Raw genomic sequence first — 57,623 nt, 5'->3', positions numbered from 1 at the left:
TCAATCTCCGGATTGGGAAGGAAAAACTGTGATTGCTGATTTTGTTTCCTTAAAGCATTAGGGTATGAGTTTTTCCTTCCGTTGGGTCCTGAACTTTGTGCTTGGTTCTGTACATATGATGGCTGATATGGCCTCTAGTGCTCCAATGCACTACAAATGGCCTCAACAAGTTACTTTCTAATGCTCTGTTTTCTGGTTGATATTAAAAAAAAAAAAACTATTCCTAGATAATTCATGCAAGGCAAACACACTTACAAACATGAAATTTTCCTTGCGTTGACTGGGTATGTGAATTTATTTTATCAGATTTTTTTGTTGTGTCCTTGTGATAATAACTTTAATTCTTATTTATAGTAGACCAAAAACAGTTACTGCACTCTTCCTTATATTTGGTAACATCTCCCATATATTACTCATGTGAAAATTGTAATTACCAGCATTCTCTAACTAGTTGATAACTGACCCACATGCTCACACATGTGAAAATACTTATTTTTAGCCTAACACATGCCCCAATGCATGATGGGCGTAAACTTAGGCCAACTGTGCATGAGTTAATACAAGAAAACGAAAGGGTGCAAAGAAGATAAAATTGGGGCTTTAAGTTAGATCAATTCGCAAACCCCTGATCCAAAAAGTCCTTACAAACTCAGGTGGTTGTAGGCGAAGGTTGTCCATGATTCTGGAATAATTCATTTCAATTCAAGCTTGAACAAAGACGCGACCATAATTCTGCATGATGTTGGGAGATGGAGCATACAAAACGAGGACATCTTTAGGTTCATCGTTGAACCTAAGAGGACCAATTGACTGCAAGAGTTGAGAAATGAAGCTAGGAAACTCCATGATGTTGGATCACGTAGCTCTGGGGTTCATCCGAGTGGTACGGGTGTTGGGAGAGTACCTTTCAGCGGTGGCTCTTAAATGGTTGTAGCAAACCCAAAGAGCAACATCAGTAAGATTTTGAATGTTTTGAGTAATGCTAGCAATGATGTTGGTGTTCGAACCAGTGTACCTAGTTTGAAGTGGTTCCCAAACTCAATTCTAAACACAATCTTGTTGCCGTGCCAACACCAACGGCACCAAACTTATCTCCGATGAGATCTCTACGCTAGAATGAATAGAGAACTTGGCAGCCGGTAGGGAGGTATTTTGCTGGTGTGGGGCAAGTGGAGGAGCTGTATGGGTTGGGTCGCCAGGAACTTGAGTGGCAAAGTGAAAAGGCTGCATTTTCAGATCTGGGTTATAGACAGAAGCGCGAACCTTTTGTTACAGAGAAAGTCATCTCTCTAGTTTACAAGTATGGACTCTACTTACCAAATAAGATGATATGATAATGAATTCAATTGCGTACAAAAACTAGCTTAGAAAAAAATTGGTACAAAAATTGTCTCAGGCCATTACGCCTAAAGAGCAAGTATGCTAGTAGTTGAAATATGCGACAACTAGAGAAACATAATTTTCAGACTTATGTTTATAATGGTTCTACAAATCATTTTTTTTTTTTTTTTTGTCGTTGAAAATTGCTACCAAGTTCTCTATTCATTTCAGCACTGAGATCTCACCGGAGACCAATTTTGGTGTAGTTGGGTGTTGGGTGTTGGCACGGCAGTGAGATTGGGGTTCAGATTTGAGTTTTTATTTTTATTTTTTTTTTGAGAAATTAGTTTTTAAGTTTTTTAAAACTAAAAATAAATTTAAAATGTGACATGTCCATTTTAATAGCTAATGTGACATCTATTTTTAAGGTTTTATTCAATAATTAATGACATGATATAATCTGAACCATTAGTTTTTAAATGAGAGATTAAGATTAAAATAACTCTATGCGGTAGAGTAACTCTAGAAGATCTAAATCACTCAAACAGGGATGGCTTTGTCATTTACTCTGATTAAACCACATTATTTATTGTTGCTTTTTGAATTTACTCTGTCATTCATTGCCTCTCTTAAAACACAGTTACTAAAGGCTTGGACGCTGCCAACGTCGACTAAGGCACCCCCTTCCATCTCGTCTTGGTCTGTTTTTTTTTTTTTTTTTTTTTTGTAATAAATAATTTTCTTCCTAAATCCCATATAGACGTTACAGTATTTGATTTTGTTTCTTTATGTTTCTCCTCACAGGAGCTCAAGAACCGGATGTCAAATTCATCATCATCGATCAGGCCACCCTCTCCTACCAAATCTTGGTCAGTTTTTTTTTTTTTTGCTGTGACTTTTAATTATCTAGAAGATCATGATTAGTGTTTTGATGTCTTTTTCCACCGATTATCTGTGCTCCCAACAAGTAAAAGGCAAGCTGCTGCTCCATTGGCTCGGGCAAGGCATCACTAAGATGCCTCTAAAAGTATAAACCCTGAAGCTTTAGGACATTTTAGCTTTAGGTGTGTGCCTCTAAGGAAATTCATGGAAAAATAAAATAAAAATTGTTAGTTCTATAATTTGGAAAAGGCCAGAAAAAAAAAAAATTGTCAGTTGTTAGTTATGAAGCACGGGTGCGTTTCGGGATTCGGGTGCGGGACTCGGCAATTTTTGAAAAAGTAGAGTGCAGGTGCGGCGGGGTGCGGCGATTAAAATATTATTATTTATATTTTTAATATATTGCTAGCATACTTTTTCACATTATATAAATATATACCAAATTTAAGAGCAATAGTAGATAATAACTAGAATACAACTCCATTATATAAACATTCCATGATGTTCGAAAATTAGAATACAACTCACAAGTTTGAAACTAAAACAAAATAAAAGATAATCAACAAGATAATCAAACACCAACATCATCATCATCAAGATCAATAGCTTCACTTCGAACTTCACTTTCACTCGTAGTAACATTAGTGCTAACATTCCCAATAACCATGACCTCCAATTCTGGCTCATCAAATATAAGGGCTGCATTCTCAAGAATTCCAACTCCTCCTTGTATTTTGCTCTCATTCCAAGAGTCTCTTGCAATATCCCACATCTTTGTTTCTCTATTTATGTACTCCTCATTGTGCCTTGACAAGAGTCGAAGATTAGAATGCACATATACCAAATCCTCAGCGCGTGCAGGAGCCATTTTGTTTCTTTTTAAGGAATGAATGAATTTGTATGTGTTCCAATTCCTCTCAACACATGAGGATAAACAAGGTTGTCCAAGAAGTTTAAGAGCAAGGGTTTGAAGAGTTGGAAATGCAGAGTCATGGTATTGCCACCAAACTAAAGGTTGTAAGACCCACCTATTTGTCAAGGCAGCTGGTGAAGGAAACCTCCCTCCTGAAAATGCAGCAAACTCAAACTTCACCACATTTAATTCATTCACATCTTCAAAGTATCGATCCAAACACTTGCTCATTTCCATAGAAATTTCATGATCTCGATGTGGAGGGATGCGTTTTGAATTCTCCGAAAGCCATTCAGTGGAGTAATACCTAGAGTTAAAGATTAAAAAACAAATATAAATGAAACGTATGTTTTACTAGAAGTGAGAACTAAAGAAAATAGAAAATAAATGTACTTAGGATTTAAGGAATGATCCAAGCAATGTAGTGGTGTACAATTTTTAGTCCATCGATCAATGGGTATATCATACACCACATTCCAAAATGAGCTATACTCATCATCTTCCAAGCCTTCATGCCGATATATTGTTGCCTTCACCTTCTCTATCATTAAATCCCATATCTCATACACAAGATGAAGACAAGACTTATCTGTGTCAGCTAATCGTAGCATATCATAAATAGGTGTTGTAAATTCAATGATATAATCAACACTATCCTACCAAAGATCACTTAGAATCATCTCTTTCACCTTTTGAACTTTTCCAACATCATCCTCCCTATAAGAAGCCCATTGCTCACTAATAGCCATGGCTCGAAGACATCTTTTTATCAACTTCGACCTTTTTAGCATTATAACAACCGAAGCAAATCTAGTATCAGCAACTTGGAGCAATTTTAATGGACAAAATTCATTAAACATTGCCAATCTCATTGAATGGTTCATGATAAAAACACGTATGAAGGATGCATCATCAACAATACGTGTAATCTAACTACATTCCTCATATGTAACTTCATTCTTTTCAGTGTTTTTTGCTGCACAAATATTCTTCAAAACTAGATTGAGAGTGTGGACAACACAGGGTGTCCAAAATATTTTGGGATACTCACCCTCAATAAGAGCTCCAACAGACTTCATCACATTAGCATTATCAGTGATGACTTAGACAACTTTGTCATGTCCAATTTCTTTTATAGCATCCCTCAACACCCCAACAATATAATGTTTGTCTTTGAACTCACTTGACCCATTAATTGCCTTTATAAACACTAGACCCTCATCTAATACAACCATAATATTAATAAGAGGCCTCCTTTGTGGATCTGACCATCCATCAGAAACTATACTTATACCATTTTCAAGCCAAAAGTCCTTAATTGATTTGAAAAGTCTATCAACATAAACTTTTTCTCTTTGCAAAAGTGTTGTTCTCAAGGCATTGTATCCAGGAGGAACATAACCTAGAATGCTATGAGTAGCGGCATATGAATAGGAACTACGATAATATGGGTTCCTTGCAAAGTTAAACGGAAGCCCACCGGTGTAAAACATCTTACCAATTCTACTATCCAATTCATGTCTAGCATTATTCTGGAATACTTTCTCTAGCGTAGGATTCACAACCTTCCTCCTCTTATTACCATCAAAGGGATTTGTACTATCACTCTCTTCTTGTGTCCGAAATGAGGGACTATTCCCAATAGGCCCAGGGCCTAGGGGAGGTGGGGGTAAGTGAATTTGTCTTCTCCGTTCTCTCTCTAACTTATCATTCTCAACTTGATCATGCATTCGCTGCATTTCCAACCTATGGCTCGGTTTCACACTAGGGCATACTTTAATACCTTTATTAACAATTTTTAATAGATGAGCCTTAACAATTTCTAACAATTTTTTAATAGGATCCCAAATAAATGTTATCACAGTAGTTGCACTTAAAGTGTGTGTTTCTACCTGATTTAACAGTAGAACTAGGCAGTTTTTCTATTTTAGTCACATACTGCCAAAGAGGAGCTTCATCATTTGGCACTTCTTCATTAGATGAAGGTGAACTTTTTGTGCTAGTAGCTTCAGTGGCGGCTCCAAGAATGTTTTTCAGGGTGTTCCTGGTAAAAACAAACCCAGGATTTGAACTTAAGAGGGGCCCAAAGCAAAAGGATCAATTTCATACTAAGGTCATTTAAGTTTAGTTAAGAAGAAAAAAAATGATATATTTAAGTACCAATCAATCCTAATGTACCTTTTAGAGTTATCACTTTATATATATTATATTTAATTTGTTTATAAACTAGAACCCCACTTTTTTTTTTAAGAGCTTTTAAAAAATGTAAATTCATATAATCTATTTTTAAGCCATAAATTCATATATGTAGTCAGGGGCGGAGCCACGTAGTGGCTTGGGGGGGCCATGGCCCCTGCAAAAAAAAAAAAAAATCCATTAAGCTATGCATAAAAATCAATTGGGCCCCCCCAATATATGATATCCGGCCCCCCCATACCCATACTAGTTCCACTATTCTTACTTTCTTAGCCTCAGGCCCCAGCTTCAGTTTTAGACTCCAAGTAAAACAAAATATTGGCCCACCTACAATTAAGTAGTCAAGACTCAAGTCCAAATAATACAAACAAAATTCCACTTTTCTCTCAATCTCAAAACCCACCCCACCGAATCCATTCCCTTGACTTCTTATTCTTTTTTTTCTTTTTCTTTTTTGTCTTCTTTGATACACTTCCTTCTTTGATACACTTCCCACTCCTGACTCCACTGCCTACCAGAGTACAGCCCCAAAACCTTTGCACCGTCAGTCCCCTGTTCTCACAGTCCGAAAAAAAAAAAAAATCTTAACCAAAATTTTCTTTGTTCTTGCTTTCTAAAGCAAATCACTCAACATATTTCATTGTCCAATTTCAAGATTTGGAACTTGGTGATTGGCTGGTGAGTTTTCATCTCTTTCTTAAGCATTAGACATTCATTTATTTTTAGTTTCTTTTTTTGATTTTCTCAACTATCTACATCTAATTATTTACATGCTCTTTATATTTTCATAAATTTTTTAGAGAAATACATTATTGAAGGCAGTCTTGAAGGGAGAGGCAGTAGACTTAGCCCACACCCATCTTTGATCTTTGCACTTTGTGGAGACAAAGTTTCTAAGGTAAAATTATTTTAATTCATTACCTATTTTTAATTAGTTAGATATCATGTGATGTGGCTATGAGTATTGTTAAATTTTTTGGTTTATGTTGTGTAACAATATTTGTGTCATTGTGTGTTTAATTTTTGTTTTTGCTCGAGGCCAGCACAAACTTAGGAGATAGGTAAATTGAAGATTTTATTTTAGGATGTCTATATTTCCGAAAGCATGTGAGCTTGTTATGCTTAATGCCAAGAATAGTATTGCCAACAGTAACTTGAAAAACAAGTTGAAGCATTTTTTTTTCGCCCAAAACGAATTGTGTCATAAAATTAAAACCAAAGATTCTCATATAATAAGCTCAACAATCATCTCTAAAAAAGACAACTAGACAAGTGAAACCCACATGTAAAGTAAATAAATATAACTAAACAATATTAGGTAAGAGATACACAAGAGAGAGCATAAAGAACTTAAACAACTTGTTTGTCTCAGAATTGGCAATATCAGTCAAGATTATAATTATCATTTATAATTGTGTGATTGTGTCCTTCCTGCAATCCGTTTCTATCCATGTTAGGGGAAACTAACAAAAAGAAGGATATCACAAAAAAGGCATGGGCCAAAGTTGTGTATAATATATTAGAGTTGTATAATGACCCAAATCAAGTGCAACAAGTCCACTAGTCCAGCTCAACCCAACTGAGAAGGACGTGTGAAAATACCAAATCATGTGTATGCATGGATAATATCAATTGAGGGGTTATTATTTATTAATTATAGTTGTATTAAAAATAGGTTGAATGTTTAAATTATAGTGGAAATTTTGTTTTTTCTTGAGTATGAATAACATCCATATAACTAAGTAAAAATTTCTAATTAAAATTTTATTTTTTAAAATTCTTTTCAGGTTAATTTTTGAGTCATATTCTTAAAGCTAAAAGAATTATGAGCAAACGAAAAACAATTGATGCATTCTTTAAGAAAAAAGATGTTAGCAATTCAGAAATTAGGACACCTGTGGCTGTAGAAACAAATGTTGATACTTCAATGCCTGATGAACACCCCTCCAAATGTTCAAGAATTCAATTTGAAGAGATAGATCATGATCCCGGATCACGTAAACAAATATGTGAATTCCCTATCAACAAACAAGATGAAATCCGACGAGCTTATCTCAAAGAAGGTCCATATCAACCTAAAAATATAGACTATCCATACAACAATGATACTCATCGTCGTCGATTTCAACCTTCATGGTTTGAATTACATTCACATGGGGATTGGTTGGAATACTCACCTTCAATGGATGCAATATATTGTCTACCTTGCTATCTTTTTAGTAAGAAACCAATAGGTCGTCCCGGATCGGATGCATTCATTTCAACAGGTTTTAATAATTGGAAAAAGGTGAATGATGGAATGAATTGTCCTTTACTTCGTCATGTAGGGAAAGATCCAAACTCTCCACATAAAATTGCTGTGAAATGTTGCGAGGATTTAAAGAATTATTCACGACATATTGACAAGCTAATTGAGAAACAAACGTCAAAAGAATTAGAGAATAATCGGTTGCGGCTCAAAACCTCAATAGAGTGTGCTCGATGGCTAGCATTCCAAGCTTGTGCTTTTAGAGGTCATGATGAAAGTCTTGATTCAAAAAATAGAGGTAATTTTATTGAGTTGATAAAATTCACATCAACTTTCAATGACAAAATAGCTAGTGTTGTCTTGGAAAATGCTCCACGAAATGCCAAATATACATCACCCACAATTCAAAAGGAGATTTTGCATATTCTTGCTAGTAATGTGCGAAGTGCTATTCGTGAAGAAATTGGAGATGCAAAATTTTGCATTCTCGTTGATGAAGCCCGGGATGAGTCAAAGAGAGAGCAAATGGCCATTATTTTGAGATTTGTCGATAAAAATGGTTTTCTTAAAGAGCGTTTCTTTCATGTTGTGCATGTTAGAGATACTACTGCGTTGACCCTAAAGAAAGAGATATGTGATGTCCTTTCTCGTTACAACCTTCACATTGAGAATATTCGAGGTCAAGGGTATGATGGAGCTAGTAATATGCGTGGTGAATGGAATGGATTACAGCTCTATTTCTTAAAGAATGCCCTTATGCTTATTATGTACATTGCATGGCTCATAGGTTGCAATTGGCTTTAGTTACTGCATCTAGAGAGGTAAAAGTTGTTCATCAATTCTTTGATCATTTGACTAATATTATCAATCTTTCCGTTGGTTCGAGTAAGCGTAATGATGAATTGCAATATGCTCAAGGGGAACAAATTGAGAATATGATTGCTTCTAATGAAATTGAGACTGGAAGAGGAGCAAACCAAATTGGTACTTTGCAACGGGCCGGAGATACACGTCGGGGGATCTCATTTTCAATCTATTTGTAGTTTGATAAAAATGTTTGATGCAACTTGCAAAGTTATCAATACTATCTCTCGAGGAAGGGGCTAATTATAAACAACGTGGTGATGCCGAGGGAGCTTATCGTGTATTAACATCATTTGAATTTGTTTTAATTTTGCATATGATGAAAGAGATTATGGGAATTACTAATATTCTTTGCCAAGCTTTGCAACAACATTCTCAAGATCTTTTAAATGCCATGCATTTAGTTTCAACTACAAAATCACTTATTCAAAAGTTGAGAGATGATGGATGGGAGCCTTTACTTGATAGTGTTACATCATTTTGTGGACATCATGAAATTGATATTCCTGATTTAAATGCTCGTTACACTAAAGCTCGAGGTAGATACCGTCATCAAGATGAAGCTTTAACAACAATAGAACATCATTTAAGAATTGACATATTTACAGTTGCAATAGATTTTCAATTGCAAGAATTGAATAGTAGATTTTGTGAGCTAACAGCAGATCTTCTCACTCTTAGTTCAAAGATTAAATCCTAAGGATGCTTTTAGATCATTCAAAATTGGTGATATTTGCAATTTGGCTGAAAATTATTATCCTCAAGATTTCAATCGAGCAGGAAATTTGTCTTTTGAAGTATCAATTGCAACATTATGAGCTTGATGTGACAAAGCATCCAGATTTTCGTAATATGGGTACAATATCCGAGCTATGTAGGGGATTAGAAACTTCAGGGAAGTCTAAAATCTATCATTTAATTGATAGACCATTCGTCTTGTGTTGACTCTTCCAGCTTCTACAAAGAACTACAGAACGAGCTTTTTCAGCTATGAAACTATTAAAAACAAGACTTCGCAATAGAATGGAGGATGAACTTTTGGCAGATAATATGATAGTTTATATAGAAAAGGAAATTGCTGGAAATTTCACCATGGAAATGATTATGGATGAATTCTATTCCATGAAAAATCGTCGCCAGACATGATTTTGATGTGAAGTGTTTTTTTTGTGTGGATATTTTTGTATATGTCTATAGTGAACTAGACAGTTTTCGTATGTTCATTAATGTTTAAGATATATCAAAATTGAAATTTCATATTTAATAGACTTGTGATTTATGTTTTTTATATCAATACTTCGAATCGGCCCCCTCATATAAAAATTCCTGGCTACGCCCCTGTATGTAGTGTGTGTTTGACATGACTTAATTTTGCATGCTTATTTTACTATATAATTTATTTTTGCCACTATTCATGTGTCCTCTTGCAGTTTTTGATATTATTCATGGGTTTCACTATACTATTTCAACTAACTTTTATCTTTACCTACAATACTTTTAACAAAAAAAATTTCAATTTTAACAAAATAAACTATCCCAATCAGACGTCTAACTTAATAATATATTGCAGAAGATACATTTTGAGTGCTATCACAACTCATTAATATGAAAAAAAAAATAGATAAAAGGTAGGAAAAAGAAAGAAGTGGAGAAGTGAATCCCACGTGTAGAGTAGATGGACTTTGGACAAAATACAACAGTAAAAACTACATGTGTGTCTGACATTTTTGACCAAAAGTTTAAATGTAGATATAGGGAAAGTAAAAAACCTCTTGAGAAAACAAAGAAACAGTGAGCTGGTGGAGAAATCGAAGTAGAAGAAAGAAAATAACGGAGGAGGATTTCAGCAAACTGGTGGAGAAATCCAAGCCAAAGAAGAAGAAAAAAATAGAGGAGGATTTTTGTTGTTCAAACAGCAGACAACATCAACCATAACAATATGACAGTCCAGGCAAAAAGAACTGAAGAAGCATAAAGGATTCAGGTAAAAAACTACAGTTGTTGGAGGAAGAATAAGAGTTGAGAGAGTGAAATTGAGGGAGAGAAATTTAAATAGGTAAAATTAGGAATTTGTGATTTCTGTTTTGTTATTTTAGATTTGTGGTATGATTATATTATGTATTTTTTTTGTTTAGACCGAAATTTTGTTCTATTTGAAGTTTTTTCTTGTTACGGGTTTGGTACTACTGTGATCTCTTTGGGCTGATTTGATGAAATTTTGATGATGGGGGCCTAGATTTTGGAGAGAGGGGGGGCCGAAGTTGTATGTGAGTATCTAACTTGAGGGTGTTCCTAATTATATTTGAGGGTGTTCTTAATTATTTTTTAAGGGTGGATAAATTAAAAAATTTAAATTATCATATATAATTTTTTTTTTTCAAGTCAGGGTGTTCCTGGGAACACCCTAGCTTGAACGTGGCGCCGCCACTGAGTAGCTTCATCCATTGCAAATTCAACAGATTCAATTTAACCTACAAATAATTTCCAAATATATAACAACTATTAACTAAATAAAAAAATCAAACCCCAGTGTCACAAGACTCACAACATTACACAGACAGCTTATATATATATAAAAAAAAAAAAAAAAAACAGATCACCACAGATTTACAACACAATCACAAATCACAATGAGTAATAATAATTATTAACTAAAGAAAAAATCAACAATTAGCTATTAACTAAAAGTGTGAGTGTGAGAGCTATGATACCTGAGGGGAGACAGAGAGTGAGAGTGAGACGGAGAGCAGGGGAGACAAAGAGTGAGAGCGAGTTGAGACAGAGAGTAGGTGAGACGGAGTGGAGCGCTAAAGGCAGTAAGTGGGAGAGAGCCTAGCACAGCACGAGCTGAAGGCAGAGAGTGGGAGAGAATATGAAGAGGGCTGAGTGAAGGCTCTGACTGAACTGAAGTGAAGAAAAATGAGAGTGTATAATATGGTTTTTTTTTTTTTTTTTTTTTTTTTTTTTTTTTTTTTCCAAACGGTGCGTTTGCACCATTTTTTTTTCGGGCTAAGCTAAACGGTGTGTTTCGCACCTTCTATATATATATTTTTTAATTTCGGCTGCATCGACCGATTCGCGCCGGTATCAGTGGTTGTGCCCAATAAGGACCGATTCGGGCCGAATCGGCCCGATTTCGCGCACGTTGGCCTGAATCGGTGCTGTGTCAGCGCGAATCGACGAGTATCACTCCAAAAAAAAAAGAAGAAAGGGGACGCGGCATGGACACGCAGGCAGTGGCGTTGCCTACGCGTCCCCGCGTCACGCTGCGTTCGTGCTTCCTAGGTTGTTAGTAAGTCTTAACTGACGTTCATGGTCCTACCTTTTAGGAGGAACAAATTAAGCTTTTTGAGGTTGACACTTGAAAGAATCAATTTATATATGTCAGTTGAATTCGGATTTCTTTTTTCAAATGTTTTTAAAAGCAAATCCTGATCTCACTCTTTTTCAATAACGAATCAATAAAGATTCTCAAACTGGTGAAAAAGAAGAGGTGACTTGTGGCATCATCATTGGCTTCTAATAATCTTATGTATGGTTCAGACTTCAGAGTTTCATTGTTATTGTTATATTATTAGGGCAAATTTAGGTACAATAATTAAATTTAAACAAATAATTATATTAAATTTTTTTTATTATTGAGATAAAGTTTCAACTTATAGCATCCACTCCTGATAATTGTGTTTTTTATTATCAGACTAAAATATCACTTCTGCAATGTGTGTGTGTATATATACATTTTCTTTCTATTATACTTGTAATTATTTTATTTTAGTTATAAAATTTCTGATGTTGTCTCTAAAATAAAAAATAGCACTTTTATTAATCTGGATAAACAAATGACACTTCCCTTGGGAGAATATTCAGGGATTTTAATAGTAAATACAGTCATACATAATACATAATATTGGCTATGTTTGGCGAGGTTTGTTAATTGGAAGTGTTTTATGTGTGTGGGTGTTTTTTGGTTCGTTTTATTTATTTTGTTCATCATTTCTTTTATTGAGACTCATAAATACTTAATTTTGCGAATATTTCATATGTGGAGCAAAAAGGTCAGGCATGATTTTCATTGGGTGTGTCATATCTCATTGATTTTTTTTTTTTCCATTTTTTTGGTGGGTTTTATTTATTTGATCATTACAATTCTTTTTTTAATAAAAAAAATGCTGTTGAGACCCACTTAGCATGGCAATTAATTGTAGTATTATAAAAGTTGGTAGGGTCGTAGAGAGTGGAAGGTTGAAAAGTGTAAATAATTTTAAGTAAAGAATTATGTAGGAAAGTTATGTGTAACACATTAAATTATGTTAGATTGGTAAAGAGGTTGCCTCGCTATAGGCATTCTACGCTATTGTTGGATATATTCTTGCCCAATATGTTAGCATCTTCTCTTCTTTTTGACAACTGAAAAGTGATGTGAAAGAATAGATTTTGAAAATTTTATCACTGTGTCTGAAATCCCAAACAAACATGAGTTAAAGTTGATGAGTGTTTTATATTTTGACTTATAAAAAAATAGTATTTTGTATTTTGAAGACAATAAAAAATTTTAGAATCCACAATGTGTGCATTTATGGTGGTTTTTAAAATATTTTCTTTAGCAATTTAATGGTGCATGGTGTGAGCAAGGGGTATTCTTTATAAAACAAAATTGATTGGGGAATTTAAGTGCGGAAAATAAATACTTTAACCTTAAAGTGTTTGTTATGAAATGCAATAGGATTTAATAACAGAAACTGATAAAGGCATGTGAAGATCTCATAATTAATCATCTCAAGCAGCTTTACTCCAAAATAAGGTTAACACTTACTACTTCTTTGTTTACTTAATGTGTTTTTGTCATACAACTCATTAATTATTAAGATGATTAATTTATTCAAGGTGAAACTATAGACATAACCCTCTAAATGATTCACTAATTATCATGATAGTTTGAATAATATTTGTAAAAAATATTTTTTTGGTTTACATAAAATTAATATTTTTATTTATAATTTTTTAAATTAATTTGTGCAGTGCACAAGCATACTATTGATTATTTTTGAGAAACAAACACATACACAAGGGTAATTATACCATATTGCTTAAATAAGTGTGTTGTAAGTTGTATAACTTCAGTATAGTTTGTGTTGCGCTTTGGGCATACTACTAATTTTAAGTTTCCGGCCATCTCAATATTATTGCATTACTTTTGTTGTGGTTGACACGTGACTATATATTATTTATGTACAACTTCTCCCGTGAATTTATTTATTTTCTTGATAATATGCAATTCATCAAATGAAACACATGACAAATCGGGTGAATCCACCTCTCTCGTCTCATGTATTTATAATTTACTGCCTTAGACCCTCTAAAAAAAGTTAAGCTAAGACATATTGTGGTCGTTTTGGAAGTTTAATATTTTCACCATTTTGATGGTTTTAGGGGTATTTTATCATTTTGGTGATTTTAGGGGGTATTTCAGTTATGTTTGAGGTCTTTTTTTTGGATATTTATAAAAAAAAAAAGAAGAAGGAAATTTCAAGGTTAATTTGGTCGTTTTATAGGTTTAGGACTATTTCAGTTATTTTGAAAATTTTAAGGGTATTTTGATTATTTCAAAAAATTTTGAGATATATATTTTTTTCATTTGGACACATTTTAGGGTATTTTTGGATATTTTTTCCACTTTAAGGTTTTGAGTTTATTTTGGTCATATGATAGGTTCATGGGTATTTTAGACGTTTTGGAGGTTTTAAGGATATTTTGGTTATTTCGAAAATTTTAGAGGTATTTTTGTCATCTGAATGTTTCTAGTATATTTTTGTCTTTTTAGAAGTTTTGAGAACATTTCGATTAGTTTGGAGGTTTGAAGGTTATTTTGACCATTTTATAGATTTGGGTGCATTTTAGTTATATTGGAGGTTTTGATGGTATTTTGGTTAATTTGAGAGGTAAATTTGTGATTTTGGATGTGTTGATGCCCATTTTTGCAAATTCATACCCAAAAGCCTATGAGGAAGAAAATCCAATAAGTTGCAAGACGAAAAGCAAGGCCCAAAGGCCCACTGAGAAGACCAAAGAGTAAGAGAGGTCCAAAGAAAGAAGTGCAAGGGAAAGTGATCTACAGCAGAATACAGATCTGTCGTAGAGTACAGATCTGCCACAGAATATAGATCTGCCGCAGAATATAGTTATTCAGCAAAATGGCTTTGGCAGATGAAGATAAAATGGGCCCAAGACCTTTTTGATCCATTCAACATTATTTGGCCCACAAAGGCCCAAATCTTTTTGTATAAAAGAGATAGGCGTGAAAGCTAATATGAAGAAGCACGATGAAAAGAAACAAGGAACAACAAGAAGTGTCAACAGCAAGAATCATGTGAAGGAAAGAAAAGTCAAACCAAACGAAATGACAAACGTAGTAGGATACGCATGAAGAAATAAGACAAAAAACACACAGTAGAATGAAACAAAACTAATCTACTACGACAGAAACGGCGTGGGAATGAAAGGAGACAAAAATGAAAGACAATGAAGCAAGCACAAAAAGCTGGAGCGCCATCAACCTGTACCTAGCCAATACAAGGGAGGTGGGCCCACGATCAAGGGGATTCAGAGGGTGTGGTTTGGTGGTGGGGGGAAAAGGGAGTCTATATCTAGTTTCTTGCCATAACTTCTTTTGGGAGTATACCTTGCTGGGATGGTATCTTATCCAAAAGAAATAGTAAATGGTTGGGACCATTTGATGCATGCCATAGAGCTAGGTAGTAAGGTAGCCCAATCCTTACCCATTTGAACCTAGAGATAGAGGTATACAGCAAGAACAAACAAAATAAAATTTTGTCGTGAAATGAGTTGTGATGCAGCAAACATGTACTGAGTAATGACAGTGATCGGGGCAACCAATGAGTTGGTGGGTAGTCTTAAAGGGATGCCTACAATAAACTAAAAACAGTTGGTGAAGCCCTAGGGGTAAAAGAGAGAAATCTCATTGGATTAACTCACTATAAAAGGAGGAGGTAGCCATGGATGAAAGAGGAGACCAAATAGAGGAAGCATCTGAGAGAAAATACCCAAGTGAGAAAAACAACCTGCGGCAAGAGAGCAGTAAGAAACTAAGAGTAAAAAGAACGGAGAGAAAGAAAGAAAGTGGTAAAAAGAAGAGAGAAAACACAGCAGGAATAGGGGCATGCATCAATATGACCACCTTTTCCCTCCCTCTTAGTAAACCCACTCTTTGAAGTCTCCAAAAGTAATAGCTAGTAGTCATTTAGGCATATTCTTCAAAATGCACAACTTTGATGGCAAAAGCTTATGACAAGGTTGTTCAAGTTGGGGTTTGGGTTCTTTCTTGGTTTATTTATTCTATGGGAATATTCAATATTTGATTTTGATCGCAAATATATTTGATTTCACTCATTAGAACTTATATCTGCTGTATTTAGTTATTCTACTGAAGCACATTTTTTATCACGTCTGCCTCATCAGTTATCTTGCTGTGGTATCTTTATTTGCTGTACTAGTTATTCTGTTGTAGCACCTTTTTATTATGTTTACCGTGTTAACTATTATACTAACTAAACCTTTTCTGCTAAAGTTTTCTTCTTTATTTGTTATTATGTATTTTACTTTTGGCTCATTATCCTACCATAAGTATATATATATACATATATCTTGTTGCTCATGTTCTACTAAATATATTTTATAGATGTATATGTGAGTACGTATAAGTATATTTATGAATATGTGTATGTATATATTTGAGAATATGTTAACCCATATAAGCTAACATTTTCTTGGTTGGTATTTTCTTTGGGTTTTAGATTTGTTTATGTGCAAGAAAGAGAAAAGTATTTCTACAGTAAAAAATGAACAGTAGTCATTCACATTGCAGAAGGCTTTACAGCAGACGACTTTAATGCATAGCAGAAGGCTTTACAGCAAACGGCTTTAATGCATAGTAGACAACTTTATTGCACACCAGAAGGCTTTACAGTAGACAGTTTTACTACACAGCAGAAAAGTTAGACTTGTGGCAAAAACTGGAGAAAAGTTCCTTTTGCTGCAAAAACAAAGAATAAGCCCACTTTGTAGCGTCTTTTCTTACACTTGAACTCAACGTTTGCACACAAACTGGTAATGGCAGAATGGTATTTTGGAGCCCATTCTGTGGAGCGCCAGGTCCAACTTCCTTCTTAAAAAAAGCCTAAACCAAACGCATATCTAAGGTACAAGAAATGTAAAAAGAACCCTCGACATGATGTTTCAAGGATACTTTTGTCATTCTAGAGAGTTTGAAGATATTTTGAGTATTTGAAGGTTTTACTTTTAGGGGACATTTTGAAGATTATGAGAGTATTTTGGTCAGTTTTCTCTTGTTAAAAGGGATGGCAATAAGCCGGGCCATCTATTGGCAAAACATGCTAAGTTTGTTGTTGATTTTGAGGCACGGGTTGAGGAAACTCCCAATTTCTTAGAAGCTGCTATTGCGTGATGTAGTTGTTTGTACTTGATTTTCTATACTAATAATATGCAGCAGTATTTTTGATGTTGTTTTTCTTTGTTGATGTAGATTTTTGCAAATCCATACCCAAAAGTCTATGAGGAAGAAAGCCTAATAAGTTGCAACATGAAAAGCAAGGCCCAAAGGCCCACCAAGAAGACCAAAGAGCAAGAGAGGTTCAAAGGAAGAAATGTAAGGGAAAGTGATCTTCTGCAACGCAAATCTGCTGCAGGATACAAATTTGCCGCAAAATACAGCTTTGCCGCAGAATACAGTTTTCTGGTAGAATGGTTTCTGTAGATGAAGATAAATTGGGCCCAAGACCCTTTTAATCCAGTTAACATTATTTGGCTCGCAAAGGCCCAAATTCTTTTGTATAAAAAAGATAGGCGCACATGAAAGCTAATATGAAGAAGTACGATGAAAAGAAACAAGGAACAGTAGGAAGTGTCAACAGCAGGAATCAAGTGAAGGAAAGAAATTTCAAACCTAAGGAAATGACAAATGCAGCAGGAAACACATGAAGAAATAAGACAAAAAACTCGTAGTAGAACGAAACATAACTAATCTGCTATGGCAGAAACGACGTGGGAACGAAATGAGACAAAAACAGAAGATAATAGAGCAAACACAGAAGGGCCGGGGCACCACCAACCTATACCTAACCAATACAAGGGAGGTGGGCCCATGGTCAAGGAGATTCAAAAGGTGTGGTTTGGTGGTGGTGGGAAAATGAGGTCTATATTTGGTTTCCTGGCATAACTTCTTTTGGGAGTATGCCTTGCTAGAATGGTATCTTACCCAAAAGAAGTAGTAGATGGTTGGGACCATTTGATGCATGCCATAGAGCTAGGTAGTGAAGTAGTCCAATCTTTACCCATTTGAACCTAGAGATAAATGTATACAACAAGAATAAACAAAAGAAAATTTTGTCATGAAATGAGTTGTGGTGCAGCAAACATGTACTTAGTAATGACAGTGGTCGGGGCAACCAATGGATTGGTGGGTAGTCCTAAAAGGATGCCCATAACAAACTAAAAAACAGTTGGTGAAGCCCTAGGGGTTAAAGGGAGAAATCCCATTGAATTCTCTCACTGTAAAAAGAGGAAGGACCGAAGGTAAAAAGGGGGGACCAGATGAAGAAGCACCGAAGGGGGAACAGGGGGAGCCCAGATAGAGGAAGCACTTGAGGGAAAGACCCAAGTGAGAAAAACAACCTGCGGTAAGAGAGCAGTAAGAAACTAAGAGTCTAAGAGTAAAAAGAACGGAGAGGAAGAAAGAAAGAAAGTGGTAAAAATAAGAGAGAAAACATGGCCGAAATAGGGGCATGCATCAATAGACCATCTTTTCCCTCCCTCTTAGCAAACCCACTCTTTGAAGTCTCCAAAAAGTAATAGCTAGTAGCCATTTAGGCCTATTCTCTAAAATGCACAACTTTGATGGCAAGAGCCTATGACAAGGTTGTTCAAGTTGGGATTTGGGTTCCTTTTTGGTTTACTTATTCAATGGGAAGATTCAATATTTGATTTTGATTGCAAATATATTTGATTTCTCTCATTATAACTTATATCTGCCGTATTTAGTCATCCTGCTGTAGCACTTTTTTATCACGTTTGCTGCATCAATTGTCCTGCTGTGATATCTTTACTTGTTGTACTAGTTGTTCTGTTGTAGTAAATTTTTATTATATTTACCATGTTAGCTATTATACTATCTAAACCTTTCCTGCCGAAACTTTCTTCTTTATTTGTTATTACGTGCTTTACTTTTGACCCATTATCCTACCATAAGTGTGTATATATATATATATACACACACACATATAACTTATTTATCGTGTTCTGCAGAATATATTTTATAGATGTATATGTGTATACGTATAAGTATATTTATGAATATATGTATGTATATATTTGAGAATATGCTAACTCATGTAAGCTAATACTTGCTTAATTAGTATTTTCTTTGGGTTTTAGATTTGTTTATGTGCAGGAAGTAGAAAAGTATTTCTACAGAAAATGAAGAATAGTCATTCACAGTAGATAGCTTTATTGCACAACAGGAGGCTTTATAGTAGACAGCTTTATTGCATAGTAGAAGGCTTTATAGCAAACAATTTTATTGCACAACAGACAGTTTTACTGCACGGTAGACAGTTTTACTGCATAGCAGAAAAATCAGACCTGCGGCAGAAACTAGAGAAAAGTTCTTTCTGCGGATGAAACAGAGGATATGCCCACTTTGCAGTGTCTTTCCTTGGACTTGAACTCAACGTTTGTGCACAAATTGGCAGCGGCAAAATGGTACTTTGGAGCCCAATCAGCGAAGCGCCAACTTTTTTCTTAGAAAAAGCCTAGACTAAGTGTTGTTCAATAACATCAAGACGCTTGTCTAGGGTACGAGAAACATAAAAAGAACCCTCGACATTCTCTTGTTGTGGTTTTATTTATTTATTATTATTATTATTATTATTATTATTATTATTATTAACTAGGAAAGTGTGGTTGACGTTTTAATTTTAATTTTTTAATGATCATTTGTGCAAACATTATGCGTGCCTAAATTCAAATTGCATAGTAATCTTTGAGGGACGGAAAGTTTGTTTCGGTGAGGGAGCAGTGACAATGGAGAAGCGAAAGATGCATTATAGGAACAAAAGGGGAGATTCCAAAAAAGTAAAATATTTTGAAGGATCTACCTCTAGGTCGAATAAGATACATCATATGAATGCAAGGTGCAAGGAAATTGGTGCTAATGTGGACTCATCTTCTAGGTCAAATAACATTAAACTTCTCTGTGGCCATCCTAATTCATCAGAGCAGATTGTTTTCAAGGTGATACTAGGGTTTAGTGTTGATAAACCGTTTTATAATTTGGATTCTTCCTTGCACAACAAGCATTATATACTGAGGCATAATCGGCAAAAGCGTTCTATTCTCACTCATAACAAGTATAACTTTACACTAAAGGAGTGGTTGGAGTGCAATAGAGATAATTGGTGTCTGATTCATCAAAAGTGGAATGTTCACCGACCAATTGAAGAGGCTAAGAAACTTATACAATGTATTCTTGATGCGGTTTATGATTCTCATTCTAAGGGCATCTTTCATGGCTTCTTGCACCATCCTGAGATTTTTTTTTCATCGAGTGTAACCGCAAGAAGATTAAACTTGTGTACCTTGTATATGAAAATATGGAACCAAAAACATCCACAAAAAAGGACGTACATCAAAATGACATGTTAGCCATGTCACATGTGATTTTTATCAAATTCTTGGAGGTAGGATTCGAAAGAAGTACCCAGAAGATTTGGAAGATCTATGCAGATTGCTTTCTGATGATATGAGTTTTCAAAATTGGACAATTATTGTTGACCACCCGTCCCTGTGGCATTGGAAGCTAAGATTTAATAAGGCAAGGGGACCCACTGTCCCCGTACATATTTATTCTATGTATGGAGTTCCTAGGTCGGCTTATTCAAGAGAAATGTGAGGCTAAAGTGTGGTGTCTAGTGAAGGCTTCTAGGAGTGGCCCTTCCTTCTCCCTTTTTATTTTTGCCGACGACCTGGTGTTCTTTGCTAAGGCCAATGCAGATAATTGTAGTGCTATTAGAAAGGTTCTTGGCACTTTCTGTAGGTGCTCCGGGCAAACAGTGAGTGAGACTAAGTCAAGGGTTTATTTTTCGCCGAATATTGATCAAGATGATAGGGAGGCTTTTAGTGATATTCTTGGCTTCCATCAGACGAAGTGCTTTGGGAAATACCTAGGCTTTCCTATTAAGCATAAAGGAAACAATAACCAGGACTTCGGTTTTGTGTTGGATAGAGTGAAAAGTAAGCTTGCGGGCTGGAAGGCTAACCTTCTATCCATGGCTAGGAGAGCAGTGCTGATTCAAGCCTCATCGTCAGCGATTCCGGCATATATTATGGAAAGTAACCTGCTGCCTGGTAAGGTGTTGGAGGGTATTGATAGGGTTAACATAAATTTTTTGTGGGGTTCAATTGAAAATAAGGGAAAAATGCATTAGGTGGGTTGGAAGAAGGTTACAAGACCTAAAGATGAAAGGGGATTGGGGCTTCAAACAGCAAAAGGAAGAAATACAGCGCTACTGGCAAAGCTGAATTGGAGATTCCAAATGGAAGATAAGGCACTATGGGTAAAGGTTCTTAGAATGAAGTATTGCAACCCTCAGAGGTCAAATGCAAGGAATGCAAGTAAGCTCCCTAGTTCTAGAATTTGGAAAGGAGTTTTGTAGGGAGAAGAAATCTTTAAAAAAGGAATTAAATGGCTTTCGAGTTTTAAGAGCAATTTGGATTTTTGGAATGATAATTGGTCTAATTTTGGTCCTTTAAGAAATATCATCCAGGGTCCATTGACAAGAGAGGCCTCCAATTTGAAGATTAAGGATGTGGTGGATTATAATGGTAGATGGGATTGGTCTTCAGTCCAAATGACCTTTCCAGATGAGGTTTTTAGAGACATTAAGGCCACTCCAGTTCTGCTTACTGCCAGTTTAGAGGACAGATTGGCTTGGAAGTACTCGGATAAGGGGGATTTTGATCTCAAGAGTGCGTACACGATTGCTATGGAAGGCATAAGGGAGGTTCCTTTCAATGGAAAGTGGATTTGGAAGTTGAAGACACTGCCTAGGATTCAAATCTTTGTCTGGAAATGTATGCATCATAGTCTTGGAGTCAACCAATGTTTATTGGCTAGAGGGATGCAAGTGGAGGCCGGCTGCCCTAGGTGTCATCGTGAAAAAGAGTCCATTCTCCACATGTGCGTGACTATCCTTTAAGTAAAGCTGTGTGGCACCATCTAGACAAGTAGGAAGACAACTCTAATTTCTTCACTTTGAGCCTGCAGGATTGGCTAAACACTAATGCTATTTCAATGCTCCATCATAAGTCTGGTCCTTTACCTTGGAATCATGTGTTTCTCTTTGGTATTTGGCTGATTTGGAAAGATAGAAACTTTGTACTTTTAGAAACAAAAACCCAAATCCCAGCTTGGGAAAAGAAATTGTGGAGCATGCTTCGGAGTTTTTTTTTTTTTTTTTTTTTTCTGTGGAAGCAATTCGCTAGTTATTAAGCAGACAATTCCAAGGAGCATCAGATGGGAGAAGCCAAGAGCTGGCTAGCACACCTTGAATACGGATGGCTCGGTAGCAAGTAACTCTGGATCAGCGGGTGGTGGTGGGCTCATTAGAGATGAAAAGGGTGATTGGGTAACGGGTTTTGCAAGGAGGATTGGAGGCACAACTTGTTTCATGGCAGAATTATGGGCTCTCCGTGATGGTTTGCAGCTGTGTTTACAACTTCATATTCAATCTGTTACAATTAAGTTAGATGCTAAGGCCATTGTGGATGCCTTTAACTCCCATCATTACTCTAATACTATTGTATTCGCTATCTTAGATGATTGCAGACACATGGCTACCCGGATTCCGCAGAAGGTATGCAGACATGTGTACAGGGAGGCTAATAAGTGTGCAGACTTCCTGGCTAGATTAGGTACTGTGCTTGAGAGTGATTTTATTGTTTTTCCTAGTCCTCCTGTGGACTTATCAAGTTTATTAGAGGCTGATGCCAATGGTTTGTATGTTACTAGTTTCTGCCTTGAGCCTTTGTTTGCTGTTTAGCTTTTTATGAATTTTCCCTTTTACCAAAAAAAAAAAAAAAAGTGTCTGGATGCAATTTCTGCATGCTGATAGAAACCTTAAGGTAAAAATGAAGGACAGAAGATTTCTTGGCTACAATTGGAAAAACAAAATTCCATCTAATACTCCCCTTGAAAGGATATTCAACAATAATTTTTACAGATCAACGCCAGATGAACTCTTCCAATATATTAGGGTTGTTCGTTTCCATTATATATATGGATGATGGAATTGATCCACAAACGGAGGCAGACTACTTAGAGGAGTGATTTATTGAACATAAAACTACTGAGGTTTGCGAACTCCTTCTAGTTTACTTGCACAGGATGGTACGCCAATTGGGTATTGAGATCTAAAGCCATGGCACTAGCTGATTCCTGTACTGAAAGAGGTTCTTTTCCGTTACCTAAATGATGTTTTGCGCACAAAATGCTGATTTAAATAGTGAAATTATGTTAGTTTGACTTGTCTTGATTTTCTAGTACTACTAGTCATCTATCTACACATAAAATATCACTGCTACCAAATATAGGTCTTGTATTCTATTTTAAAAGATAAATGTATTCCAGCTTAAGCATTTTCATGCAAGATTTCACATGGTCGTTTTGTGGGCAAAATGGTGAAGGCGGGCTCTTCGTTCTTTGTTCTTCATCCCCTCTCCCTCTCTCCCTCTCTCCTACCCTTTTATTTTCCTGACCATTTTAGTGTTGGTGAGTTGGGGACAAAACAAAACAAATACGTTTTGTATATGCTCCCGTGTAATTACAGAGTTGAGAGATGCTGTCTTTATTATTTTATAATCTATAATAGGAATTAATTGTGATTATGCAACAAAGTTTGAAGGTGGAGCCGTGGAGCACTTGGATTTGATCCATTTATGGTATAACAGTTCAAAATCAAAACATTAATTAACAGAACAAAGGCCAATGACAGTAAGTTCTAATAGAAACAATAGGTTCTTTATTTTATTTTATTTATAAAAAAAAAAAAAAAAAACACTAGCAGTTTGTGAGTTATGGCCGGTTTCCTAGGAACCTCTCGTGTTCAAAAAAGAAGACTTGCACAACAGTTCTCAGAGGTAGCCGTTCAATCTTTACAGCATGGGCACGAAATTCTGGAGACAATTTTTGGCATTCTAGAATCCGGCAGTCGGCAGAGGTGGCTTTTCTCTGCTTTACACAGATCAGGATGCTCATGTTTATCAATTGAGACCCATTGTGAATGTATAAGAAATGAAATTAGTGAATTAAAGTAACCATGAACTTGCTTCCGGCTAGTCTTACGTTGAGAATGTGCAAGAATATGTTTGGCCCTGCATCTAACAGCATTATTAAGCTTTGAAAATTTTATTATGTGGCAAATTGGTTCTTATCAATACAGAAGTCATTTGACCTTATCATGAGCTGCTATTGTGAGATTTTTTTTTTTTTTTGGTTGTCTTTTCCTTTTGTTGGCAATAAAATATTGACTAAATTGCAAACTAGATTCCTAAAATTAGAAGTATGTGGCTGATTGGTTCTTACTTCTTATCAATCTATAAGTCATTTGACCTTATCACAAGCTGCTATTGTTATTTTATTTATTTAGAGGTGTCTAGATTTTACCCCTAAAATTTGAGATTGTTTGGATTTTACATCCTAAAGTTTTGAAATTTGGATTTTACCCTCGAAATTCAATTATGTTTGCATAAGCAACCATTCTATTTATATTTTCCATTAAGTGCCAAGTAAACTTGTCACACTTGTTTAGTTCATTTAACAAAATGATGTCATGTCATTTTTATTATACCATGCCATTTTTAATTATTTAATTTTTTTTAGGCTATCAAATGATATGACATTATTTTATTGAATAAACTAAATATGTGTGGTAAGTTTATATGGCACTTAACGGAAAGTATGGATTAGAGCATTGTTGTCCGTAGTTTCGTGCTTGTGAGCTTCCTATAAATCAAGAATCAAAACAATTCTCATATGACACGAAATGGATAGTATTGTATGTAAAAATTTATTTAGTATATTGTTGAAGAATAAAGTCATACTGCTGTTTGGATTTTTAAAAAAGATAAATATAAATAATTCGATTTTAGTAGAACCTAATTAATAAGAGTAATTAAGAAAAGAAAATCATGAATAGAAAAGGAAAGAAAAGCTTACCTCCTCTCCTCAAGAAATAATCTTGAAGAGCTGCAACCTTCTTTCCTTGACTTCCTTGCATATCTTTAAATAGCCTCTCAAAAATGGCCTCAAAATGGGAATAAAATCTCCATAATTATACTCAAAGCTTTGAACCAACCTACTCCTCTCCTCATTCAACGTTTTAAGCCTCACAAACAAAGGGTCATCCTCACTTTCAAACCTCCTATCAAACATGATCCTATACATGTTATTGTACATCATAAGCTGCAATCGTTTCCTCAACACAAACCCTGTTGTTGATGCCTCGGGAATCTTCTTAACATCATCAACAACCCTAGCAATCTCCTCCTCCCAACCAAACCTATATTGCTGAACACCTTGTTCGTGAAAAAGGGTACAGTCATGATCCTCCTCATCTTGCGCCAGTGCTCACCATACACAGTGAAGACCATGTCTTGGCCTTTACCAGTGAAAATATCAAACACAACATATCTAGTTCGTGAACCAAACTCGACCCCTTGAGTGTGAAGGACCTCTTTGGCAAGGTCTGGGGAAGACACGACAACAAGGTTGCGTTGGCCCATGCGGAGCAAGAAAATGTCACCATATTTTCGAGCGAGGTCGGAGAGGTTGCGGTGGTTGAGGTCATCGCCAACTTGGAGCCAGTTGCCAAAAATGGGGACGGGAATAGGGCCAGGTGGGAGCTTGAAACGCTTGCCACGAAGTTTAGAGATTAAGATAGCGAGAAGAATGGTGAAGAAAAGGGATAGGAGGAGTTTTTCTAAAAAGAGAAGGTCCATGGTGGTTGTGTATGGGAGATGGAGTAGGTATACACGTAGACGTAGTTGTAAAGGACCTAGCTAGGTAGGTAGGTATATGACAATGAGAGTTGGGTGGGAATTGAAGAAAACATTTTATAATATAGAGATTAGAGAGAGGGTATAGCTGCTGGGAGTGATCACGAGTAAACTGCTGGGAGTGAGGTGCACGGGTATTGTGTGAGTGAGGTAGTTGGTGGAGGTGGAGGAGGCCGTTGACACAATTAATTAATTGAAGTGTGTTAGATTTATTTTAGAGGCCAAAAGAAAAGTTGAAGGGTTGAGGTGGGAGAGGGGTTAGGTAAGCAGGTGATTTAGACGAATCGTAAACACAAACGATTTAGACGAATCATAAACACAAACGATGGATAAGATGGTGCTTTTTATTTTTTTTTGCTTCTTCTTTTTTCTCCAACAAAATCATATATAGAAGAAATTAAATTTCGATCCACAACCACAAAACTTGGTACTCATTTTGGTCAAATTCCAATTTTCCCTCTCTTAATCAAAATGGAGATTGAAAACTTTATGCAGAAATCAGTTATGATTATTGTTTATTTCTGTACTAAAGAGTACTAACAGGAGCAGGTTTTCACTTGTGCCCGATCCTGACTGATTTGGGTCGGGTATTACTATATATATATAAAGTAAGTGAAACAAACCACAAGGTTCAAGTTATAATTGAGTTCTGTTAATTATGACAAAATCCTAACAATGTCATTTCATTTCAGTCCAAGTTGTAGTGTGTCCAACATAGAGCTTGAAAGTTCGTGGACCAATTTTTTTTTTTTTTTTTTTTATGGGAAAAACCAAACTTCATTAAGAACTCAAGTCAACAATAACATCATAGAGAAAAACTTGTTCTAGAAAATAAGTATTCTCTTCGATTCAAACTGAAAAATCAACAATGCAAAGTGCATGTTTAGCTAATAAGTGAGCGGGTCTTGCCCTGTCTCCCTACATGTGAAAAAACAACCTTCCTAAACTCATGTGATGCAGACAAAGAGACATAAACAAGAGAAGCCACAGCCAAGGGGGGAGGAGACTCATCTTTCAGCGCATTAATTAAGATTTGGGAGTCAGACTCAAGCACAAAGTCCCCAATGAGCATATCTTTTGCAAACTGCAACCTGAGCTCAATGGCCTTTGCCTCAACTCCAATAGCGCCAAGGGGGAGATGTAATTTCTTGCTACATGCCCCAATTAACCTACCCCCTTCATCACGAATCAAAATGCCCACTCCAACCGATTTTTCTGCAGCACAAACAGCCCCATCCACATTGAATTTATAAGCATTTGGAGGTGGAGGGGACCAAGTAGCAGGGCATTTCGTTTTCTACATAAACTCCCTTGCTTGGCTGGACTGGTACTCCCCCAAATAATCTAGTGCACTGTGGATGATTGCTTGTCCAGATTTCTTTGCCCCGCCATTCCTCACTTCATTCCTATTATTCCATAATTTCCATGAGATCATGATGACCTTCTCCACCTTTACTTGTTCCCATTTGTCAATCATGACAGCAAACCACAATAGGTCCAGGAAGGAGTTTAAAGGGGCATTCTGATACAATGGGAACAGATTTGACCTTTCCCAAATTTCTTGGGCTCTTAGGCAAGTCCAAAACAAGTGACTCGAGAATTCCAAATCAGATTTGCACTCATCATAGCAACCATCCGATAAAACCATACTTCTCACCAAATTGTCCTTTTGTGGGAAGGATATTCTTACATGCTCTCCAAGTAAAGTGGCAAACTTTATGAGGGACATTTAGCTTCCATAGGTACTTTCAAAATTTCCTGAAATTGCTACCATCAGATGGCTCCCCATAAGCAGGTCCCAAAACTCATCTCCACGGCTAGATTGTATGCACTTTTCACACTGAAGCACCCATTTGTTGTTGGAGCCCAAACTTGTCGATCTATCCTTTGGCAACCTTGAGCTCAATGCAATTCCTTGTATCAATTTAGCTTAATGAGGGAGAAAAATACTTTGGACAACTTCCTTTTTCCAAACCCCTTCAACAACATCAATCAACACGTCAATTGTAGCATCGGGTGGCTAGTCAGATGGAAGGGAAACCACTCTGTGAGATGGACGGGTAGGCAGCCACTTGTCTCTCCAATTTTGAATGCTGCTACCATTACCCACTTGCCATCTTATACCTCGCCTCACTATATCCTGAGTAACCATAATACTCCTCCAAGCAAAGGAGGGATTAGACCCTATTCCAGCTTGCACAAAATCACAATGAGGGAAATATCTGGCCTTGAAAACTTTATTCACCAAAGATTCACGACCCAGCTGCAACCTCCACCCTTGTTTAGCCAATAGCACAAAGTTAAACTGTTTTAGTTGCTTAAACCCCATACCACCACATGATTTGGGGGGCACACAACTTATCCTAGCTAATCCATGCCATCTTACGCTCCTCACCACACTAGCCCCACCAAAATTTCCTAATTAAACTAGTCATCTTATTACATAGAGAATCGGGGATCTTGAAACAACTCATAGAGTACGTAGGAATAGCCTGGGCGACAGCTTTTATCAACACTTCTTTTCCATCCTTTGACAAGAGCTTTTCCTTCCATCCCGCTAACCTTTTTGCCAATTTCTCCTTTATTTCTCGGAACGTATGCTTTTTATTCCTTCCAACCAACGATGGGAGACCCAAATACTTCTTGTGTTGTTTAATGACCTAAGACCTAAATCTGGATTTAATCTCTTCTTGGATGATTTCAACTGTGTTGGGGCTGGGAAAAAAAAAGCAATATTTTTGTTCGATTAAGTTGCTGGCCCGAAGTGTGTTCATAAGTGTGCAGGACTTGTTCTAAGGCATCACACTCCTCCATGGTAGCTTTACAAAAGATGATACTATCGTCTGCAAAGAATAAATGAGAGATACTCGAACCACCCCGACAGATAGCAACACCCTCCATCATCCCTACTAATACTGCATTTTTTATTAAAGCTAAAAGGCCTTCGGCACATAATAAAAATAAGTAGGGAGATAGGGGGTCACCTTGGCAGAGGCCTCGCGAAGGGGTGATTAGCTTACTTGGCTTGCCATTGATTCTAATGGCATAGGTGACTGACGAAATACACTAAGCTAGGATGGAAACCCAATTTATCCATAATTTTTTCGGGACAAATCCATTTCACCCTATTCAACGCCTTACTCATATCAAGTTTCAGAGCCATCTCTCCTTTCAATCCCCCTTTCCTTTGATTAATGTGATGCATTGTTTCAAATGCAATTAAGACATTATCAATGATTAACCTCCCATTCACAAAAGCACTTTGAGAGTCACTAATGACCAAAGGTAGAATTTTCTTTAGCCTATTCGCCAAGGTTTTTGAAGCCAATTTGTAAATCACATTACATAAACTAATTGGTCTAAATTCAATCACCCACGTAGGATTTTTTATTTTAGGAATCAAAACAATATGGGTTTCATTAAACTTTGGGGGAGAGATGCCCAAGTTCAAGAAATCCAAAACTGTTTTAGTGACGGTGCTACCTACCAAAGACAAAAAATGTTGGAAGAAAAGGAGTGGCATACCGTCAGGGCCCAGGGCTTTTAGTTGATACATTTGTTTCAAAGCTCGGTGGACCTGGTAAGAACCTAACCACATGGGATAACTAGGAATTTTTATTAGGGAAATCCACCTACCATATTTATTGTAAATGTATATTTTTGTTTATTATAATCATCCAAATAAAAAATTATTTAACTGTGTACCAAATTCTACACTTTTTCAAACCAAATGCAATTTCATTAAGCTGAAAGAGCAAGAATTGTGCTTTAAATTGAGGGTTCTAATAAAGCCCTTTTGCCAATTGTCACTAATATTACTCCTCAAACGAAAGGACGTCCTCGGAAACATCCAATATCTCCTCAACGTCAACTTCTTTTGCTTCATACTCCTCTTCATCGCTGGCTTCTCCATCCCTGAGTTCCAGCCTCTCCAGTTTTTCTACTTCGTGCAAATGCTTCCACTCATTGACCCATTTGTCCCAGTCATCCTTCAACATCTCCGCATATCACGATCTTGCTCACTCAATAGCATTGAAACATCCTGGTCCTCTACCTTATACTTCATATTGTACTTCTTTAAGTTCTTAGCAATCTCTTCCTCTTTCTCAGGACTCAATACTGACGGTGGTCTTGGGCGCTACAATAACTGTCAAAAACAGTATGAGAACAAGTATACAGCAAATAATTTCACATGTAATAGAGAAGGCAAATTGAGTTCGTGTATATACAAGACATAGTTAAAAACCATGGAATATTGGCAAGATTACCTGAAAGAAATGATCCTTCGAGATCCTATGAAGTAGCTTGCCATTGAAGGACCAGATGTTGAAACCATTTTCCATCTCATGTACTGAAGTCACTGCAGTTCCAACATACCTAATAGATGCAAAAAGGTCAAATGTTACAACCAAGATTACAAGGAAAAGAAAAAAAAAATCTGCTGGATTTCCTTCCAACTAATTCAATGCAGGTATATATCTTAACCATGAAATGAATATAGCAGTTGTGCAGTGAACTTTGATTTGAATATAGCCCAACAATTAAACCACAAAATTACCTTCCAATAGGATCCCATTCAATATCTGTTGCCATAAAATGCTCAGCTGTTGCCATTGTTTCAAGTTCATCAACATCATAAAACTCCAACTGCCCACTAAAACCCATTAATCCCGCAAGTTTCCCCATTGAAACCCTTTGATCCCACAAGCATAATGAAGCGACCAGCAGGTGACCAGAAAAGAGTATTTGCCTGCTTCCCTTTCAAAGTATAGAGCTTTTTGACCTTGTCTGTATTGTTTACAGAGCGCATTGAGTAGAAACTTATATTGGGACTTGGATTATCACCATGGATAACAGCAAACCTGTGACCTATTGGCTCCCATGCGAAGGCAATAGTCTTATCGTTCTTATTATCAAGCTCAAAAACCTCAATGGGGATATCCCGTTCTCTTATACGAAAAAGCTTAAAACGTGTGTATGTGCTTTTTTTCGTTTTTGTATATTGATCAACCTTAACAGCTAGATTTGCCAGTACATTTTGCATTCACTAACACTTAAAAGATTCTTCTGCCTTAACTCATCCTTACTTGGGATTTTCATAAGACTCACCTGAGAATCATTTGGATGAATTAACATTAATGTAACTTAATTCATACATTTGAGAGAAGAGAAGGCACAACTTGTAAATAAAATATCATATCCTTATTAAACAACAACGCTCACCCTAGCAGGATGGTCCCCCAGTTCAGGAACAAAGAGAGCAAAAATTGGATCAGTAGGTGACCAACTGAAATCCATCACATTTTCAACCTTCAAGGATTTCTTGTCAACAAGTGAAAAGGTTTCTGTTTCATATACAGATATAGTGTTTTTCCCAATTCTGGCAAAATATTTGTCCTCTTTATCCCCCGCCCATCTGGGGAAAGAAAAAAAAAGCTATTAATCCATTAGACTAAGGAATGATATTGAAAGTAGTCATATGCAGGAAGAGAAGGTATTTTGGGGGGGGGGGGGGGGGGGGGTGTTGGAGAAGGAGTTATCACCAGGTATGTAGAGTGAAAGCAAAGAAACTCACTTGAAAAGTGAAAACAGGCCATGACACCCCTTTAACACCGCCAGTTCCTCCAACACCAAAGTCATCAGCACTTCCCTTGAAACCCGATCTCATCAGTTTTCCAGTTCTCACATACAAAAATATTTATCACAACCCTGTAAAATATAAATTCACATTATCAATATTTCCGGGCCCAATGAATTTACAGTTAAGTAATGACTGGCAAAGTAGAAAAACTCACATTTGCTCCACAAGGATTACTTGGTTCGTGGCTGCTATAGGTTACTAAATATTTCTCGCCAGGGGAAAAATCAATCGGTTTAACCTGCAGTTAATATCAATTAAATTAAATATCAAGGGGAAAATGTTACACAATGAGAAACCAAAAACGAAATTCAACCTGAGGATGAGCATAACGCATAAGAGGATTGAAGGTACTGGCACCTTGCCTATGAAGTGTCGCCAAGTAAGTCCACAGTGGGGACCACTACACAAAACTTTCAGTCCAGAACTGTAAAGGAAAACAAATAGGACCATTCATCAAAGTGACATAGAGAATAGAGTATAAATTGACCAATTTATAAATTTTCAATTAATAATGTTCCAGCAGTGAGCAGAAGTTCATTAATTGTTGGAAGTAGAAGTATGCCACACTAAGCTTTAGTATGAAACTATCACAGGAAAGAGAGAGATATCCTCCCAACAATACATAATCAACAGTATTATGTAATAGTATCAGGATATTCAGATTTAGGTATATATATTCTACTCTTAAAAACAGGCTCAGCCTTCAGCTGCATTGCATCATTCCATAAAACCTCTGTATCTGAACTAGCACGAATCACAAACTGATCATGAGCTTTTTCATCAGTCAGCCATTGTTGAAGATTTTCCTGCAATGACGCAAGAGCATATAGATCATAATAGACTTTTAAAGGGAAAAAATAGATAAATAGTGCAGATAGAGAGGGAATTTGTTCGCATGAAATTTTCTGATGAATACTAATATTTTATTAAAAAAGACCTCGGTATACAAGACAAAACATGGACCCATCCTGCCAACACAAATAATATGCCACAGTAGCCACCTAATCCTGAGCAATGCTAAACAGAAAAGGGAAAGATCCTTTAGAACCCCAACTCTGCACCACCAATCAAGCCAAAAACAAACATTAGCCCCTTTTCCCTCGGTAAACGAAATAGACCTGGAAAACCAGTGCCAACCCGCTCGAATATACTTCCAAAAGCACACTCCATAGCCACCTCCAGCCTCCTTCAAACACCACCAGGCCCAATCACAACCATAATTGCCTACCTCCAGAGAGCACTCTTTACTGTAACAAATTGCCATAACCACTTTCACAACAGAGCTTGGTTAAACCAACCCATCTACCTCACTCTAAATCCTTCCTGTCTAATCTGGGTGCACACAGTCTTCCAATTCACAAGGTGATACTTAAATTCGTCCCCCAATCTGACCCAAAGAAAACCCCTCTACACCTTCTCCATAAACGACTAGCTGGGAGAGGGTTGTTCACAGGACATTAGGAACAACATAAACAATCTACTTGGTCAACAGTGAACAAATCTAAAAGCATACCTATTACACATTAAAAAGTGCAAAGAAGGTACCTTTACGCAAATTATAATAAACTTTGATTTATTTTAGATCTAATTTATATGAATTGTAGAAATATGAGCTACAAATAAAATGTTATATATTTTAAATAAAAAGGGTTCTCTAACAAGTTCTCTTGCATTGCATCAAAAATACCAGCGATAAAATGGCAGTTTAAATACACAATTTAGTTTTAACTTGATGTGTGGTGTTGTGTAACTTACCAAAAAATATTGCTTTTAGTAGCTAAGGACAAAGATACTTGTATGTTTTTCTTATTTGGATTCTAAAGAGGATGGGGGAATCTGATCATAGAATTTCATCTTTTCCTCTCTTTTTTTTCTTTTTTTTTTTGCATATAAAGTTGCTTTTTCAGAAAACCCATATTAAATATGTTACCATAGCGGATTGGGGTTGCACGTGTGAACATAGTAGTGAATATGTTCATCATCTGTTCCCCATTGCTCTTTTGCGAGGGAACTATTGTCCTTTGCCTTTTGTTTTTATAGTCCAAAAAGTGGTGTTTGATATGATTTGTGTGGAGGATGGAAAAAGGAGAGGAAAGGAAGCATGAGAATAATGTAGAAAATAGAAAAAAGAATAAATCATTATATGTAAATGCATCAAGAAGCGGTGAATGCTGGATATTCAAAGCATGGTTTTTAGGGAAGTGAATAATATATGCATGTAGGCATAGTAAGCAGCTGATAATAACATATTCAAGTTCAATTGGAATTTTAAGAACAATGATCGACAGATAGAAATCATGAAAGAAACAGCTTGATTGAAGAGATACCCCTGGAGTATATGGCTTAAATTCAGTAAGGGCCCACTGATCTGAAACGTTCATGAAAGTATCAAAATCATCTAACATGTTGACCGCAAGCTCAGCTTGTCCAACTTGTACCATTAGTTCTCTCCTTTGCAAGCTCAGCTTCCTACAATAAAAAGGAAATTCATATGCATTAAACAATTTAAACCCCACTGTATTAATTTATGACACAACAACAACAACAACATTAATACCCATAGTGTTTAGCTAAAAAAAAACATTAATACCCATAGCAAGCAAGTGCTTATAAAATATAAAAAGCAACAGGCATAATATATATATATATATATATATATATATATATATATATATATATATATATATACATATATAAACACAATTTTTTTTTAGAGAGTTTCAACTTATCGCATCCACTCTTGATGATAGCTCTTTATCATCAGAGCAAGATACTAATCAGTCTTTGGTGTAGGCAGGGATTGAACCTCAAATCTATTATACAACCATCAGAGACTTTACCAGTTAAACTAACTGAAACCCACTAAAAAACAAAAACTTTAACTAACAACAATCCAATTGCATTGTTATATACTATATACTATATAATAAGTATCCAAAGGTTAAATTCATATCATCAATGAGTGGAGAGAGAGACAGAGGTACCTCAGGGGTATTGAACTCAATAAAGCAATAGCCTAAGGTAGATTGAGTCTGAGGATCAACAGGCATGCAAAGGCCATTCTCCTTCGTGACACCAATCTGACTGTAGATTCTATGAATAACATCTTCAAGCTTTTCTTTCTTTGTTTTCGCATCTACTTCAGGGAGATTGTCAACAATAATAATGATGGGACTGACGAGACCACTCTTTCATCACCATCACGTTCGCCATGTTTGCCTTTCTTTTCACTCTCTCTGAAATTGTTATAGAAAGATAATTTTTGTCCTATGGTGCAAGGAACTGGAAGAGAGAGAGAGCACAGTAGACTAAAGATTCATTAGGATATCTATTTATTTAATAGATTTAGGGTGCATTTAGATACTATGTATTTTGCTAAAAATTGAAAAATGAAAACACTGTAATAAAATAATTTTTAAATGTGTAAATAGTGTCGTAGAATTCATTTTTAATTAAAATTTTGGTGAAAAAAGATGTTTGTGGGTCTCATGAACAATGCACGGGACCTATAAACAGTGCCATTCTGGTGAAATGTGTGGACGTTCAAAGTGGTAGCGGGTCTCATGCACGGGACCCACTGACAGACGTGATGGAGGACTTCTCAGTAAAAAAAATAAAAAAAAAAAAGCTGAAAACACAAGTGCCAAAAGTGAAACGCTATCCAAACACTGCTTTAAAAAGAAAATAGGTTTGCAAATGTGGTTATTGTCTAGGTCCACCTAAGCCCAACCCAAATACTTGGGTCTACTACTATTAGAATCCACAAATTTCAAACTCACATATTTTAGTAGGCCATAAGTGCGTCTTACTACTAAACCACTTATGCACATGATAATTTTTTGGGCACGATTGGGAGACTATAACAATAATTACATATGAATAAAAATACAAGACATTGTAATGTAATTTTTATATATATAAGTTGTAATGTAATACTTATTACTATTCATTTATTTGGTGACAATAATAATAGATCCCTAAAGGCAATGGAATAAAAGTATTTTAATTCAAACTTAAGATATATTTTAGGAAATATCTTATCCATATAATTATATTTCCCAAAAATAATATTTTTTAAAAATTTAATTTAAAAAAGTGATGTATGGGCTAGATTTGGATCCTAGGCCCAAATAGCAACAAGACTAGGGCCCAAACAGTCCATCATAATGAATTTGTAAAGAGTAAACTTGAAGGCTGGACTTCCACTGAAGGATCAACGCGCACAATAGATCAAGGAAGACAGAAAAATTAAAGAAAATTAAACTATATGCAAAGAAAATCGCTCCTCAGACTTTCCAAGGAGAATGGTTATTGAATATATTCCTTCTGACAGGGTTACAATTTCTATTCTAAGTTGCTACAGTATCCTTTTCCACCATTTTTTCCGATCCCTTTCCTTTGGAAGGTCTCTCACATTATATAACCCCCTTTAAATGATCTTAGTCTTCCAGTTATTGGTCGCTCAGGCTATCACTTGAGTACTTGTCCCATCAAACTCCTTACCAAACTCTTTGTGAGTTGCGCCAATTAAGGCAGCACTGTTCAGTGGTCTTCTCCACATAAATGTGGTTAGGAGGTTTTGTGGGAAGTATTAAATGGGGTGGTAGCCACCATCCCTTCAGTCAGAACTGGCCACTTTCCCGAAGCTTCTTCTTTTCATTGTGACCTCCTCTAATAAAGTGCCACTAAAGTGGCCTTACCATCCAAGGGCGTGACCTCCTCAGAGCTACAATGACCTCCTCGGCCTCTACTATGGCACGTGTCATGATCTCCTCATTAGATTTCTGTACCCCACAAGTGAGATTAGTAAATTTTTATGATTTTTTATTTTCATAATTGTTATGCGCATATGGAAAATTTGTTTATTTGAAAATATATTAATTTTAGAAATTAATACACCTACTAAGGAATAGAAATTACAACTTTTTTTAAAGATGAATAGTTATTCCTCATTTTAAAGAATAGTTATTCATAAGAAATAACTATTCATCTGTAATAAAAACATAATCAAACTACTGAATCGTTAAACAATAGGAACACCACCACACACCCTTGATGCAATGGTCACTTCACAAGTATAAATGTTTGTGGTATGTGGGGGGCAAATGTCAGGATTCAAGTGTCCAAGAGAAAGCTTAACACACATATACACTTAGATTAGACTAGAGTAAAATTTCTATCTTGTATAAAAAAAAAAAATTTTAAAAACCATAGGAACAAGGACGAAAACAGGTGGGGGCCTATGGGGCCCGGGCCCCCTTGGGTCCAATTTTTTTTTTTTTTTAAGACATTCTATATTTCATTTTTGTATTTGGGCCCTCCTTTTCCCTAATCAGTCTAGCTAACATAACTCAAACAACAACTATTCAATCCAAAAATTTAATAAAAACAATAAAAACATTCACAATGGTGATTGTATTTTAGGGGGAAAAAAATCTATTTTACCATCAAAGAACAAAAAAAAAAATCATGTGTTATTAGAGAATTTAAAGCTAAATTTTTTGCAACTATAGTAAACTAGTATAAATACCAGTTGACTATAGCAAGTTGTTAAAAATAAAATACAATATTTTATTAAGATTATATCTCTTCCTTCAAAAAAAAAAAAACTCAATTTCTCTATCTTCCTTATTATTTTAATGAGTTATTTATATTATTTTAAATGAAGTGATAAAAAAAAATAGAACATTTGATATTTGGTGTATTGTAAAGTGAGGCGATAAAATAGATAAAGTAATTTTTTGAGGTACTAAAAACTAAAATTTTTAGTATCACCACTGTGAATGCTCTAACTTCAACAACAACAAAAAAAAAAAAAAAAAATCCTAACTAGCCTAGTATTAAAAAAAAACATTATTTTGTTTTGTTTTTGTCTTTGTTAGTAGATGATTGCATCTTAATATATTTAGATTTTGTGTATTTATAATTTTTTAATTCTATATGAATGTCTATTTAGAGTTTTTTTTTCTTTATACTTTGGTCCCTACTAGCTTAAAATCTTGAGTCCGTTCTTGCATAGAAATAACTATTACATTACAGTATCTATTATAGTCAACCAAACATACCATTTATTTTAATCCACGAGTTATTATAATTATTATTTAGATGAAACAAATATGTCACGACCCAAACCCGATTCCCGAATTTGTAATCATGACCGGCATGCTAATGTCAAACTTTAACCTAATATTAACAAGAACCAATTCCTCCTCCTTATCTCACTGATTATCACTGCTTTTTTGCTCTTGCCACCCTCTACGAGCCTCACACCTATCGTAAGGGTCATACTGACCCTTTTTGGCAACAAGCTACGTCCAAAGAACTAGATACCCTTCACAAAAATACACTCTGGATATGGTTGATTTTCCTCCTGGCTAGTCTGTAGTAGATTGTAGGCAGGTTTACAAGATCAAGACCAAGGCTAATGGATCTGTTGAACAATACAAGGCTCACCTAATTGCCAAGGGCTTTACTTTGGAATATGGCATTGACTATGAGGAAACATTTGCTCTAGTTGCTCGTCTTACATCCGTTAGATGTTTCATTGTTGTGGCCGCCATTTGCCATTGGTCTCTTTATCAGATGGATGTGAAGAATGCTTTCCTGGTTATACTCACTCAGGCCGTCAAGTTTTTCATCTTCGCCGTGCTTTTTATGGCCTTAAGCAGGCACCTTGGGTTTGGTTTGAAAAGTTTAGCTCAGTTGTTACTCAGCAAGGTTTCACTTCGAGTCCTCATGACACTGCTCTCTTCGTCTGAAGATCCTCTTCTGGTATCACTTTTATTCTTCCTTATGTTGATGACATGATTATTACTAGAGATGACTCTACAAGTATCCTCTCTCTTCAGCACTTCCTCAGTCAACATTTTAAGATGAAAGATCTGGGCATTCTTAGCTATTTTCTTGGGCTTGAGGTTATCTCATCCTCTGATAGATACTATCTTTCTCAAGCTAAATATGCTTCTAATCTTCTCTCCAAAGCCAATATCACAGACAATAGGTTTGTTTTCGCTCCCTTGGAATTCAATACCAAACTCACACCCTTGGATGATGAACCTATATTAGATGCTACTCGTTACCGTCAGTTGGTTGGTTGTCTGATCTATCTCACTGTCACTCGCCCGGATATTTCACATGCCGTAAATGTGGTTAGTAAATTCATGGATGCCCCTCATTTTGTCCACTATGCTGTTGTTCTTCGAATTCTCCGATACGTCAATGGTACACTTTATCATGGTCTTCACTACTACTCTCTGTCTTCTCTTGAGCTCCATTCTTATTCAGATGCAGATTGGGCAGGTGATCCAACTGATCGATTCTCCATCATAGGTTTTTGTTTCTTGTTGGGTACTTCTCTTGTCTGGCGTAGCAAGAAGCAGGATGTGGTTTCCCATTCTAGTACCAAGGCTAAGTATTGCATCCTTGCCAACACGACTTGTGAGCTTGTCTGGTTTCGATGGCTCTTAGCTGTCATGGATACTTTATAGCCCACTACTACTCCGTTTTATTGTGATAATCGTAGTGTTATCTACATTGCTCATAACAATATCTTCCATGAACGCACCAAGCACATTAAAATCGATTGCCATGTCACTCGGCAAAATCTTTAAAAAGGCAATCTCCAGTTGTTTTATATCTCCTCTGTTGACCAACATGCTGATATCTTCACCAAAACTCACGCGCTTGGTTGTCTTCGAGATCTTATATCCAAACTCCAGTTGACTTCCTCCTTGCCACCTCGAGTTTGAGGGGAGATGTTAGTATATAGTTTAGTCTAACCTAGTCTAGTCCATCGGGTTTAATCTAGTATACTGTACTTATAGTATATTCATATTACTTGTATTTCACACATACTTAGTGTATATAAAACTCTCTGTTGTACATTGACTATACACACATAATGTACATCAATATACATTATATTCTTAACAGTAATCATACAAACAAAGTTGGTTCCTTGAAAATGTGGTGCGTATTGAAAGTACCAAGTTATGGAGTATGGAAGGGAGCATTCACGAAGTTCCATTGGGTCAAGCTTGAAAAAAAATCCAAAGCTTATTATTATTATATTATAATTTTTGGTGTTTTTGTCCAAAGCGGGGCATGGGCTGTGTGTTGGGCCCTCCCCGTTAACAGGCAATAGGTCGTCAGTCCTTTCAATTGTGATTGTGTCGTCATTCACTTCAAATTGCTGCACCCACCATTATTGGAATAAAGTGCTATTTGAGTTCACATTCAACGGCTAACCAATAAGCATATACACTTTTTTAAGTATTCATTTGAATGGACTTTTTTATAATATAAAATTTAAACAAATAATAATTTTTATTAGGTGAAAGTACAATAGTATCTAAAAATATAAAATAAATTAAATATTAGCACTGATATACCATGTTGAATATGTTAATATAGATGCGGAGGCGAAAGTATAAAGTATAAAATATAATAATACACGAGGGTTACGTGGTTCACCTAATAGCATACGTTCACAGAGGAAACTCTAAAGTGCTACATCAATAATATATTAGAGTGTAGTATAAATCTTATGTTATAATGAACCATAACATATGTATATATAGTAAAATAAACCCTAGACTAATAGATTTCTAGTACAGGTAAGAGACTTGACTTGCACACAAAGTAAAATTATACTTGGACCTATGTTAATGGGCTAATATATCTTTAACACCCCTTCTCAAACTCAAAATGGAAGTTTGATGAAACCTTGAGATTTGATAAGGTTAAGAATATCCCTTGAATGAAGTTTGGCTCTATGACAGTGGTTTGAGGAAGGTAATGGTCTTATAGTATTGATGTGACTTCTAACAATAACATGATTATATCGGAAAGTTTTGACAGCAATAGTGGGAAGCTAAAAAAGATGAATGCATCAAAGAAACATGGAAGAAGACATAGATTGCTCTTAAATACACCATAAGGGTAGAAAATCATGGCCACAGTAAGGTGGCTCTAATACTAAGTTAAATATTAGCATTGATACACTATGTTGAATATGCGAGTATGAATGTGGAAGCGAAAACATAAAATATAAAATATAATAATACACGAGAGTTATGTGGTTCAGCCTAATGGTCTATATTCACGGAGGAAACCCTAAAGAGCTACATCAATAACATATTAAAGTGTAGTATAAATTTTGTATTATAATGAACCATAACATATGTATATATAGTAGAATAATCAATAAATCCTAGATTTATAGACTTCTAGTACAAATAGGAGATTTAGCTTGTGCACAAAGTAAAATTAGGTTTGGGTCTATGCTAATAGGCTAATATATATATATTCCTAACAAAAAAAAATGTAATGCCTTAAAAAATCGTAAATTTTTCTTTTTTGAGATGAATATAAGATCATCGAAACAAAGTGTTTAGTTCTTATGTAATTTCATTATTAGAGTATTTTAATCAATTACTTGCAATAATATTACATTTTGGGGAGATCAATGTATGGACATCGATAGGCTATTTCCACAAACTTTCCCTCTATAAATTAAGCCATTCGAGAAGGGTGACCTATATATGTTCGAATTCTTTCTATTATACGTCTTGTTAAAATCTATAGAGAACATCTAGAAAAATTTGAAAGAGAAGTTTGGTACAAATAGAGAATTATTTATTTCCGGTAAACATATGCAAGTAGTAAGAAGGTTAATTAACGTGGCATGGGACATTGGGACCCCATGGAATCTTGACCATGGTGGGTATAGGCGTTTTTTGTCATATGAGGGTAGACCACATGGTCATGATCCACGACGTAGGGTAAAGGTTTGAATCAATTTACCGTAGGAATTGTAATACACATGTATGATGGAATAATGTATCTATAGCCCCCACTAAACCTTCAAAGTAAGGACCAAGAACGAACTTTCAATTTTTATTTTTATTTTTTATATGCAATGCATGGTCATACTTCTTCAATTTTGCAAACAAAAAAAAAAAACATGGTCGTACTTCAAACCTCAGAAAATTCTCCGAGAGGTCCAAAAAGTTTTGGATTCAATGGGGCAAGGTCTTCCTCTAGACTAAGGAAGAAGTTTGAAATCCTTTGCGGACCATGACTAAGTCATCTTTCCAAGTTCCTTCTATTATATTGTAAAGGTCTACCGTGTGAAAGAAACTCATAAACTTTGGAATAATTTCCTTAATCTTTCTCTCCTAGTATGAATAACGGCATCAAAGCCCACCAAAAGGCTCACATCAACCCCATTTAAATTTCCTCCTACTATATATGTTCAAATCTAAGACAAATTAAGCCAAAGAAAAATTAAGCAGAGAGAAATTAAACCATGGAGGAGACAAATCCAATATCTATAATCCGTCAAGGGTGTAAGTTAGCAAGAGAACTTGAAGCAAACCTACCAAACCTTACAGACCAGCACAACATGCTCTTAACATCCTGTGATGAAATCATAAAGGTTTTCGATACAGCAAAGGAACGACTATGCACTACTCAATTTCAAGACCCCGTTTCACACACCCCCATGAACATGCTAATCCGACAAGCACAGGAGTCACAACAGACTCAGATTGAAGTAGCTGCTGATCTGCAGGGATGGCTAAGGTCTAGTTACACTCAGGCAATGGACATATTTCAATTACAACTTCAAGCTGATCAAAGCAGGAACCCATTTGGGACGCAGAAATTGGGGTCCGATGTCCATGTTGCAGCTGGAAGAGATCATGCGGAAGCTTCTGCACGATCTAGGAGCATAGGAGGAGGAGAGTTTCCGGTTCCACCAATTGACGTATCAGATTCTGGTACTGGTAATTCATCCTCACAAAGACAGCGAAGAAGGTGAGATATATTTTTAACTTTGGAATATCTAATTCAAATGTATGTGATTCAAGTTTTTATTTAGGTCAGTACTGTTACAATATTTTCTTCTCAATATGGGCAACTTGGAATCATTCCTCTCTGGCTCTAAACCAAAAAGTAAACTTTACTTGCCAAAAAGGAAAAGAAGAAACCTAAAGTAGACAACCATTCCATGGATTATTGCTTTTGCGCTTTCTTTGGAAACACGCAAATAATTAGTACCAAAATGAAAATGTTTTGAAAGTAAAACAGTAAGAAGTTGTTTCTTAAAAATGGAAAAACCACTAGCTAGCTAGTTAGTCAGAGATGCACAATATCCTAGACATAGTTTCTTCTTCATATATACCAAGTTGATTATAGCTCTTGTTACATATTATAAGAAAAGTCATGATTTTGTTGGAACTAATGAAACATAGCTAAGTGATTAAGATGTTTAATTAATTACCTTGTCATTTAGGGTACCAATATTAATATATAGTTATGTTTTATGATTTTAAATAAACAGGAGGGATGATGGAGAGAGACGGACATTGACGGTGCCTGTACCTCGAATTGGAAATACTGAGATTCCACCGGAAGACGGTTTTACATGGAGGAAATACGGCCAGAAAGAGATACTTGGCTCAAAACACCCAAGGTAATGACTGCCATATATATATATATATATATATATATATATATATATATATATATATATATATATATATATATATATCATTATCATGGTTATTAGTTACAGTGAGAGGCAAATTAAATTTATGATTATGCATTCATTGATTCTTGTTATTAGTTTGACACTTTCAATATAAATGCATTGTCCTTAGAAAGATACAAGGAAGGTCTTCGATCAAAAACGCTACAGTACTATCAAATCTATTGATGCTTGCTTTTAATTTGCTTCTATTTGGACTTCTCATTATGCTAGCTTTAACCCTTCCTTACTTCTTGGACTTTGACCGGATCCATGCGTACGCTACAACGCATATGACTATCCATTCAAAGCTAGTATCAGATAGGTGAATTTTCTTAGAAATTAATTAGGTCTCTTATTAAATTTTGTAAAACTGTCAATTGCAATTATTCTAACTCTAACCTCTCTTTAAGACTTTGATCAAATTCATGTGAATGGGTCTGCCATAAATTGACTCATTCTACAAACCAATTAAGGTTGACAACTTATTGGAAAACGATCTATGTTAATTGTAGACTAATTCGTGCTTTATTTAATTTTTGTTGGAGAAACTTTTAACTGTTTTTAAAAAATTAAAAAAAAAAACCCAGATCTTTTAACTGGTGTCTTAATTTAACATAGGCATATTACTTCATCTAAAAACTTTAAGTCTATAAATTTTTGCCTAATCATGTTGTTTTTATTTCTTAAAATTCTTTTTCTTTTTCCCATGTGGACTTCTCTTCAAACATGTGAGTCAATATTGTTTCTCCATTGATTTTGAGATCTCTCTTTTTTTATTTCACAAACAGATCTTACTAGCTCTCCCTTACTCTTATTTATAAGAATCCTGCAAGTCCATGTCTATAAGAACCTTACGCTATATCATTCTTTTTTCTTTTTTTCTTTTTTGATACAGTATGTTAGATAGATATGGCATTAGATTGTGTAAATTTGTAAATAAATGTATAATACATCAAATTGCTATTTATAATTCAATGGTGATATTAATAGACCAGTGAAGAAGTAAAAAATTTTAGTTATTTTTTTTATAATAGATGCAAAAAAAAAAAAAAAAAAAAAAAAAGGAAGTTGATCAAGTAGTTCATGAATAAAATTGAGCTTGTCTGATTAGAAAACAAACTAAACTTGTATATGTAATTTAGTTTGTTAATAAACTTAAGCTCGGTTTGTTAATTAAATGAATAAACATAAAATTTAAGTGCTTGGCTTGGGTCGATTTGTTTACAATCTTACTACTGACTTGTACTACTTGAAGAAACTTTAATTGTGGTCTTAATATATAAAAACACCACTTAGAAGTTTAATCCTATAGATTTAAGATCAATTATGATATATTAAATTCTCTTCTTTCTTTCTTTTTTCCCTTCATGTGTAACTTGCACTCACATGGAAGAGGTAGATTCATTGAATGCATCATTCCATTAGAATGATAGAACTCACATTTGTGGGGTTAACCTACCTTCATATGAGACAGAATCATTACTCAAAATAATAAATATAGAGGCGCTGAGAGAATATTCAATTTTGGACTTTTTCTAACTTAAGGGTTGTTATAATTTTGATTTCTTATTCGTTTACTTGTATTTTGGTTGATGACCGTCTCCATCAGAGGCTACTTTCGGTGCACCCACCAGAAGTTATACCAATGCCCAGCCAAGAAACTTGTGCAGAGGCTGGATGACGATCCCTACATGTTTGAAGTGACATATCGAGGTAGTCACACATGCCACATGTCATCCACGGCACCATCAATTCCACCACCACCTGATCAAATTTCACATGACATTGCCCAATTTATAGCTTCCCAGCCTCTACCATCTAGTACAGTTCCTCTAGGCAGTTGGCTCTCAATGGACAGCCTAGGAGGAGGAAGTGGTATGGCTATTGGTGGTGGTGGTAGTGGTAGTGGTGCGGGTCCTTCCACCGCACGAAGTGGCAAAGAAGTTGAATTCCCGGTTGCAGATATGGCTGATGTAATGTTTAACTCAGGCAGCAGTAGTAGCAACAGCATGGATTTTCTCTTCCAAGCTCCCGAAGATGTTAAATGGAAGCCAGGTGACAAACAAGGTTGATCGATGGACTAACAGGAAATTTAATAATTTTGTGGAGCTGATTATGATTTATTTCTTCCTATTGCACCTTTTACTTTTGGTAGTAAGATCATGCATATTTAGAGGTAATAAAATTTGAATCATCCATTTATCGGCAACTTCAAGTATGGGCAGATCAAAATTTTGGAACCGCACTTTGTGTAAACTTTTTGGTCATAAATGTCCACCTTACATTACATATATAGTTATTGATCATACATAGGAAGAGGTCTACACTCTACAATGAGCTTTGTATGCATACCTGCCAGACTGACTGCTGCAAATGGATTTCCTTCTCCATACTTGGGAAAGAAAGTAGGTAACCAATCCTAAAGATTTATTATCCGGCAACTTCTTCTTGATAGGTCAATCTTAATTGAGTTTTTCAGGGATGTAATTAATTATTTGCTAACTTTTGTACCATTTTAATATACTATATTTTTCATGTGGCTTTTATACTTTTGTGTTGCTACAAGTTTACTATAGCCTATAGCTAGACATGATATGCATGCAAGTCCTAATTTTTCAATTAGACAAGTATTTTTGTTTCTATAGAACTTTATAGGCAAAAATAAACTTTATAGCTTTTAATTTGATCAATTGTTATTTTAGTACATTAAGTTTAAAATTTGTCATATTAGTCCATTAACTTTGATCAATTGTCATTATAATCTTCCAACTTTAAAAAAAAAATTGTCATTTTAATCTTCTAATTTTTAAAAAATTGACATTTTAGTCCATTAAATAAGTTAATAAAATAATATCTAAATTTATTTTTTATTGTTAAAAATGTGAAACAACATCATCTTAAGGTTAACCAAAAAAAACTAGCCACAATGGATGGAAGGACAACAATGAACACTACCCACGTTAACAAAAATTAGTAGATTAAAATGACAAATTTTTAAACTTTATTAATTAAAATGACAATTTATCAAAGTTATAAGAGGTGACATGCATTTTGGCTGACGAGGGTGAATTCTGAATTGAGCAATTGCAATAAAACTATAATACATTTATATGTGTAGTGCATTGTTATTCACAAGAGTGTGACTTAACTATATATGGGAATAAATATGAAAGGTTTGATAGGTCCTTTTGTGTGAATTTCCTTGACCACAACACAAGAGGCACAAAATAACATGCGAGATTGAAGTTGGGATCATTTGGCCAAGTGCATGCATGGGCCGAGTGATTCGATCTTTCAAATCATGACATAATTCATTTTTGTTGTTTACTTTTACATTGTATTAACGGTCCTATCCTACATATTTGTCGTCATTCATTCTTCCACCAATTCAATTTTTCACTTTCCACTTTCCCCTTTAAATACGCATTGTCTTTGGACTACACTTTTTGGCGACAATACTGTCCCACTCACTGCCTCTCCTTTTGTCCTATTCCTTTTAGACTTCAAGAAATTTAAACCCTATATTTATGTGTAGATGTAGAGAAATTCTGCGTTCACACTACATACGTAACTTCTTAGAAAAACCAGGATGCGATTTTGGGGATAAGTTATGATCAAATTGTGTGGTAAAGTCCTCAAGTATCATGTGCATGATAAACAAATTTTTTGGACCATCTAGAGGATCAAATATGAAGTCTTTCCATGCTATTTGAGAAAAAAAAGCAGATTCCATCTTATCAGACCCCACTCGATCGTCTCACCCCTTCAACTTTTCCACAACTCTTTGGAAATTTTGGTGATTTTGAATCTTTGGTATTATCTCCTGGGCCCATGTTCTAGATATTAATAATATACTGTAAGCTTCTGTCTTCCCACCTCGCAAAAAAAATTAAATATAATCACAACTTTCCTGGAAACTTAAACTTACTATAAACATCATAATTTCCTTGCAAGCGGGGAAAGTAACACTACAAAAAAAACGTCACATGATACAGAAAATCTTATTACACATAAAAAAACGTTACATTAACTTTTACATGGACGCCTAGGCTAGAGGAACTATTCAAAACTATATATCATCAAAATTAAAATCACCATCAAAATGACAAAGGTCCAAACCATGAGAAGCCGTCTCCGTACAGGAGTACATAGTAGACACAACGTCTCCGTTATCAGACCCCAACTTGGGGGACATAATTGCAGACTCCACCAAATCAAAATCCTTAAAATCTGTCCACAAATAACTATTATTATTATCAGTACCCAAGGAGGAGAGGTTATCAGTTAGATCACTGAGCGCTTCTTCCTTAGATTCTTGTTTTATTGTTGGGGTAGTGGATGAGCTTAGGGCTCGATCATGATCAGCTTGTTTGCCGTTGCCCCACATTGAGTCTGGGGGATTACTAACAATATATGTTTCCCAAGGATCAGGTTCCATGATGATTTGCGGTGCCTTTAGAGTGTCTTTGCAAGTGTGGATCCCTATGTATGTGATTTGATACATTTGTGGGTCTTCTTCCATTCTCTGCACTTGTTTGGTTGCTCGGCACCCTTGGTCGTACTTCCGTGTACATCTGAAGTAACTCCTGTTATATATTCACAAATCCAATTAATTAGCTACCTCTTCTTAATTAACTAGCTTCTAATTAATAAAAGAGCAACCTTGAACAAAAGAATAAATAAAGACCTTGGGTGTTTAGCATTGAGGATCTCCTTTTGGCCATACTTTCTCCATGCATGATCGTCATCCGTTGTGCGAGAGACTGTTGTCCATGTCTGGGTGGTCTTCCTGCAAACAACAAAACACAACCATTGGAGTCCATGTCTAATTGATGTCACATTGAAACTAAGATGGTTTCAAAAGAGTACAATTTCTCAAGCTAATAAAAAATAGCCACTTAAATCCAAACCCTTAAAAAAAGTTGAAATTGAAAGGGGGTCAGTTCACAGTTCTGACAGAAAAGTATATTCAGCTAAAAAGTGAGGCATATAGCACATGATTAAAGCCATCCCAATTGTTATGATTAATTCCCATACAGATCAGTTTAACTATATATTATAAGTATTAGATCACATAATTGAAGAAAAAGATGAGTACCACAATATGTATATGACCTTAATTATAATCTTCATATATAAGACTAGTCAAACTTAATTAAAAAGAGTGGTGGCCGGTAATAATATATATAATTAATTATAGGAGAAAATTATACCTTCTCTTATAACAGCCTCTCCGATCCTTGGGAGTTGGCCTCTTTCTACTCTCGCCAGAGTCATCAGACCTGGGGTCATCGCAATGTGAATCAGCATGGGAAACAGCCAGATTCTGATGAATTACCTCACCAGACTCACAAGAAGAAGTGAGTACAGAAAGAGTCTCAGTGAAAGATCTCAAGATTTTCGAGACAAGTTCATGAGGTGAGGGTGAAGGTGAGGCATGGTCACGAGTTATTTCCAAGGGCTTGTGGAGAATGGACTTAAGCTGGGTTGCAAAGTCTCGGCCTTCAACTAGCTCTTTGATCACCTTGTTCCGAGTAGTTGATGGACATTCAGGCCAAGGATGAGTAGTTTCCATAGTATATGCTTGTGGATCTAGATAGTTGATGATCTTGTTTGTTTGTTTTGTTTGGAAGATGAAAAAATTAACTAGCTATAGCTCTAGGTGTACTGGGAGTTGGTGTTGGCGTATTGGTGGGGATGATGAGGAGGGTGAGAATATGAAAGGGATAAGAGTGTGTGTGTTTCTTTTATATGAGCTACAGAATGAGATGATGAGGAAATGGAGAAGTAATTTAACGGAAGATGTAAGGAAAGAGGGGTGATAGATCATTTGATGGGAAAGCAAGACGAAAATTCCACGCAGATGTTTACAAAAGCTGGTGCTGACGTTTCTACCATGATGTTAGGCTTACGTTGCTTTCGCTTTCAGCTTATCTGGCATAGTTACTTCTTTATAAGAACTTTTTTCAGATCATGGCCCTCCCTACCCTACCTCATCCCCATTTACTATTATTATTACTACTACATTCGGTGCATCTGAATGAATCTCAATTCATTTTTTTCACCTTCTCTTCTCTAGCTTGGGGTATACCATTTAAATCTTGTTGCAGAACCTGTTGTATATATCACTGTGATGATAAATGCTGGTTGCAACTTTCAAACTTTCAACTTCCTGCTTTAAATTATAAATATGTATTATAAATATGTATACTGATCCGTACTATAAATGTTTATAAAGTATGAGTAAGTGTTGAAATTCAAGCCTTTAAGAGTAAGTTTCACACACATATTTAAATTAGAGAAAAAATTCTATTTTATATAAAAATAAATATAAATAAAAACTATCGCATCAAATAATTCATCAACAACCAAAAACTTATACTTATCCAAAAAGGTACATTTCAACAAATATCATTTCACTTAAAACCAAAAATTGATAAAAAGATAAACAACCTTCATGTCATGTTTAGTTTCCCCCATATCTTCTTCTATCTAATATCAAGTATCAAGGAAATAAGACAATATATTCATTTCATTTTATAAAGGAGGCTCGAAAACATATGAAAATGCACAAGAATACTTATGTATATTATATATATCTGGACCAAAATTTACAATAATGTCCGCCTCTTACTAAAAACAAGACATTTATAGATTTTAAAGTAATTTGTAAGGCTATCAATCCAGACCGGACTGGACGGTTCAATCCAATTACCTGTGACACGTGCCATAACCCATTTAAGCCCTCTGTCCAACGCACTGACCACTGAATTGGTTTGTTTCCTTGTATTATATTTGGAATTTATATTTTATTTAATTTAAATGTACAAGATTAATATCTTTGCATTTAAATTTATCACTATTTACTTAATAGTATTTTCTAAATTTATTTTTGTTCAAGAATTATGCTTTTACATCAATAAATATGAATATAAAATTTGTAAATTTATGATAAAATGATTTTATTTAAAATTAAAATGCTTTTTATTTGAAAGATTAATAAACACAACCTTTAAAGCTTGTTTATATTTATTATTTTCTATTCACTTTATAAAAATACCAAAAATTCGTTTGAAAATTGTTTTAATTGCTTTATATTTTGTTTAAGGGTAAATTTTCATATTTTTACACGTTTAATATATTTATTTGTATTCTAAATAATATTAAATTAATTTTGACATCATTACGATTCGATCTCAATTGAACCTCAATTCGACCTTAAACCTCTCCTTCTCCAGTTCTTTGAACAGTCCAAATCTGAAAACTATGGTCATTTATAAATGTTATCAAAGAAGATTGCGTCGCTTTAGTGCACTCTATTTTTCGCGATAAACATAGTTTTTAATTATTTTACCTAAATTTTGTCAACCAATTGCAGTCTACACATAGGACATAAGAGCATCCACATCAGTGGATGCAAATATTTTGCAAATTTACACATCTAAAACCTACTTTTTCTATTTTACACATCCACTTATCAAAAACACCCACATCAGTTTATCTATTATACACACTATTTTCTTTAAATAATCATTTTATATTATTTTTTATTATTTCCACATCCTCCTGGTCAAACCCACTTTCCTACTTTTTCTTTTCTGAACACTATTCTCTCTATCTCTCTTTCTCTCACACGGTGAGTTTCCTTTCTTTTTCTTCTTCTCTCATCTTTCTTCACCGGTCAAGTTTTCTTCTTTTGCCCATTTCTTCACCGCAAAACTCCATTAACAAACCAAAAAACTCCATAAACAAATCAAAAATCTTCACTTCAACACAAACCCATGTCAATCTAAGTCCATTTGGGTTGGATCGAGCGATGTCAGCAAGGCAGATGCGGCGGCAACAGCAGCAAGGTAGATCCGGCAGTAGATTTGACTGATTTTTGTTGGGTTTTTCATGTGGGTTTCTGTTGAATTTTTCTTATGGGTTTTCCATTGGATTTAGTTTTTATTGATTTTGGTTTGGATTTGGAATGGGTTTTTCGGCGGGTTTGGGTTGCGGTGGTGATAGTTGGGTTGTGCTGAGTTGGTGGTTGGAAAATTGTCTTCTTCTTCTTTGCTGAATTGCTGTGATCGTTGGGAAAGAGGGGAAACCCAAATGAGATGGAGAGTCAAATCAAAGAGAAGAAGAGAGAGGGCTGGAGAGAGAAAAAAATAATAAAATATCAAATACACCAGCTACAGTAACCGTGTATATATACACGGTTACTGTAGCATTTGGATATTTATGCACAATTATACACCATTTTACACCCATTGATGTGGGTGATTTTTGGGCCAAAATGTGTAAAATGGAGGGATTTTTGTATTTTAGAATATTTTACATCCACGGATGTGGATGCTCTAAGACATTAGTGATTAGACATCACCTATTCACCTTTGTATCCCCAACTTCCTAATCTGTCCTTAGTGGTTAACTTGTTTCTCAATGCTAACCAACAAATAAATGCATGTCTAGGAATGGCTCTCGAGAACCAAGTCAATTTACACTAATTGAAAATGGCAGCTTTAAATCGTATTAAATCTTAAGGAACGAAGCACCCAGAGGGTGCTATAGTTTTCATTACAAAGTGAGATGTCTGCTCCATTTCCAACTTGGAACATTAGATATATTGGTCTAATGACTTCTCTTAGTTTAAGGACCTTCCTCCAATCCCATGAGTAGTTCCGACTTCTGAGGTATTTTAATGCTCCAACTTTAAATATGGTCTAATGGATTCCCTGGTTTGATTTGGATCACCTTCTTAAAATTTTAAACAACTTATAAAGTTCTTTGCATGTGCTTTTGGTAATGGGAATGGGAGGCATCAAGTAATTCACTAATTCTTGAATTGCTAGAATCTTTATATATTTACCCAAGTCAAATCCAACTTTTCATACACTTAGAAGGGGATATGCATATTGAGAGCCCTAGTTGAAGATGGGAACATGCTATTTTTGTATATGGCAAGACCTCTGAATCTCATACGTACATATTTTTAAACTCACAACATTGACAAAACTTATCTTCATACGTAACAACTAATGGTAGCATACCTCATAAGTAATGGACAATTATGGGACATAAACAAGTTATCTCTATCTTGATGAGCATGGGATTCAAGTACTAACTAGTCGCTAACCCGCGCGATGCACGAGATAGTTAAATAAAAATTAGAAATATTTATTTCGACTTATAAAAAAATGTATAATTTGAAAATGAATGAAAATAAGTAATTTTTTAACAATAAAAAATTACCCAAATTCAAAGAAAAAAAAAATATACAGAATTTATTACGATTATATTGGGTTCAATATAATGGTTTAGAAAAATTCTTTTTCTTTTATATCATTGGTTCTACATAGCACATTCTAGTATGTGCTATTCTATGGTAATGACTTCACATAATACTCAACTGCAATTAAATCTACTATCCACCACCAATCTAATCTATGTTATCTTCATAATAGATCTACAAATTGCATTCTCATATCCTCCATCATTTAGAAGGTAACTGGAGTAATGATTGTATGTAATGTAAAAATTTTATTATTTTACAATATAAAATTATTATTGTAAGGACCAAAAATCAGATATCAAATCTTACAACTACAACAACGGTTTCTGACTCAAGATCCAAATACAATGAATTTATAGAGAGGGTCCCAACAACAAAAGTCCCCTTTTTCTATGTCTTTCCTCTCTTATTTATACCCTTTGCCCTTATTATCCCAACCCTACACCTCACCATCTACTCTACTCCTTTCAATTGACACCTGTCTGTTCCTTTGTAGTCGGTAGTGGAGAGAAGCTTTAGCTCTGTGTTTTGTACTGTTCAGGTCATTTCTACATTAATGCAGCGGACAAAGCTGGTACTTCCCATTCAATGCGGCCAGAACGGTTGGTACAGAACATTTAATGCGATGTTCATAGTTATCCAGCCACACCCAGATATGTGCAATATGTCTCCTACATCATCAGTCTCTTTTTCTTCCTTTACCCACCCGGCCCACTTCATCCTCGGGCCTCTTTCTTTATCCTTCTCGGCTCATTAAACCTTTCAATATGTCTTTGGGTTTTCGGCTCTTTGGATCCTCGGGTCTTTGGGTCTTCGGCACCTCACAACAGCCCCCTTAACACTTGAGTTATTAACCATAAATTAATAACCAAGTTTTAACTTCTCAGGCATACTTCTTACGTGCATTCTGCTTTCACACGTACAGACGTCTTTTCAACAGCCCCCTTAACACTTGAGTTATTAACCATAAATTAATAACCAAGTTTTAACTTCTCAGGCATACTTCTTACGTGCATTCTGCTTTCACACGTACAGACGTCTTTTCGCTACCCACGACCCACTTCTGACGCCTCGTAGTCCACGATGGAGCATTTATGGTGTCAGGCGGCTCGTTTCCTGCGCACGTTCTACGGCTAGATGAATATCGTACGGCTCATATGGCGATATCAATTATGAGCGGGAAAGTTACCGCCCTTCTATCTTTATTTTGGTTTTCCCACCCCTATAAAAGCACACCTTCAGCCTGGCTGAAGTTCATTTTGGCGTTTTGAAGGATTAAAGGAAGAGAGAGCTCCCGAGGAACTTTTTTAAGCAGAGGTGTGTCCACTCTCTTTTTGCCTCTTTCTATTTGTTTATTTTTCTTCTCCTATCGTAAGGGTTAATGGGTAGATACGCTAAGTTAGTAAAAACGGATGAGGCAAAGGCCGCCTTTAAAACACAATATAGGATCCTTGACGATGTAGACATTCAGTATTGTGAGGAAGAAGAATGTCTACTCGTATCACGGCCACCCAAGTCAGTTTTAATTCCCATGATAGCTTTTATCGAGGGCGGGATGGAAATTCCCATGGGTAGGGTGACTCGGGATTTTCTTATAAACTATAGGCTTACCCCAGCATAATGTTCCCCCAATGTCCTTAGGATTTTAGGATGCGTAGATGCCCTTAATCGAAAAATAGGAACCAATTTAACTTGGCATGATGTAAATTGGGTGTACAACTGTCAAAAAGGGGACAAAACCAAATACTATATGAAGTGTAGGGTCCCCGTCGTTAGGCTGATCTCATGCTTGCCTGACTTAAGCAAAGGAATGGACGAGGATTACCTCATCATATCAGGAAATTGGCATGATGGCTTACACTGCCCTACCCAAGATGGGGTGCCAAGTAGGGTTCCCAAGGACCGACCAAATATTTAGGAATAACCGTCTTCTGTTTATGTTTTCACCATTGATTAACTCTTGCTAACGATTTCACTCCTTACTGCAGACAACTACCACACTGCTCCAAATCTAGCCTCTGTGAACCGTCAGGATTTAAATAGGATTCTTCGATCAGAAATATTTTTACACAAAGACGGGCAACTCTGAGCAGCCCATGTCATTCTCGGCTACATTCCTTCTACCAAACGCTTCCAAAGTCCGAAAAACGTAATCTGAGCCAGGGATCTTCGGCTTGCTCGGATTGACGTTACGGTTCCTGGATTTGTACTACCTACACCTTCTCCCGCAGGAACTCAGGACGCGCAACTTCCCGCCCCTCTTGCCGCTAGACTACTTTACCCCCCGGAGCAATCTGCTAATCTTTTGGTAGACGAAGAAAGAGCCTCAACTCCCGAGCCAAATCAACCCGAGGTAACAGAGAAAGATTTTGAAGTTTTCTACCGCGCAGACGCTCCTTGCAGCTCTAATCCTTCAACCAGCGCAATGGGCTTCCAAGAGAAAGAGCCTGACCTACTAGCCCTGCTACAAGCACATGCAGGCGATTCTTCTCCCGCGGTGCCTGTTCCTCCTCGTCCTATTACCCCAGCCGTGACACGTACACCTTCCTCGAAGGTTGCGGATAAAAAAAGAAAAAGGGCCCAATTTAGCAAAAATATCATAGAAATCGAAGAAGGGGAGAACCCCGACCCTTCTTCTAAAGATATCAGGGTTGGAAAAGCCCTTTCTAAGAAAACTGCTCACACTGGACCTTCCAAGGACACCAGTAGTGAGTCAATAAGGAAGGCATCCATTTGGCGCCCCAACTTCACCCTTAGTTCGGGCAATCCCATTTTGGATGACGCCAACCTTAGGGACCCGAAGAAGGGATCTTCAAGTTTGGTGGCCGAGTGTCTGGAGAAGGCTCTATGTCTTCCAGAAGACATGGCTAAACTATCGTCTTTCCGCAAAAGGGAAGTCTTCCTGTCCTTGAAACAGGATTTAGCTAAGGTATTTTCCACAGTCTTTAACATTCCATCTTTACTTCGATGAAAACTTAATATATCTATCTTTCTTAAGTCTAACTTTCTTAACTCACACACTTTGTAGGCGGTCTAGGCTTCCTTCATAGCTGAGGAATTGGTGGACCATTCATTGGACTTGGCCAGGAAAGCTGAGCATAATGCTGAGGTGGCTGTGAAGGCCCAAAACGAAGCGGAGCAGAACCTGAAAGAGACCCTCACTTGCTTATCAGAGGTGGAAAAGGCTCAGAAAATGCCGGGACCTGCGGAGCTATGAATCGCAGGCGAATCTTGCTCTCGAGGCTCAGAAACAAGCGCAAAACAGGCTTGCTCTTACTGTTGTTGAGCTTAAACAAGAAAAGAAGGAGCTAGCCTCCAAGGAATAGGAGAAGGCTGATGCTAAGCAAGCAGCATATGACGCAGGGATGAAGAAGGCAGCTGACAGCTTGACCGCCCAACTTAAAGGGGTTGCCAGAGCATTTTGCTTGGAAGTGTGGGGTCGGGCTTTGGATGCTGCCGAGGTAGCCACTGACTCTGAGCTCCGAGCTCCTAACAGTGTTTACTACCCCCCCGCCTTGCACTTAGCTCCTGCTCCCCCCAAGCCTACAATGACTCAGCTACACCCCTTCCAGCTCCTGATTCATCTGGTGCGCCAACAACTGAAAACCCCCCTCCTTCAGCCAAGCCCGTGGATGAAGTAATTGAAGCCGACCCCAATGAAGGAAAGCAGGCGAAGAAGAAAAAGAAAGAGAAAGAACCAGAGAAGAAGAAAGACAAGCAACCCATTGCTTAGTCTCGTTACTTTTTCTTCTTTGTTGATCTGCCGTTACCTTTTGTTTTTTTTGTTGGTGTTTTTTTTTTTTTTTTAAATGAATGGGTGTAAGGGACAGCATGGCTGCAATCTTTTTTGTTATGAATTTATTATAAGAAGCAACTATCTGTTCTTTTATTATGCGTTTGTCAATTCCTTACCTTGCCATTCAAATGTTAAATTTTCATGCATCCATGCATTGGATCATACCAACCAAAATCACAATATAAGCCACCAGTTGTTCGTTTTTACACTTATAATTTGAGAAACCAAGTAGGAAGCAAACTTAACTAAACAAACCTAATTATCGTTTAGATTAACGCCTGATCTTCATGCAATTTTGAGAAACAAAACAGGAAGTTAGCAAATTTAACCCACCTAAAGATTGCTTAAATTAACGCTTAACTTCATGAAACAAGAAGCAAAGTTAACTTAACACACATAAAGATTGCTTAAATTAACACTTAACTGTTTGAGATTTAGACTATATGAAGCCGGCACTTATCCTTTCTTTTGGGAGGTTGTTAACCTTTAGGCTTATGACTCTTGGAGTCGTACGTGTCTCGTTTATAAGTTGTTTAATTTCCCTTAGACTTGTGGCCCGAGGAGCCGAACAGGGACTAAGGTAAGTTTAACACTTGTATTTGTATACGTTGTTAATTTCTCTTAGACTTGTGGCCCGAGGAGCCGAACAAAGACTAAGGTCAGTTTAACACTTGTATTTGTATAAGTTGTTAATTTCTCTTAGACTTGTGGCCCGAGGAGCCAAACAAAGACTAAGGTCAGTTTAACACTTGTATTTTGTATAAGCTGTTAATTTCTCTTAGACTTGTGGCTCGAGAAGCCGAACAAAGACTAAGGTCAGTTTAACACTTGTATTTGTATAAGTAAAAGGAAATACATATGCTAATGAAGCAGGATGAGCATACCACTGATACAAAAGAAACCTCTTTTCTTAATAATAATAACGTCGTAAGTTATTTACATTCCAAAGGCGATGAACCACCCTTCCATCCAGATCCTCCAAACGATAAGCCCCTATACCTGCTACTGACGTCACTCTATACGGCCCTTCCCAGTTTGGACCTAACTTACCCCACGAAGGATTTCTCACTGTTCCTACCACTTTTCTTAACACCAAATCGCCTGGTACCAAGGGTCTTGATTTATCTCCCCTATCATATGTTTGCTTGAGTTTTTGTTGGTAGTTTCCCATCTTCACACTAGCTACTTCTCTTCTTTCTTCGATGGTATTCAAACTATCATGTATCATGTCACGATTACTTTCATCATCATATTGGTCGGATTTCAAGGTGGGAAAACCCGACTCCAATGGGATTACAGCTTCCATTCCATACGTCATTGAAAAGGGTGTCTCGCCAGTCGATCTTCGGGGTGTAGTACAATAGGCCCATAACACATGGGGTAATTCTTCTACCCAGCGCCCTTTAGCATCGTCTAAACGCCTTTTTAACCCAGCCAAAATGACTTTATTTGTAGCTTCAGCTTGACCATTTCCTTGAGGATAGGCCGGTGTGGAATATCCATTCCTTATTCCCATATCTGCACAATATCGGCGGAAAGCCTTGCTATCAAATTGGAGTCCATTATCAGAAATCAAAGTGTGTGGGACTCCAAAGCGAGTTTTAACGTTTTTCCAGATGAACCTCTTTGCATCCACATCCCTGATATTGGCTAACGGTTCAGCTTCCACCCACTTTGTAAAATAATCTGTGCCGACTAGGAGCCATCTCTTATTACCAACTACCCGAGGAAAAGGTCCAACGATGTCCAGACCCCACTTAGCAAAGGGCCACGAACTGGACAACGGATTTAAGACACCCCCTGGTTGATGA

General features: G+C 36.1%; 3 protein-coding genes and 2 pseudogenes across 3 annotated transcripts; 2 read left to right on the top strand and 3 right to left on the bottom strand.

The window, feature by feature from the left end:
* The first annotated feature begins 7,133 nt into the window (after positions 1-7,133).
* Positions 7,134-9,120, top strand: LOC142639978 (uncharacterized). Its single transcript, XM_075814099.1, has 3 exons — positions 7,134-8,242; positions 8,344-8,540; positions 8,747-9,120. Exons 1-3 carry the CDS (start codon positions 7,134-7,136, stop codon positions 9,118-9,120), a joined length of 1,680 nt encoding a protein of 559 aa, XP_075670214.1.
* Positions 9,121-23,513: 14,393 nt separating this feature from the next.
* On the bottom strand, positions 23,514-25,536 carry LOC142641243 (trans-cinnamate 4-monooxygenase-like; annotated as a pseudogene).
* A 3,829-nt stretch (positions 25,537-29,365) lies between these two features.
* LOC142639977 (eukaryotic translation initiation factor 3 subunit B-like) lies at positions 29,366-35,972 on the bottom strand (annotated as a pseudogene).
* Positions 35,973-41,503: 5,531 nt separating this feature from the next.
* Positions 41,504-45,275, top strand: LOC142641380 (WRKY transcription factor 55). Its single transcript, XM_075815801.1, has 3 exons — positions 41,504-42,024; positions 42,551-42,682; positions 44,349-45,275. The coding sequence occupies exons 1-3, from the start codon at positions 41,516-41,518 to the stop codon at positions 44,809-44,811; spliced, it is 1,104 nt and encodes a 367-aa protein (XP_075671916.1). The 5' UTR covers positions 41,504-41,515; the 3' UTR covers positions 44,812-45,275.
* A 1,437-nt stretch (positions 45,276-46,712) lies between these two features.
* On the bottom strand, positions 46,713-48,509 carry LOC142638441 (WRKY DNA-binding transcription factor 70). Its single transcript, XM_075812475.1, has 3 exons — positions 47,953-48,509; positions 47,427-47,528; positions 46,713-47,325 (listed from the first exon to the last, which is right to left on the bottom strand). The coding sequence occupies exons 1-3, from the start codon at positions 48,312-48,314 to the stop codon at positions 46,809-46,811; spliced, it is 981 nt and encodes a 326-aa protein (XP_075668590.1). The 5' UTR covers positions 48,315-48,509; the 3' UTR covers positions 46,713-46,808.
* Between the last annotated feature and the right edge of the window lie 9,114 nt (positions 48,510-57,623).

This window comes from Castanea sativa, chromosome 6, assembly GCF_040712315.1.
Source record: "Castanea sativa cultivar Marrone di Chiusa Pesio chromosome 6, ASM4071231v1".
Lineage (NCBI taxonomy): Eukaryota > Viridiplantae > Streptophyta > Magnoliopsida > Fagales > Fagaceae > Castanea > Castanea sativa.
Note: the sequence above shows the minus strand (reverse complement) of the source record. Positions and strands in the feature narration are given on the sequence as shown.

Bases quoted from the DNA above. Each gene is read 5' to 3' on its own strand.
- LOC142639978 (XM_075814099.1), top strand. From the start codon at position 7,134: ATGAGCAAACGAAAAACAATTGATGCATTCTTTAAGAAAAAAGATGTT. The intron at 8,243-8,343 runs GTATGATGGAGC...CATGGCTCATAG, and splicing joins GAGAATATTCGAGGTCAAGG to GTTGCAATTGGCTTTAGTTA. The intron at 8,541-8,746 runs GTACTTTGCAAC...ATATGATGAAAG, and splicing joins AAGAGGAGCAAACCAAATTG to AGATTATGGGAATTACTAAT.
- LOC142638441 (XM_075812475.1), bottom strand. From the start codon at position 48,314: ATGGAAACTACTCATCCTTGGCCTGAATGTCCATCAACTACTCGGAAC. The intron at 47,529-47,952 runs GTATAATTTTCT...TGTTGTTTGCAG, and splicing joins AGAGGCTGTTATAAGAGAAG to GAAGACCACCCAGACATGGA. The intron at 47,326-47,426 runs GTCTTTATTTAT...AATATATAACAG, and splicing joins CTCAATGCTAAACACCCAAG to GAGTTACTTCAGATGTACAC.
- LOC142641380 (XM_075815801.1), top strand. From the start codon at position 41,516: ATGGAGGAGACAAATCCAATATCTATAATCCGTCAAGGGTGTAAGTTA. The intron at 42,025-42,550 runs GTGAGATATATT...TTAAATAAACAG, and splicing joins TCACAAAGACAGCGAAGAAG to GAGGGATGATGGAGAGAGAC. The intron at 42,683-44,348 runs GTAATGACTGCC...CGTCTCCATCAG, and splicing joins CTTGGCTCAAAACACCCAAG to AGGCTACTTTCGGTGCACCC.